We start from the raw sequence: 72,089 nt of genomic DNA, 5'->3' as shown, positions 1-72,089 counted from the left end.
CAGGGGAGACAGATATAAGACTAGAATAATCAGATACGAATAAAGAATCCAAGAAAAGACACGGAGACAAAGAGAGAGAGCGACAACAGGATTTGCATTGACGCTCTGTCAGACTCTTCTTTCAGCCTATTAATTAAAGCCGATCCTGATTGTTCTAAAAATGAACGAGCCAGTCGGCAGACGACCTCGCACATCATTAAGTCTCTGATTACATCTACAGCAAGTCTACCGCTTTTTTTTTCCCCCTTTAAGAAACAGAAATGATTACAGCTACAGCTATTAAATAAGGCAGAAATCATTACATGTGCTGTCAAGTCAACAGCTATTAGATAGGCCTGAAAAACAATGACAGCGATGCTGATTTGTTCTCTGATATCACAGAGAGAGGAGGCGACTGGGCGGGAGGACGGAAGATGTGAAGCAAAGCACCACAAAGGAAAGAGACAGAAGTGGTAGAGAGAATAAAAGGCCTAACAAGGCAGCAAAAGTGCGATAGACAATTAGCTTTCCATGAATTCCAGACATCTGTGAGTGTCTCTCCCGCAGCATGAAATGAGACCAGAGACGCAGATCTCTGCGAGCCAACACTGGCCTGCTAATTAAGCAGCGCAGACCGAGCTCTGGAGAGCTGTTCTCCCATGCCATCTTTGTTTCTGGGAGGCTTTGGAAACAAATGTGCTCTCTGTAGCTCGTTATTCAGGAGAGGGAATTCATTCATGAAGCAGATTCAAGAAAACAACATTAGACGGGGGCTTGTCTTCTTTCCACAAATGTTGGCCCCCTGGAACACAAAGCCCTGTTGTTGCTCGTGTGTTGTTACAAGTTTTGCTGCGAGAGAATCCGAGCACTGTGAACTGCTGTGATTATCACACTGAACAACATGCAGAAAACAGGAGAAATATTTCATAACCTGGGAAACTATTTCAGGTCAGTTTGTTTGGGTTTGTTTCTTTTATTGGTATAAAGTTCTCAAGGAAACATGTTGGGTTTATCAGAGTCATACTTGGCAACCTAGAGACCTCAAAAATAGGGAAGATTTCAAAACGAAAGCGGGTCTGGTGGTCGTCCCCTAGAAACATTTGAGTTTTTATTTCCTCCATTTTGATGAATTTTAAAGAATAAAAACAACAAAATAATAAGTAAACTGCAACATGATTTTTTTTGTTAAGTAGACTATTAATTTTACTTTTATTTTTTCAGAAAAGAATACAGAATAATTTGCCCCTCTGAAGTGAATTGTGTGAATCTCTGGCATAAACTAATATATTCATCACTTTTCATTCAATCATTTCATTATCTTTTTTGCACCTTCTTGAGTATTTCTTTCTCTATTCTCAATTTCTTACTCCGTCTCTCACTCACTGAAGGTCCTTTCAGACACAGTCCGACAACGGCACCACTGCGCTCTGCAACCTGTTATTTCCAACGGCACTATGAAACCGTGATGCAAAGCCCAATTTTGGGCGATGCACACTGTAACCAATGTTGTATCGCAAACTGCTCTCTTCCAGAAGTAAAAATCATTAGGTGTAGCTGTGTTGTTGTCCGGGTGGAAACAGTGGGGCTTACGTAGACAGTGCCCAAAACAGGTAGAGATAATAATAAAAAAAAAAAAACAGGATGACAATTTGCCATAAGTTGGTTTTCACTAACTTATTGTGCGTTCTTTTTCCTACGAATGTCCAGCAACACGTGATGCACGTGTCAATTTCTGTTCCAGTCTTTTCAAAATAAAACTACTCAGTTAGGATTAGATCATTTTGGTTAGGCTTAGGTAACAAAACTACTTAGGTAGGTTTAGGGAAAGATCGCAGTTTGAGTTGAAATAACACCCGAAGTGGCGTAACTTAAGTATGCAAGTTTACGTGACAAATCAATCAACTCTGACTCGCTCTCGTGTCTGGTCTTTTTTGACCCCCCCATCCACTCAGCCCTCCTCCCTAGGAGCAGTGTTGGCCCCTCTTTATACTTCCTGGTTCACAATTATGTGGATTACATCCAAATTGATTTCATGCTGATCATCAGGAGAAACAAAAAAGTAAAAAGTTTGTCTATGTACACCAATCAAACCATCAAATGTTGTTACTCTTTCACAAACTGCTGAGCGACTGCAGGCTGAATTGTGACCCTGGGAGGAAACCTAGAGAGGTCAAAGAAAAACCGGAGAGTCTCCCTGGAAAATCGGGAGGGTTGACAAGTCTGATCATAGTTGGATGGTGCTTATTTTTATTTTATTCCATTTTGTCGTATACTCTGAAACAGAATCCATTTGTCCCGAGAGAAGAAGCTTTAATGTTGAGCCCTGCAGTGGAAACAAATCCAAAAGTTTCTCAGTTTGACATCAACCCGTCACTAAACTTTGTCCTGAGTTGGAGCACACTGAGGGCTGCAAGTGTTGAAGGTCAAAGTGGCTCTGCGTCTCGGTTATACTGTAATTCACATGGCCGAACACACACACACACACACACACACACACACACACACATACACACACACGCACACACACACACACACGTATTTCTGTGTGTGTATTAGAGAGAGAAACGGTGTGACAGAGTAAGAAGTCTGTCACAGAGGAACCAATAAATGGAAACTTTGATGGCTCAGACCACAGGAGACACACACACACACACACACGACTTCAAAGACACTCTGCCATTGCTTTTACTCAGTGTGTGCGTGTGTGTATGTGTGTGTGTGTGCTGAGATGAGGAGAAGCATTGATCCAGAGAGGATAGGTATAGTGGAATGAGAGGAAGAGAGATGGGGTTTGGGGAGAGATCAGATCCTCGGCCACAGCAGCGATAACGTTGACGGTGAATCTGCATGGAGAGAAATGTTAAAGGACAAAATATAAAGCATAAAGAAAATAAATTACTGACAAGGAATGCAAATCAGCCATAGAATGGAAGATCATAGTATATCAGACATTTCAGCATCATTAATCGGAATTTTTTTTTTTTTTAATAAATGTATTCATCTTTTTTTTATGTCTGTATGTTGTAAAAGGTTCATTTCACGAGGCTTCATCTGGGCTTCAACGAGTGGAAAACCGGTGATGTATTCCAGATGTGAGGCAGTGGTTTAACCAGGCAGAGGGTCATCAATGTGCATGTGTAACTATAAGAAAGCATAAAGCGAAAACATAAATGTAAAAGCATGCCAAACATAAAAAAAGACAACAGAAATTAAACAAATCAACATAAAATAAATAAAATAGAAATAAACACGCAACAATATGACAATAAATTCTCTTAAAAATGGTGAAGATATTGCATTAATTTGTTGTTTTTATAGCTTTTTTTGTTTTGTGAGGAAGAAATCGTTGACACATTGTTCCATTTCCTTCATAAATACAAAGAATTTACATTTAAATTTACATTTGTAAATGTGGAATTTGGGGAGGATTAAAATTAGATTAATAAGGAAAAATGCATTAATGTCTTTGTCACTGTCATCATCATCACAACCAAATATATATATTTCTATAGACTCAGGAACAATAGTTTCTCAACTGTGTTTTGGCTTTGGGCGTCTTCAATTACGTCATTGGTCTTAGACGATACAAGCCTCGATACACGCTTTACACAAAACTCCCTTACTCGACACACGCTACGAAGCCTCGGCACAGCACGTAACATCACTCATTCGAAAATATATTATTTATATATATATAATTTTATCATATTATTATAAATATTAAATTAAATTATTTAATTCATTAAATATTTATAATTTATTATTATAATAATTAGTATAATAATTAGTATAATATATAATATATATATTATTTTTTATTTTTTTATTTTTTTTACTATTAACTATCCATGTATTTATCGTCATTCATTCATCAAGCATTTGAGTCTCCCTTGTATTATATGTCCCTTTTATTTGCAGTAAAAAGGGAGAACAAATGTATAATTATTGACATTCATATTTCATCAAAGCAGAAATTAATGCATGAGAGATGACATTAAAACCAAAGAGCCAGCTGGGTCACCAATAAGACCAGGTCATACAAATAAATCTCTGATTCTAGACATCGAGTTGAGGATATCCAATGATCCAAAACAGAAATGATCCAGACATTCTGCATTGGAGAGCAGGCACCTGCAGAGAAAATGAGAGGTGTTTAAGCACCTGAATTATCAACCTTGCGAACAATGAATCATTTAATGAAACTATTTGTATTTAAGGCTGTAGAGTAATAATGAGGTTCTGACAGAGATAACTGAGAGGTCATGATGTAGACTTAGCAAGCAGAGCGTGCACGACTTTCCTGCAGTCACACTCCTGCATTCAATTTCTGGTATAAGTGTGTATGTGTGTGTGTGTGTGTGTGTGTGTCTGGGTCTGTGTGCGGTCGATAACACCTGACCTGACACAAAGCCATATCCCTCTGTGACTAACAACAAAGACGGGTGGAGGAGGAAGCTGAGAGGGCAGGACAGTGAGAGACAGCAGGAGAGGAGAGAGGAGGGAGAGGAGGTAAGGGGAGAGAGAATGAAGAGGAAGAGGAAAGTCAAGAGGGGGATGTGAGAGCAATTTTGATAACAAATGACCTGCCACGGAGCCCATATACCTGTAGCCGGGACTGTTGGAGGGAGAGAGACGTTGGACAGTGGCTATTATCACTTCAAAGCCTCGCTGTGGAGTTGGAAAGTTCTCATTGACTTGTGTAAGCTGGACCAGTATTTCTTCTATAAACAGTCTGTGGCAGAGAGTTCAGGCCTCTCAACTGCCTCTTCACCTGTGTGACATAAGAAGACCTTCAAAACCTTAGAAATACTTATTGGAAGCATTCTCTGAAACAGCAACTTAAAGCTAAAACGTAAAGCTGCTATAATCAATATTTTTGTAAAAACTATGTATCAAATGAAAATGTGAAAACAATGATGAACCTATAGCGAATTATGACCTGAATCTGCAGCCCCCCCCCCCCCCCCCCCGGGCTTTATAGTGAGTTTCAGATCATTGTTTAGCGATTATTTCTTGTTTAGAAATAAGATGCACATTTGGATTGGGATCCCGCGGGATCCCAATACCAATCTCACAGGAGCGGGCGGGATTTAGCTTGCAAAAGCAAAGTAAGTCTGACATTTGAAGTACGACTTAAAGCAGCATTGGGTAGAAATGGAGCAAGTATGATTAAAAAAAAGTTATTTTTATAAAACGGTCACTATATCTTGACAGTAGTGCATGAGACAGGTGATATCTGTGACTGGAAAACAACCAGTCAGAGCTGATCTGGAGTCTGCCGTCCAGCTGCCGTCTATGAGAGCCGGCTGTCAATCACTCGCAAACTCCGATCAAACGGTCAAACTAGGCAGCGTTGATCAAATATGAATCAATATTCTGTTACTGTAATGCCTATTACTCTCCTCAGATGTTCTCAGAATCATCTTGTAGTGCACGGTTCAGCTGTAAATAGAGAAAGTTTGTGACCTGGCAGCCATGTTGAGATCTGTTAAGGAAATACCAAGCACCGCCCACCAGCCGGAGAACAGCCAATAGGAACGCTCTCTCTCTCTGAAATGACCTGTGATTGGCCAAGTCTCCCGTCATGGGACAGAGCCATGAGGAGGTGGAGAAGATTTCTCTCAGAACACTTGAATTACAATATGCTGAAAGGTTATTATGGAATTTTTGCCCAATGATGCCCAAAAATATACTGCCATATACTTTAACCTGGACTGTTAGTTGCAACAAATGTGCAAAAGTATTGATCTATAACTGACACAATCTGGCACCTTTGGGTTGAGGCGACACACCTGCTCCGTTCTCCTCATAAAGCACTTCTTCCTGCACATATCAACAAGATACTACCGAGAAATGTGTACTTGCGTACGCTTTGCTGTAGAGACGTTCAGCCGTATGACATTGTCGCTAGGAAAAAGGCTATGTTGACATAGTTCAACACGTTAGTGTAGCTGCTCTATATGGCAAATTTGTTCACATACTCCCCCACCCCCGGCGGAAATCGGTTACAGTGGAGGCAATATCAGACTGAAGAGAATAGTAAGAAATGAAGATATTAAGAAAACAATCCCGCGTAGGGCTCTAATGGGATGTGTTGTGAGGCGTTAAAAGCACATGACTTGACACATATCCACCTCCAGAGCTCCATGGCCTTACTTTTCACTGCAGTAATCAGCGTGTATGTGAATATGGGTGTGTCTTCTGTTTTGTTTCATTTACCCTCGTCTAGTTACAGATATTGTGATAAGTAGTCACATCAAAGCTGTGAAATGAAATATTAAATAAGGAAAACACAAAGTTTGTAATTCCTCTTAGACTCTTAGAAGTGACGATGCCATCAGAGCGTCACACTGGTGTGAACTTGTTTTCACAGCGTGACTCGTCACTAATGCAACAATGATTTTCACTTGCAGCAATTTGTCCTCTTCAGTCTTCAGCCTTCTAACAGCAGGAAAAACAACTTGTAAACAAATGTGTTAAAAGTATAATCCGTCATTACAGAAGATGTAATGAAAGCAAACAAACAGTACATGTGTGTCTTTTTGTATTGACATCATTTTCAAAGCTGCGAGTGAAGAAATAAATAACACAACAAAGGGGAGCTGTGATGGTTACTGCATTCACTCTTTACATCTCAATTCAATTCAATTCAATTCAGTTCAGTTTATTTTTATATAGCGTCAAATCGTAACGGAAGTTATCTCAAGACGCTTTTTATATAGAGCAGGTCTAGACCGTACTCTATAGTTCAGAGACCCAACAAGAGATCCCCCATGAGCAGAAAAACTCCCCATTCAGCGGGTAGAAACCTCGAGCAGAGCCGGAGGACTCCGAGGAAGAAATCAAGTTAGTAACATGCATGAATGGGACATGAATATATACAGAAGGAGAAGGAGAGAGGAGCTCAGTGTGTCATAGGAAGTCCCCCGGCAGTCTAGGCCTATAGCAGCAGAACTAGGGGCTGGTCGAAGGCAGCACTAACTAAAAGCGTTATCAAAGAAGAAAGTCTTTAGCCTGCTCTTAAATGAGGGTGTCTGCCTCCCGGACTGGAACTGGGAGCTGGTTTCACAGAAGAGGAGTTTGATAGCTCAAGGCTCTGTCTCCCATTCTACTTTTGGAGACTCTAGGAACCTCAAGTAACCCTGCTGCATTCTGGGGGCGCAGTGCTCTAGTGGGGTAATAGGGTACTATGAGCTCTTTAGATATGATGGGGCCTGACCGTTTAGCGCTTTGTAGGTGAGGAGGACGATTTTAAATGATATTCTGGATTTTACTTTGGACCCTTCCCATTTCCCAGTTTATACATCCTCGATTCCTTTCTTCACGTCGGGAGATGCGAGCGGAGGAAACGAGGAAGAGACGCGAGTAAAGAGGAGTCGAGGCAACAGGCATTCAACAAATGAGACATCCTCGCCTCAGAGCCGGCATTTTAAAGCGACATCAATTACATATGACGTGTGTCACAACTGCATCAGCTGTGCATTGCCACGCCTCTTTTATACATCGCTGGTGCCAAAAACACTTCCGCAAAGGATACACAGGTGTATCATCATTTATAGCTCCTCTGGCGAGCCTCCTCGCTCCTCGAGATGCATTTTAGGAATCGGGAAGTCCTTCAAGATGTCCTACAGCAGCGCTGAGATCGATTTCTGGAATCACAGAAGCAAGAAATGATTGAATGATGATCGAGTTTGTGAACGAAATAAATGAGACCTGGAAACTTCAAGAGGATGTGAAAATGAATATTAATGTTGACAGTGAGCCAAATGAATTAGAAAGGTGCTGCGTTTTTAATAATCTAGATAATCAGGACTTTGTTGCAGATTTTGAAACTTGTAATTATCAGTTAATACTTCACTAATCCTTCGTTCATTTCTTTGCTGATATTTGTCATTATTTTCTAGATGTTTTGTTTTTAGTTTTTTTAATTTCATAAATGGATTGGTGGGATCTGTGAATATTTAAAAACAATATTTCCTGAATGAGAGGTTAATCCGACCTGTCTCTCAAATTGGCCGGACATCTTACACGTATCAAAGTTAAATCAGATTATGCGAAGCGAAGCGAAGGAGGCAGGTCAATTTGAGACGGGAAGGGAATGTGTTTCACCCCGTTCCACATAGACATCTACTCAGGTGTTTCAAATTAGTTTCATTAAAGCTGCAGTGGAGAGAAATGGAGCAAATATGATTAAAAAAAGTTCTTTTTATAAAACAGTCACCCATTGGTTTGTGGACTACGGTTTTGAAGCATTGAGTTTGGCATTTTTGTCGTCGCCAACTTGGTTTTTGGCCATCGCCATCTTGTTTTATACCCGTAGCTATAGTATTTCCATGGAAGGTATCTTGACATGTCAGAAGCACAGGTGAGAATAATACAAGTAAAGAGTTTCAGTTTCAGGATCCTGCCACACTGCCGTGGCTTACTGTATATAACAGATCATAATTAATGTTATTAGTAACACCTGTGCTTTCACTATGACTAGTCTTATTGTCTGTTGTGAACAAAGGAGTAGTTCTACTCCATTCTGCAACACATGAAGACTAGAAATGACGAAACACACTTCACAACACGTGTTATTTCACACAGCTTGTCGTGGCTAAATCCAAATGGATTAGGTGCTGCTGTCTCTGGCATCCCTTAAAACGCTGTGAAGAGATTACAGGTGATTAAAGTGAACCACAGCATCCTTGCTGGTGTGTAACTCTGTATCCAGCACGGATAAATAGAAGCTGCCATTATCCTAACAGGTGAAATAAAACTGGAGAGTGATGAGCGCTGACAGATGCCAATCAAGCAGTCTTTACGTGCTCACACAGTCGGTCCACAGCAGAGGTCTAATCAGGTTAACGGGAAAACACCTGAGCGGGGGATTTAATGAGTCCTGCTTTTGTTATTCCCCCCCCCCCCCCCCCCCCCCCTTTCTCTTGACAAACTAAGTGAACTTCTTTTATCAACAGAAGCTTTTTATTTTGTTTTCTGTGTACAGTTTTGTTTCCTGCGGTTTCTTTGTGCTGGTGATGTCACACACCACCCTGTCTGTGCTCTGTTGTTGTCGTGCCTGTTGTTTTTTCAAACAAGTACAGCTGCTCCTGGTACAGTTACAGAGCTTTAAACTCACACAGCACAGAACGGCTTATTAAACCTTTTGCGCCAAAAAAAAAAATGTCTTGCACCCTGGAAACAGACTCATTAAAAGTTTTAATTGTAAGATCCGTGTAAAGGGTCATAAAGTTTTATACATGTAACTGAGTACATTTAATCTGGCCCTATGACCCGGGCTCATTACAAACATGCAGCGCTTCTTGTTGGATGATAATCTGCACCAGAGAGTTATTATGGAAACAGTAAACATGGACACATTTACAAAGGTACAAAATAAGAAGATTTAATATTATGCAAACTAAAAATGATTTTACATCCTTAAGGTATATCCATATCTTTGTAACCCATAGGCGGTATATAAGAAGTGGACGTCATCACGGTGGGTCACCCATTGGTTTTTGGACTACAGTTTTGAAGCCTTGAGTTTGGCATTTTTGCCGTCGCCATCTTGGCTTTTGGCTGTCAGCATCTTGTTTTTTTAGAACCAGAGGTAATAAATCAAGTGAGAAGTAGGGTCATTGTCTGATAGACTTTGCAGAGGAGTCGCCTCCTGCTAGCCGTTAGAATGAATGCTAGTTTAATGCACTTCTGCATTGGCTTCATTTTCAGAACTGGAGGTTGCTGCCTGGTGGTAAACTATTTTTCTGTCTCTTCTGTCCCTGTCTCTCCATCATTCTTTTCTGTTTTCACCCTCTCCTCTCCTCTCCTCTTTGTTCTGTTGGCTCTGTGACGTTGCTGTAAATTCACTCCACTATATTACACCAGCTCGTATTATATAACTGCCTCTCTTTCTGCCTCATTCATTCTTTGTTTCATCCTCTCTCCATCTTTTTTTCCCCTCGTCTGTCTCACTCTGTCTCTCCCTTTTTCCATCAACAGTGGCCTCCAAATAGACTGTAGAATGGATTAATGATCTACCGGCTTTATATTGTGTGTGATGTTTGTGACTTTGTGTGTGTGTGTGTGTGTGTGTGTGTGTGTGTGTGTGTGAATGCTGTCCTTGGTCTGGCATTAACAGTTCATGTGGGAGTTGATATTAGTCTGGGCTGACAACCGCTATCCGTTTTATACACACACACACAGAAGGTGTACAGGGATTAGGCTGACATGATGGCACCTAGTCGGTGACTTGTCCACATGTTTCACCCTGATCCAGTTTTAGTCATTAATTCAGTCATGTATTACTTCATCTTGTGAGTGCTGGGTTACGTTTCCTGTCCAAAATGAATTAAGAGCACAATTAATTCCAGTGTTGTGAGTGCATTTACATCAAATTAGCACTATTAGCTCTGCCAAGGAGGTTGTGTTTTTTTTTTTCTCCCACTTGTTCATTAGCACCATATCTCAAAACCAGTTAACAGATTTGAATGAAATTTGGTGTAAAGATGCACCGTGGGCCAAAGAACAAGGAACAAGTGACTATTTTTGATCATTTTCTTTTTGGCTATTTTGTCATGAAATACGGAAAGAAAAAAAATAAACCAAACAACATATGTATTCCATGACTGTATTACCAAATGCAAATCATCTAAACTAAATGGCACTCAGCAAAATAATAGTTTCATTTTATTTTTACTTTATTTGTCCTGAATCAAAATAAGCAGTGATGGACTCATCGTGATGGGTTTATGACATACTGTGTATATACGTATATCAGTCCTTCTGTGTAAATGTTAATCTCATCAGACATCCTTCATATTATTAAATTGTTCTCACCAAGTACTTTCAATGAATCCCTATTCAAAACCAAATGAAACAAGAATGTTAGAAACTAATCGGCAGCCGGGTAAACGTATAAATTGGTCCAGTAAAGTCAATCCCAGTGATGGCAGGTATACCGTAGGAACAACCAGATAGCTATTCCATTCACTACTATGTTTTTCAGTCCAGCTGAGAAGATTTCTCAGCAGCAGGTGGTGGATAATATAACACAATTTTCATACAAAATGAGAGACTCTACTACCAATAGTTTTGGGAAATATGCTTATTTACTTTCTTGCAGAGAATTAGGTGAGAAGATCTGCACCATACTCGTGTGGAGCTTTATGTGAAGTTACTGTTTCATATTAACCTTACAGTTAAACATGAAAACATGTTAATTAGTAATCTTTAGAGGTACTATTTGGTGTATTTTCCATTCTCTGAACAGAGCTAGGCTAGCTGTTTCCCCCTATTAAAGCTAAACTAACCAACTGTTTCTTCATTCTCAATGAAAATAGAAGTTTCACAATGACTGTTACACAAACTCCTGTTTAGTCTTGAGTACTTCCACAGAGAACGCAAATATTAAAAAATAATATTGATGCAGATGGGTTTACACTGGAGTTAGTTGAAAGCCAGGTGCGTCCCATACATACGCTAAAGTGTGCCTGGGTGCGTCGGTATCAGATGCTGAGGGCCACTGACTAAGCGTCGGTATTTGATGAGTTGGGAGTGAGAACTGGTTGTCCAATCAAATACAAGTCTGCCAGACAGTGTCTCTGCTCAGCTTGTCTACAAACAGTTTTTAAAATGCATGTCAAGTGTCTTTTCTCTTTTCCATTTACATATTAGTAACTTTACTCTGAGATGGATGAGACTGTATGTGTGTGTGTGTGTGTGTGTGTGTGTGTGTGTGTGTGTGTGTGTGTGTGTGTGTGTGTGTGTGTGTGTTTGTGTGTGTTTTCGTGGCATCTGCATTTAGTTACAGGTCATTCTATATTCATGTCTACTTCCAGTTGTACATAATTGAGAGGCAGAGGCAGCGTTAAGGGCGCCAATGTTCACAAACACAAACCTGATGAATTTTACAACAGACACGCATGGCTGCCCAGGGATACGCTGTCCTAGTTCGGGCTCTAATTCACCTCCTCGTGTCTCCTCATTGTTACATCTCTCTGCTCTCTCCTCCTCCTCTTTCCTCTCCTCTGTGTCACCTTTCTCCTCCTCCCTCAAACCGCCTCTCTGTTCATTCCATCTCTCTCTTGATGACTTCATCACTTACACACTGTCTCCAGCTGCTTTTTTCTTCTGTGTGCTTATTTCATTTCACACCTGTCCTTTAAATATTGGTGTTATTACTGAAGGGGAATATTCTACAGCAGCAATATTTTGCACAGTGATGATTTAACCTCAGTACATGCAGCAGCTGTATCTCAACCTTAAAGCTTCAGTAGGCAGAAGGGTGTTGGCATCAAAAATTCCATAATAACTTTCAGCATAATTCAAGTGTCCTGAGAGATAACTAAACTTCTGCACCTTCTCATGGCTCTGTGTTCAGGCTTAAAAAAAATCTAGCTCATGACGGGAGACTTTGGCCAATCACAGGTCATTTTAGAGAAAGAGCGTTCCTATTGGCTGTGCTCCGGCTGGTGGGCGGTGCTTGGTATTACCTCAGCAGATCTCAACATGGCTGCTGGGTCACAAACTTTCTCATTTTACAGCTAAACAGTACACAACAAGATGTTTCTGACAACATCTGAGGAGAGAAATAGGCATTACAGTAACAAAATATTGATTCATATTTGATCAGCGCTGCCTAGTTTGACTGTTTGATTGGAGTTTGATTGACAGCCGGCTCTCATAGACGGCAGCTGGACAGCAGACCTCAGATCAACTCTGATGGGTTGTTTTCCTCCAGTGTGTGACATCTTGATGTAGTTTGGAGCACTGGAGGAGAAATATCTTATTTAAATCATATTTGCTTCATTTCTACCCACTGCAGCTTCAACGTCAGCTTTCAAAACAAAATGCATAGCGTGATGGAAACCCATTATGATAATTTACAGCATCAAAGGCTTAAAGCTTTTAAGAGAAGGAACCCCTTTTCTCTACAGATAACTAACGTGGCTACAGATGTAGTCCAGTCCTCTTTCCGCTGGTGTCAGACTGAGGTGTTGAGAGACGAGCAGCGCAGATAACAAGACACACACAAACATGTTAAAACACTCATCAAACCACTGTGAAGAGCAGCAGTGTTGATGGCAATAACGCAGGACAACAGAGAGACAGACGAGGACAGTGTGGGAACAGTTTGTAGATGCGTGACTAAGCAGGTGACCTCTGACCTTATAGACGTGAAACTCAAAACACTGCACAACAGAAGAAAACAGTGTAATTGATTAAGTTTTTTTGAATATTTTATTTTAGTTTTTACTTTTCAGTTATTATATTTTGATGTTTAGTGTAAAATGAGTAGAAAATATATAGACAAGAATGGAAGACACAAGGTCATTGTGCAGTGGATGAATACATGGTTGCTGCTGTGAAATAGTTCAAATTAACCATCCACTTATGTTAATGTTTCATTCATTACCAGAGTTATGTAGAAAAGTTTATTTAAAAAAAGTTACATTTAAATTATGTTATTCGTTTTTTTTTATTTATTTTACAAATCACCATGCATATAATTTCAAAATTCAAGACTTTGGCACCCCCTAGTGGTCGTTATCATTTATTTATTTGGCTAATTTAAAACAACAAAAGAGGTCAAGAAAGTGTCGGAGCTGCTGTTAAAATACAACTACAGCCCAGCCCAGTGTCTCTGAGGGTTTAGTGGGGTGTAGTGTGTGTGTGTGTTATATCAGTCGCTATCCTTTAGCAACCACATTTTACCACCACTGCAATGATTCGACTGTGAGACTGGCAGTCAAATCAGTCTCCTTTGATCGAATCATGGAATAGTCGACTATTCGAGGTCCCCCCTAATATTATCACTCTACTTCCATCATCCTATCAAGAGAAAACAGGCATTACTCACATAACAAGAGGTCACTTGCCAAGAAAACGTACACGTAGGTTGTTTCAAGCCTTTTGCCTCCCTGCTGAGGGCCGTCTAGTTAAGAGAGATTGTTTTACTCTGTACTAATGGGGAGAGTAACGGGCAAAAGGAACAAAACAAATAGGCAAAGAGGAATGAACAAGCAAAAGAAAGAAAGTTTTGATGTAAATTTCATATCCTTCACAATAAATCAGCTTCGTCTAGAGTGGACAGCGAGACCGTTGCCATGGCCGCCGTCTCTCTCTCTCTCTCTCTCTCTCTCTCTCTCTCTCTCGGATTATTAGCAGCAGTGGCTAACGGGGCCGAGAGCGGAGTAGCCCACAGCAATCTCACAGTGGTGAATTGAAATGCCAGGCCAACCAATTATGTTGTCAGCACACTCAGTGACGAGAGTGCACTACTGCACCACTGTGATCGTTTTAGTCTGAGGGGCACACACACACACACACACACACACACACACACACACACACACACACTGGCCCGGAGCCCGATAAATAAGCCTCATCTCGTCTCAGCGGCTCATTGCCCTGTCAGGCCAAATAAGGAGCCCTCATTTCCCCTCAATGACACTCACACACACACACACAAAGAAACACAACACACACACACCTGTACACACAAGCACACAAATAAATGAATACTGACACACACACACACTCGCACAACACAAAAAGAAACATTGCATTTAGACGAGGAGGAGAGTTGCTGCGACCTGTGAAACAAAACAAACACACACAAACGCTGAGCCATTACATTAGTGGAGAGAGATGCAGCGTGGTACACTTGTGACACAACGATTAGTCAATGCTGTACCCACAATGCACTGGAGTGGAGAGGGCAATCTCAAGTTGCAGGGGGATTGTGAGAGTGTGTGTTTGTGTGTGTTTGAAAAGAGAAAGATAGAGGACGTGCACATTTATGAACTGTAGGATTTTATTCTTTGTGTATGAGCGTGTTTTATCATTTAGCAGAAAAAAAAACATGTCTTGGGTCTATTTTATGTGCTTATAAGTGTGTGTGTGTGTGTGTGTGTGTGTGTGTTCCCTAGTGTGTGTCTGTGTGTTGGACCGTGGTTAATGGCTGTACATTAGCACCCTGGGAGCTCAGTAAACGGCTGAATGTTTGTCTAAAAATCGACTCGGCCGCGAGCCGGGTCAAGTGAACCCGCTGTGAAGGCTGGACTGAGAGAACCATCCGTTCGATTGAAAGCAGAGGTGTTACTTCAAACGGCAGATCTGTTCTGCTCTGGAGCGTTGATGGTGATACACCATGGGAGTGTGGGAGAAAGCGAACATGTGAAGGAACATGTGACGGTCCTATAAGAGGAAAGATACTCACTTCAATGCACTGCCTTTTTTATTTATAGTGTATACCAAATAAGGAATTATATGGAAGTTAAAGTGGACATATCATTTTCATTTCCAGGTTCATACTTGAATTTTGGGTTTGTACTGTTATGACCCCGCTTAACGCTAGGGGATGGGGGAGTAACAATGACAAGTAAAACCGGGTGGAAAAGGAATACCGTAAAACGGAGGTGTTTTTCTAGTTATCTAGCTGTCTTACTTTGTCAGTAAGCTTGTCTTTAGTTAAGTACTTTAAGTTGTGGATATGAGTTTGTAGCTGTCAGTTTTGGTTCTATTTAGTTAAATAAACATTCTTCGCTGTTGCATCAACCTCCGTTTCCTCATTTCCTCTTTTCCACCCGGTTTTACTTTTTGAAGATTCCCGGACAAGCCCCCAAATATTACGGATGCGACAAGCATAAATCAAGCTTGATTTAGCTGATCATGTGACTGCTCTGTCTTTTGTTTCAGCCACCTCACTAGCCATTCAGAGATCTCAGCTATTATCTTGGTGGGTGCAGTTTTATCACATCAACATGTAGGAGTATGACTTGGCATTTGAGGGAGACAGTTCTCGCTCACGGCTCCTTATATTCCAATGAAAAAAAGCAACTGTTGCAGACCTGACTTTGCCTGCCTGGCCTTTGAGTTGTGCTTTTATCTAACACTAATAAAACTTTAGCGGTAACCCACAGGCACCTATATGACCTGTGTACATTTAAAGCTCTGCAAAGCACAAAAAAAAACACCAAGCACCGGAGCAAATGGATGTCTTAAACTGTCAACAAAGTAACAGCCTAAAGTCTAATGGCTGTCTATAAATGTCACTGTGGATGTGTCTATATTCATAGAGGCAGTTATCAGCTTTTAGATATGCTTCTGCCTCCCTGCAGCACTCTGTGCCCCTCTCTCCCGCTGTCATAAGTGGTCTTGATGTTTCTATATTGATACCCACCTGTTAGCAGCCATTTCAGTCACCTCTTTCTGATGAAATATGGATGCATGCCTCGCTCTGCTTCACCCCTCCTCCTCCTCCTCTAAAAGTGTCCCTCATGCCTATTTATTGACGATCCCAAGAGTTGTAGCTGGCTGTCCCCATCCTCCACTGTTTTCCTGTTTTATTAACTATGTGCATCTCTCTATGATGAAATATGGATGCATGTCCTTTCTCTTTCAGTCCCATTCTTTTTGCCACTTACCGGTTGCTTTAGCCAAGTGTCTCTCTGATGAAATATGAATGCATGTCCCCTCTCTTTTCTCTCCCCCACTTACCCAGTGTCTCAGCTCTGCATCGCTGTTGGATGAAATATAGATGCTTGTCCCCTCTTGGAGCTGTGAATTCAGAATGTTATCTATCCATTACAGGGAACATTATGTCTGTCCTCTCTAAGTACCATGGATTATATATGGTGTTTTGACTCATGTAGTGTTTAAGCTACAAGTATACATCATCGGACAAGGTAAATTTATGAATCCCTGGATTCTTAGCATTCGCCCTGAAATATCTGCACTGATAACACCAAACTTAAAATATGTTGCTTGAGTTGTTGTCTCTAAGTACAACCGAACGCTGAATAAGACATTTTTATGCGACCAAATGTTACAATTAACTGTCATTAACTGAAAACCCACTGAAAAAAGTTTTCTTCATATCTTCATTCTACACTCTGGCAAGAACACACTATACTGATTTGCATTTGCATATATATCATGAACTTTCTGACACTTCTGGTGAAACTGGCAAAGACAGAAGAGTTCAATATCACTGCCAGCTTCGGAGTTGGTAGTTGGTAGGCCACTTAAATGAGAGGCTGGCAATTTTAGATGATTATACTGAACGTGAGAGAACCATATCATACTGGAGACTGGACAAATGCAAGAATTCTCATTCACGAGACTGACCGGTATTATCATTGAATTATAGGACGTTGTTTAAGTCCGGAGACAGGTCCACAACTGTGCCAAAAGACGAGTCTTAACAAGTTATTTAAGATTCATGCAAATTATACTTTCTGCTTCTCCATATCTTTAAGTTTCTGTACTTCATGTGCCAACTGGATGTGTGAACATGTTTGCATATGTTGACACCCAAGATAGTTTAAATAGAGTGCATGACAGCTGTCTGCCCAAATGTCCATTTTGGAAGATGCCGGTATCATTTTCTATCTGCCTAGTTCTGTCTTGATTCAGGATATTGTTTGTCTTTTCTTGATAAATAATCTTTAAATGGCACTGGAAGAGTGGAACAAGTATTGGGAGAATCTCTGCTTGTTTTATGAAAAATAAATATTCAAATCTGACCATTAGACTTTGTTACCTGTTACAACATGCAGTGCACCTAATATTTATCTTTATAATTCAAATGATCACATCATAGGTCAACGTATCCTCAAACAACAATGATATGTTAAGGAAAGTTATTCCTCATTTCAGTGCGTTCTCCTACGAATGTCCAGCAAAGCGTGACGTACGTGTCAATTGCCACTCCAGTCTTTTCAAAATAAACTTCCTTTTTCAGAGGAAATAACTTGATTAGGTTTAGGAAGAGATTGTGGTTTGGGTTAAAATCATTTCGGAAGTGGCGTAATTTGAGTACAGAAGTTATGTGACAAATAAATCAACATTTACTTCAAGTTTCACACGGGACATGAACAGCGTTCTCCTGGGAAAAGGTTCTGTGTTTTTTTGACCCACCCATCCACCCATCCACCCATCCACCCCGACCCATTTGTAACCCATTTGGTGTATGTATTTTAAAGAAAATGGACTGGGGGACACTGAAAGAAACTTGTTTTTAGATCGGGATACAAAGAGGATCATAAAAGGCCTCTTTCGGTCCATCTGCCGATCTGAAGTGTCAGCAGTTTTCTCGGAGTGGCACAACAAGCGTCTTCCCTCTCTGACCCTCTCATCCCTGTTTTGTCATTTGTCGCTTCTCTCTATGTGAAAGAATGGGAAAGGTGGCGGTAACTGGTATGTATTATTAAGCAGCTATGTGTGTTTCTGCCATAATGGAACAAAGTAGAGCGTTGCCTCTTTCATGGTGCTATATCGAGATCTCTGTCGCTTAAACACACACATCAAGACCGCCTGTAAGAGCGACGCTGAATCACAAACACACACATTCATACACTCTAGATAAAAAGCCCAAGGCTCCAACAAGTGATGTAAGAAAGAAATCGTGGGGGATGTCTCCACACTTTCTACTACACACAGCAGTTTTCTGCAGAAATCAGCACATTGAACTAATCCATTAGCCCTTGCTGCTGGGAGAGAGAAACAGAGGTGAACTTTGCTACCAGACCCAAAACTTTCCTCTTTTTTTTGTTTTAATCATCTCTCCGAGCATCCCTCCTTCTCTCTGCAGTACAGCGATGAAAGAGGAAAAAAAGGGGGAAGATGAGGTGAAAGTGGGGGAGAAGTGATGAGGAGGAGAGATGGTGAAGAGAGGGAAAAGAGATGAGAGAGGAAAAAGTGCTACATTTTGCTACTTGTAATGGTCTTTCCATCCATCAGTTCCTCCACACGCACACGAAGAAAGAACAGCATGATGACAGGGAGAAATGGAAAATCAAGGCAGATGGAGGTAGGAGTGTAGGTGGTGAGGAAAAGTAGAGATGGAAAGAGAACATTGAGAGGTAATACCTTTTAAACGCCTTTTTGTTAAGGCTCTGTGTTACATGGTGTTATCTCGCTGCATGCTCAGGCGTCACTGTTCTATCAGACAAACGACGGTTTGGAAAGCTCTTTATTAATCTGATTTAGTTAAGGCTCCGCTACTCAATAGTTATTATACAAGACAAAGAATCAAATTACTTTGTTTAAAGCAAAATATGCCATTTGTAATGCAGCTTGCACAGAACTTTTTACTCCCTTTTAGTTCATAATTTCTGGCAGCTATTTATTAGCAAACAAGCTCTGATAAAGAGTCAGATATGTTTTTAATAGAGCTGTCAATCGATTACATTGCGATTAATCACATGATTGTTCATTGTCAATTAATCACAAATTAATCACACATTTTTATCCTTTCAAAAGTTCAGAGTGAATATTGGACGTACATCTGTGGTGGACAGGAACACGACTCCAAATGAATGCTATAATGTCTGCTAGGAGTTTGTTAACCATAACAACTTTTTGACCCAGTAATGGTTGTGTCCAATTTAGTTTTTACTTATTTTCTTCTCACTACTCATGAATTCTACAGTATTTGTTGTAATGAACACTTATAAACTGTATCAGGCGGCGAAGTCAAAGAACATGTTTTGGAGTCTACTCTCACCTAGCAGTCGTCTAAATTACCTTTTTTTTTTTTTTAAATCTGGCTTTACAATCCATCATTGTAATTACCTTGTGATAAGTCACCATTCATTTTTCAAAGCTTTTTTTGCTGGAGTCTCACTAGACAACACTTCTAAATGGCAAACACAAAGTAGTCTACACATATGGATGCTTGGTCAGGACCCCTTGGTGTGACTTTTTAACACACTGGTTACCTCTTTAGCGCCAATTTTAAATGTGCAAGGTAGTCCGATATACTTCAACACCTGGTTGACATTGTGAACAACAAAACTACTTGGTTAGGTTGAAGAAAAGATCAAGGTTTGAGTTAAAATAAGTATATTTGTCACATAACATTAGTAGTTACGTAAATTAAAAAAGTCAATGTTGACTTTTGGTTCTCTTTTTAATATATCCATGCTCAGGGACAGACAGAGGTCTCCTGGATGAAGGTTCTGTGTTTGTTTGAACCATCCATCCACCCCGACCTGCCTACGCAGACTTTGTCGCTCTTTATACTACGTCACCTGACTTCCTCTGTTCTTCACATGCACAACTGATGCTAAAGGGGTACGTAGAGCATCATAGTTTGTCTTGTATGGCCACTGACCAAGCAGCCATATTTGACGCGTTGGGAGTGAGGACAGCCTGTATAGTGAGGCACGTAGTGAACGCTAAACAAGACCAATATGTCAGAGATGTGCATTTGTCAGCTTGTTTTGAAGGCTTTTGGCTGTGAAGTTCAATTCTTGCAGCTTTAACTTTTTGGATATATTCTGCATTAAGATGTGTTTGTATTGGTTATATATACCGTATGTTTTTTTACAAACAAAGGTAGATTATTATAACTGCATTGAGTGGATTTGAACTAGATTTCTACTCCAAATGCTGCCTGTCTGCTGTCTGTAATGGATTGAACAATGCCCTCATTAACCTCCTTTGATCACGGACGTGTACAATCAGGAGACACTGATTTCCTGTACGGGGTCGACAAAGACAGAATTTGCTGACTCAGCATTAATAAGGCATAGCCCGTGTCAGTGACTTGGCTTGTGCTCGATAACTCAATAGGTGAGTGTGTATATAAATGCCTGTTAATCTACTCTGACATAATGCCTGGTGGTGGTGCTTCTGTTGTAGTGCTGACCTTTGTTGTGTTTCTAAAGTAAAAATTGAATAGATGAAATAAAAAGATATAACTTAAAATTTCACATTTCGGCTTGTCAAAGCTGTGAAAGGCTCCACTGTCGAGCATCAGTAATTTAACGGCCTCTGCTTAGGTTGAAGGTGGGAAGAGCTGTGCTGGCATTTAGGTGAGATTACTGTGAAATAATTAAAATGAACTGTGACCTAATAAAAAAAGTTTTAATGGAGGTGAAAGAAGTGCATATTTAGAGGTGTGTATCCTGCTCCGGGGCTCATTCCTTGTGCAGTGTGTATATTTTACCATAATTGCCACCACAGTCCAAAACGAGCTGTCTTTGTAAGACAAAGGAGTTTATCTCCCAAGACTAAACTCTGCTGCCATGTTCTCCACTGAGCTTTTCAAAACAAAAGGCAGCAATATTCATTTAGCCACACAAAATTACATTTTAACTCAACAAAGGATGGACTCTACTTTGAGACTATTACTCTGAACCTTTCTAGTTATCTTGGTGGTGGTGGTGCTAAAGGGACGTCAATTAGATAATTTAAATAAAAATTAAAAAAACAGGTTTGTCTCCTTAGTATCATGGGGTTGTCCAGCAGTGTATTTGATTTTTAGATTTTTTTAATTTAAAAATGAAATTAAATGTTGTCCTGATGGTAGCGCTAAAGGGAAGGTCAGGGAGTCACTACAATATATTAGGTTTCATCATATGAAGAACATAAATATTTACCAAAATTATATGATATCTGACTTTTTACAAAACTTTAAATATCATTTTTAGCATGGATAAAAAAAAAATGTTTAAAGAGTAAAGTTTGATTAAACTAAATGGAAAATCACAAGGTCACCAAGGTTTCTAAAATCAATAAGAATCATACGCTCAGCGCAATAAATTTCTCTAGCAAAATTCATGGTCAAAAGTTTAGTTTAGATTTCTTGTTACACACCAAAAATCTGGAGAACAAACCTACTCTGCCAACGTAACAGCGTGGCGTAAGAGCGTGGCGTAAGAGCGTGGCGTAGCAGCGTGGCGTAGCAGCGTGGCGTAGCAGCGTGGCGTAGCAGCGTAACGTAACAGCGTAACGTAACTTAACAGCGTAACTTAACAGCGTAACTTAACAGCGTAACTTAACAGCGTAACTTAACAGCGTAACGTAACAACGTAAAATAATAATAACACCTGCCCTTAGCAGACTTTCATACGTAACGCTGCATAAAAAGCATAACAAAATTACGTAACAAGCATAAAGTCAACGTTTACTTTTGGTTTGACACGGGACACGAACAGAGGTCCTCTGGCTGTAAAGGCCTTTACACACCGGGGGCGTGGCAAATAAACGCTACGAAAATGCGAAACACTCTCCTGCGATTTTATGATGTCTAGGGCTTTTATTGTGAAAGGTGGATCTGGTCTGCGCTTCCTTTGTCAAGGTTGAAAGGAGTACCAACAAAATAACCACTAAATGAAATCATTAGTTCCCTTCCACATGTTCCACACATCTGGATCCGATTTCTTAATTTCATCAGTGCTTAGATTTTAGATTTGAGAGTAAAATCTTTTTTTTTTTCTCTCTCTCAATGAGCATTACATTTTGATGGGTTGTGCAGAAAAACAATTTCCACGATTATTTCACATTATCCAAAGTTTTGCGGCAGCCGTCTTAATTAAACACAACTATTAATGGAGATGAGTTGTGGATGAGAAGTCAGAGCACATTTTATGCTGGTCGGGGTGTCATTTGTATTATATACCAGCCAGCCAAATGACAGTAACGCGCTTTATATGCTTTCCAAGTCTGCGCTCAAGTATTCATATTTCATCAAAGTCTCTTGAACAGATCATTTCCACCACATTTTATCACCCATTGTCTTTAATCAATGCCATTTCTCCCCCTGTCGACGTTCATTGAGGCTGTCTGGATGAGCGTATCCCCATAAACACCACAGTAAAATTAGACCCAATTCTAATTAGAATGATACCGCTTAATGGGAGCCTGTCAGTCCTGTCAGTGCGGCTAAATGAACCAAAATGAAACGTTTATCACTTAAATGAATTACAAATGTATTACTTTAGGTGAATTAAGGGCTTGTTTTGTGTAAGGGGAACATAACGCAGGCTGTTCTCGCTCATCTCTGCTCTTTCAGGGATATTGATCAGGACAAAATCAATGGGACAGTTTGTACTCTTGCTGACGTACTCAGTCAATCAGTCAGATTTGATCTCATTGCTGCCTGTGACTCATTTGTTAGCGACTGAAAGCTGTTTATTACCACTTCATCCTCTCATGCTCATCACTTCATTCCCCTTCGTCCTCCTTTTCTCATCTTCCCCAGGCTGTTTCTCCCTCCTCTCCTTTTCATCGGCATTCTCTCATCTCTCACCTCTCCCCTCCTCCCCCCGCAGGTGTGTGTGATTGGAGAAAGTGGATTTGTCAAAGTGCCAAAACCGACTTCCAATTATCACCTCGTCTGTCTTCTACTCACCTTCCCTCCTTCTCTTATTCACTTCCACCTTGATCCCTACTTCCTCTTCTTTCACTTCTCTGGTGGAGTCAGACTCATATCTCTATCAGTCAGGGAATTAGGCAGGAAGATAGATTGGGAGAAAATTAGCTTTCCATAGATGGAGTTAATTCTCTCCCTCTATCGCACCATCGCCATCTTCTCTCACCCCCCCCCCCCCCCCTCCGTCTTCTTCCTTCCCTTCATCTTCTCCCATCTACCTTTGTTTTATCACACCATTATTATTCTCCACCTCTCTCTTCTTCTGTATCGCTCCATCACGAGTTTCTCCTCTTTCTTTCTGCCCCTGTGACAGAGTAATTTCAGAGTTGTTTTAGCATAGTTAATGAACGCCCTCAGCTCCTGACTCTTATTTTCCAATCGGTGAAGAGCTGGAGGGGAAGAACTTAAAGGAAAATACGACCCGCTAACAGAGCTCAGCATCTCAAGGCTCAACATGTGTGTGGTGTGTATGACCACATCTGTGTGTGTGTGTGTCTAATGAGCGTTCATAAAAGTGTCATAAGCACATGGAAACAACGACCAACATCTTTTTAATTTATTACGAGGGACCTGTGTGTCCACCGGCTACACGTTCTCAGTGCTCTTTTGTGTAGCGTGAAACCGTTTTCTTGGCTGTTTTATGTTGTCTGTATTATATTTACTGTTGTAATATTGTTTTTATGATGCCTTCCTGGCCAGGTCTCTCTTAAAAAAGGATTTTAATCTCAATGATGAGAAAAAAAAACAGATACCTGGAGCCACATTGGCCGTGTTTCCATTCAACTGTCAAGCGAATTTTAAGCAAACTTTTAAAATGTTGCAAAAAAGAACTACTACTTTAGAGAAAATAAACTCGGCTACAACATAGTTTGGTCAGTAGTTGGCCCTATAGGGTATGCGTGGCTGTAATCCGCCATTAAAGAAGAAGAAGTGGGGGTTGTTAACCGGAAACAAAACAAGTCGCTTTGGTGGCCGCCATGTACGATATAAAAATGGATGTTCTTTCATGTCAGCTAGTGTTGACCATGTTTCATTTTGCCGGTAGACAAAGACAAACATTCACACGTTATGGGAATATCTGAGAAGATGCTGACGGCAGAAACAGCTGATCAGTCATGTGAATTAAAAGTTTGCTTTGTCAGAATTTATAAAGCAAAGACGTTTCCATATCCCGTTTAATGCATTGGCAAAAAACACCTCAAACGAGAAGTTTTACCAAATTTTGCATTTCCATATAGCTTTTCTAATGTGATAATCAAATGTGCATAAAAATATGTGAATAAAAACACAGCTGCTGTCTTCTTGCTCTCTTCTACTGGTTCTCTAGTTTGTGATTGTTGGGTATGCTATTCCAAACAGTGATAAAACAAGACTAAAAGACTGCAGCCATGCGGGCAGCTCTGTGAGGCTGTAATTAGGCACCCCGGTGTTTTGAGCTAAATGCTAAGATCAGCATGCTAACATGCTCACAATGAAAGAGCTAATGTTAAGCAGGTATAATGTTTACCATGGTTATCATTTGCTAATTAGTACGAAACACAGTTTTACCTTTTTTGAAGTCAGTTGCTGCCAACAGCGTGATTGCCCTCTGCAGCCGCCAGACATTACATCACCTGATCTACTGTAGTGGTGTGCATGTGGAACATGTGATGTGAACAATACAGGGACCCACTCATTGATCAACAGCTCCACTAGCGGTCAGAAAGTCCACAAAGTACTTTTAAAACTTACAGAAGTGAGGTAAAAAAAAATCCTCAGACACATTACTTTTAAAAACCTGGAGGTCAGACAGCATATATCTTCACGCCTGCATGCACAACAGACACCTGAAGAAAACTTTGGCTTTGTGAAACAGCCTCTGATAAATATACACCTACAAAGTCCCACAGAAGTAAACACGTCAACACACACTAACAAAGCAGCTGTAAAACTGTTTTATTTGACCATCTGGTGAGCCTGACATGTTTATTGGGCCTCATAACCTGGCAACTCTTTACTAGCCAGGACAAGGCATTTGTCTCTGGATATTGTGTGTGTGTGCAAATGTGTACACACAGTACAGCACTGGTGTGTGCAAGCTGATGTCATGTACCTGTAAAATGTAATTTCCTTGTAGCTAATGTCCTGTGACACGGTGGCATGCAGCCAAAAACCTGTAGCTAGTTTTTAAACACATACCCCCTGTTTAGTATGCACTGAAATACTACATGCAGTGACCGGAAACAGAAAATGTTGCACAACACAGCTGCAAACATATCGGCTGCACAACAAATGTCACCTCACGAAGCCCAAAACAAGAGTTGTGCCAACTTCCTGACAAGCTTCAAGGCTGCACCAAACACAGGCAACAACTAATAAAACGGAAAGACTCAGCACGACACCACAGCCTCCCCAAAACACCACGCAAGAGTTAGACTTTCTTTGATGATCACTCACCTTAGCTATAATGTTTACCTACTTTTTTGTGTGTGTATTTGTGCGGATGGTGAGTGAGGGTGGTAGGGGGCGGGGGCGGGGGGGGGGGGGTAATCATCACGAAAGGAGCAATCAGTGGAGGTTGTCTCTAATCATCCAGAGAACCCCCATGGACATCGCTGTGAGCATGTGTGTCTGTTGTTTGTGTCTGTTGGCATCCAATCAGCCGGAGAGCCCCCATGAACACTGTCAATGAAGCATCAATCAGTACACACACACACACACACACACACGCACACACACACACACACACACACACACCCTAATGGCACCAGTCAAGGAAAGGATGAGAAAACACTTTTTTTTTTACTGTCAAAGCCTTGAAATCAACTGATTAAAATGTTTTCCTTCTATTATGACATTTACAACAACAGTTAACACCGAAGCTGTTGTCAGAAAGTGTCGTACAAGTGCAGTATTTTAGCTAGGATCATTTACCTCCACCTACTCAAGGGAAGGAAGTTTCAAATCAAAGTTTTAAACTCATTTATTTATAACAGGCTTTGTTTTGTTGTAAGCTGATTCCCCATTGCAGGAAGCAGCTCTAATAGCATCACAACACCTGAACTCCTGAGGCCAAATTATTTTTGTCAACCTCTTCATGTATCCATGGAAACTTCTCTTCACATTTCTACCACTACTTATATTTGCACAGTCCCACTGTTTCTCAGTGAGCAGCTGCACATTTGGGGTTGAAGTGTCAGCGGTCCTTTATGTGAACAGTCTGATGCCTTCAAATGGAAGAGGTTGTGTTTTTGACATAAAAAGCATGTGTACAATGTGTTTCACCTCATGAGACCACAACGGCTTTGGCCAGCTCACAGTAAAGATGGATGCTAACTTCTCCGTGCTCTCATTTGAATCATGATTTCATATTTAGTGAATTTCATTGTCGCTGATGAACAAAAAGAGGTGGACGATAAAAGTGACAAAAACCTGTCGGCTCTGCTACAGTAGCTCAAAGGTCACAATACAGTACGCTGCAGCTTGTGAGGTTTGAACTACTGTAACAAAATTTCCATTTCTCAAAACATGTATACCAAAAAAGAAAGTCATCATTTAAGTGCACCATCACACTTGACCTCTGACCTCCAGATCAGTGAATGTAAATGGGTTCTATGGGTACCCACGAGTCTCCCCTTTACAGACATGCCCACTTTATGATCATCACATGCAGTTTGGGGCAAGTCATAGTCAAGTCAGCACACTGACACACTGACAGCTGTTGTTGCCTGTTGGGCTGCAGTTTGCCATGTTATGATTGGATCATATTGTTTTATGCTAATTGCAGTACCTGTGAGGGTTTCTGGACAATATCTGTCATTGTTTTGTGTTGTTAATTGATTTACAATAATAAATATATACATACATTTACATAAAGCAGCATATTTGCCAGCTCACATGCTGATAAGAGTATTAAATACTTACTTAAGGTACATTTTGAACAGATAAAAAATGTGGGATTAATTTGCGATTCGTTGCCATTAATCATGGACATTTATGTGATTTAAATAAATTACAGTCCTAGTTTTAATATAATTGTTTCACTGTGAAACAACATTAGCAACATTTCCTAATGACCACTGAACTCTTTCAGATCACCTGCTAAAGTAAACCTCAAAACAGCTGCTGAGGGAGGACAGTATTTTTCCAGACAGTCCTGGAATGTAACATTTCTGTCACAACAACAGTTTTTATTAGGCTGTTTCATCCTGTTTTGTGAAGATATGTCACTACCGGAGACAGTGAGCGATGCAGCCATGATGTGCTATATGAAACAAGTATATAAGCATCATGACATTCAGTTAAAATCAACGTCAGACAGGGTGGCAGCTGTGCCTGGTCCAGGTTCCCCTTAAATATAACTGCTGTCCAAAGTCGTTCATGCAGAACGGTGTTTTAGGTTTAATGAGAATGATGTGGAAAAAAGCACCTTGACTGTCAGCACCTACAAGTAAACAGGAGGAAGAATGGTGCAACAGAAATAACAGAGCTGTACAACAGTGAGTCCAAATTAGATTTGATTTCTGTTTGACTCTTGTAATTGGCTGGAAATTGCTTTGTTTGACACTGTTTGTGTGTATGTGATGGTATCAGTCTGACACCAGAACACACATCCAGTGGTGTGTACAAAGTCTGAAAATGGACACATACATCCCATCATCCATAGGTGATTTGTTCTCTGTAACTTTTATTAAGAGGTCAATCTTATCCTATTCATTCTAATGGAAGCCATCTTTGGTGTTCAATGGTAAGAATTGAAGCGAGAGAGAGAGAGCGGTGCACTGCGCTGTCAATTCATTAATGTAGCTTGTCTCAACAGAAACCGTTTATGCATAAATGGGCAACCCAGTATCACGCCAAACAGTGTAATAGACCCGCCTGTCCCCCAGAGGACAGCGTGTCAGTGTCATGTTTTGCCTCGCAGAGACAGTGAATATTACACTCCTGAATGAACATGCGGTACCAGCAGGGGGCGACAAAACCACTGCCTTAGGATCAGGCAAGAAAAACACTTAATTAGGTTAAGTATGGTTTGGCTTAAAAATAGGTACATAAACTAAATAAAACAGGAAACAACTGACCGTCAGTCTGGAAAACATGTGACAAACGTTTCTAACCTAACTTACAAAACAAAACACCGGCTCTCAAACACAGGTCTCCTGCTTGAATGTCCTGCGTTTGTTGGATCCGCCCACCATATATGTTTTTTCTCACTTTATATACTGCAGTTAGACTTCCGTCACTCCACAACACGTGACAAACATAACTAAAAAACACTGCACCTTCACACAGGCGTGTGATATTCACGTCTCGGCGACACTGACACGCTTTCTTCCGGTGGACAGGCGGGTCTGTTACATGCTTTACCATGAGACTGAGCTGTAAAAGGATAGTTTGGGTGTTTTGAAGTGGGGTTGTATGAGGCACTTATCCATAGTCTGTAGTTGACGGTCGGCATGCCCCCAGTTCGGAGAAGCAGACAGGAGCACGAGAGCAAAGCAATGTATTGCTGTGGAAGGAGGACAGCAGCAAAAGATATTTTAGGCACCCAAAAGAAAGGCTCACCTAATAAAATCTATATCCGTTTAAGTGTACGCTATGTAGGCCTGAAGGGACGGACTGTCAGTGTTGTCGACTTGGCGCCTTTCTGGCTAGATTTGGCGACCTTTGGAGCTAGTGCTGCACGCTACTTTCATTGGAAATTAGTTGGCAAAACTGGGCTGGGTTTTTAAGTTGGACTTTATTTTTCTGTCAAACCATGATCTTTTCCTAAACCTAACCACGTCGTTTTGTTTACTAAACAGAAGACACTGCACTGGCGCACTGATCGCTATTTGTAAAATATCATATGCGGACATGAGGATACGTTGAATTGGTCAATAGCTTAGCTGTGTATTGATCCGTCTACTGCTTTCATTTGTTCAGTTGATTTGGAGCCCTCAGCACTAATGTCTGAGTGTCTGTCGTCTATGTTAATAGAGTTGTAAGTGTGATGTGCATGGATTTGGTTTCTTTCCTTTCCTTTCCAGACCAGATACCTTTGTGTCTACAAATGTGCTTTTTTTGATGTGCATCGGTGTGTTTTTTCTCTCTGACAAGCACAACAGATCTATAGAGACCCCCCCTCCCTTCTCTATCCCCAGGCAGCATACAAATGGTTGCTACTTTTTAGTAATTGCTTCTTTATTGACAAATGGCTGTGAAGTGTAGTGGGGGCATTACCTGTCAGTATTGCTTTTATTCCTTATTGAATTCTGTCCTTCTGTTGTTTCTGCTGATCTGTGGCGCGCAGAGAAGCAAGTTAATGTGTCTTCAGCCCGCGCTGCGTGTTTGTAAATCTGTGTGTGTAGATGTGTCTGCCCGCCGTGTGATTATACTCTACATTTATATGTATATGTGTGTCTCAGAGCAATATCCTCAGGGAGAAAATGGTAAACATGTGGTTCTGAATTTTAAAAAAAAGGAGAATAAGAAAGAGAATCACACTCAAAGAGTGATGGATTTCATTTGCCTGAAGCCCAGATGCCGCAATCAATAGGAATGTGTGGCATATATTATAGGGAAACCGACATTTTCAATTTTGGTTCCTTATTCTGCTTCACTATTTGGAAAATATTGGGAGGGAAGGTCGTACGCTGCCTCGTCCAAGAAGCACTTTGTTAACATTAAATGAAACCATTACCTACTAGTTCATTAGTTTTGAAATGTGTGGTCGTGTCTTTATTTCATTGATTCAAACACTCTGGAATCAGGGTGTTAATTTGAGTTGATAGTTTTTTTGAGTTTGTCAACATGCCCAACCGTTATTGGCCTTCTATGAAATATTGATCAGTCAGTCATGTTGTCAACCTCCAATATAATCAAGTTTTTAGTTAATTATATACAGTATCTGTCCTAAAGCCTGTGTAAATGCATCTACCCCTTGGTAGCAGAGAGAGTGCAGAGGCAGAGCGGTTGTTTAGTTGAATATGTTCTAGTCTGTCTGACTCATTGACCCTTTATCTGAGAGAGGTATGTGCAAGAATCTATGGCCCCCTACCATTGCTCTGAAATATCAGTAGACTGAGAGGCTGTTCACTTGTTGCATCTAAAAACAAATGGAAAATGCCACATGTGACAATCATCACTGACGTAACTTACTAAACAAAACACCCAAACGGTCTTTCTCACTTTTTATACTACGTCATTAACTCTTACCATAGCATTGATATGCGGATGTGTTTACATTGCAGTCAGTAGACTATACGGCGTACAAATGACACGCAGAAATCAAGAAAGTATTGCAGTCTAAACACCTCGTGCATTATTCACATCAGCGTCATTCATACGCCTTTCCAATGGGCTGGCTTGGGAGGTTGAGCCACTGTCGCGACTCCTCTCACAAAGCAACCAAAACACGCGTGCTGCGATACGATGATTATGACATTTCGGTAAATTAGCAGTACGCCTTACTGACTAGAGTAAAAAGAGTCAAAACAAAGATATTGTGAACGTGTACGGCCCCCAACTGTGCTGTGTATTGATAAATCCATGACGCTGTCTGTGGTGCTGAAGTAGCAGACAGATTTGTAATTGAGACTTTTTATCCCACCTTCTTGTCAGTTTGTCCTTGCATCTCTAATATTCTCTCTACTATATAGCCTCGGGGGGGCTTAGAGGTTACAGAACCAAAAGAGTCGTTCATGGAGCGGTTTGCTAGTCGTTGGTGAACGAAACTAGCCGGGTCTGTTTTAGCAGAGAAAAATCTCTATTTTTACGATGTAAAAAGTAAAAAATGAAACACTTTTAAATGTCACCTCACATCATGTGTCTTTCTGAAATGCAGCTATGCTGCTTTGTTTGCATGTTGCATGAAAGCTCCAATTCAAAACTACCAGCCGCTGATCTTCAATTTTAAACATCTCGATAAAGAGTTTCATATCAAAATGTCATCTTGGTAAAAGACACCATCGACTGCATCAGCGATTTCTGTCCTCCTCTTCATCCTCGGCCCCCCTGCTGAAGCCCCATTGAAATGCTGCTCTTGAGACATCTGAGAGCGTGTTGCATATTTTCTATGACCCCTCATACCTTTTCTCACTTTACCTGCCCGTTCGGTGAGCTCTCATGTGCTCTTGGCTTAAAGTTAAAAAAGAAACTCTTTGTTTTGTCCTGAACTCTGCACAAAGGTGGATGTATAATACGTGATCAGACAAAATTGTGCTTTAATTACATTCCTTCAATAACTGTGTAGACATTCATTCATTCACTTTGTGATAAAGAACACTGATATTAGCATACTCTACCGTATTAGTTACAGCGGCGTTGAAAAAAGCCTGCCCTTTCAAAACTACTCGCTGACTGCTAACGTTACTCGCATTAAATAGCGGTCCACTTCCGTGTTTTGGTACGGTCGGCTTTCACAACTGATGCGAACCGTACCCGAATCCACATGATCCGTACTCCAGACCGGAGTTGGAAAGCTACAACGGTGACGAAGCAGCCGTAAGTCTCTACACCGCAGTGTTCTGGAGATATCCTTAAAATAATAGATTACTTTTCTGTCGTGTACGACATTAGCTTCAATACCCTTTATGTCACTGCTTGATGGTGGACATAATGTTTTCTGACAGGCGCCTGTCATGGTACTGTGACTACTTCTCAGGACCTCTCCATTCAGTACATTCAGATTCATGAATGAGTAAAAAACACTGTATACAAAGTAAATATGGCTGTGTAAGAAGTAACAAAATGCAAAGTCAGATGCCAGCCACGTTGAATTGTGTAATTTGTACCAGCTGTGAAGACCTGGCAGACAGAACTAGTCGTTCTCAGATCATTTTACTTGATGGCTTTGTTTCTCATCATTATTCATGAGACTGTAAATGAAAGAAAAGTCATTCGGCTTAGAAGGTGATGGTTTTTAGATTGAATAGAATTTAATTCAAACAATTCCATTCCCTCCTGTTCTTCATTACATTGCTGGCAGTTTACTGAGAGATTAGAAAAGTGATGACTAAACAGCAGAGATGGAAATAATGTAAGCACATCCAGGTTCCCCTGAAAGCACAACACAGGAAACATAAGCTTCCCTGTTGAAAAGGAGGCTGGGTCACGGCCGGTCATGGGTCTTGGGGTATGACACATGCGCAGTGCGTTGCGATTGGCTCAATTTCGGCGAGTGCAGACCAGATTTTACTGCGAATGTGTTATACCCCCGAAGATATGACGCGTGACCCAGCCTCCTTTATATAGGCCTTGGTTTAGGGCCATGATGTATGTCATTGTCTGAAGTGGATTTCACAGTTTGTCAGTAGATAAATGCTAAATATAATCACAAAGAGTGTGCAAGAAAATCAGAGGGGGAAAAGTTTCTGCTCAAGCATGGTAGGTGATTCAGTTATAATCATCTTCCCTGCCCTGTCATCATCATATAATACAGAGACAGACGATAATCTTGAAATGTGAAATATGTTACTGTGGAGGGGAGGAGGCTGGAGAAGCATGATAGCAATCAGGTCGCTGGTGGTGAGGAAATGAACCGGACATGCACTCCCTGCTGTACAAGTGAGTGTGTGCCCTCTACCTGTAGCCAGTGTATGTTAACCTCCTGCCTTCTGTGCTAGTTGAATGCTTCAGTATCATTCATAAAGTTACAGGTTGCAAATTCAGCATTGTTTAGTCGAGTTTAAGCCCCCATTTCACTTGCTGGTGTATTATGCAAACAAACTGGTCTTGGTGCACATACAGCTGTGAAAATATGGCACTATTTTATTTGTTGTCTGTTCAATCAATCGCCAGCTGGAGCACTGTGAACCGTCAGTTGTGTTTTTAATTACAACTAGTGCAGTGGCCGTTTGTGGTAACGTTTGTGGTTTGTTGTAATGTATCCAGCTTAAGAGTGACATGCAGTCAATGAGCCGCGGCCAGTAAAGGCCCGCTGCTGACGACACGCCCTAAAGCCTCGCCCCTGCTGTTGCACAGAGCGCTATTATTATTGAACGTGTCGTGTGTCCAAATTGAACCAACTTCAACACTGCACATCCTTCAGTCCCCAACAATACACCCATCAAGTATGAAGTAGATCGGCTTCTCAAGATATGCAAAGGACACACACACACGCTTTATAGTCACTTGTATTAGCTATTACAGCTGCTAGGCTACTATTGTGGCTGCTTCTCTCTCTCTCTCTCTCTCTCTCTCTCTCTCTCTCTCTCTCTCTCTCTCTATCCCCCTCTATCCCCCTCTATCCCCCCATCCGGTCTCGGCAGATGGCCGCCCGCCCTGCGCCCGGTTCTGCTCCAGGTTTCTTCCCAGTAATCGGGGAGTGTTTCCTGGCCACAGTGCGCTTGGTGGATCCTGTTGGGTCTCTAAACTATGGTGTACGGTCATAGACCTGCTCTATATATAAAGCGTCTTGAGATAACTTCTGTTGTGATTTGACGCTATACAAAAATAAATTGAATTGAATTGAATTGAATTATAGTTAGATTGTAGCTTTGGTACCAATATCGAACTATGTTGGAAAGAGTTTTACAAAAGTACTCCAACAATTTAGTATTGCACAACTAATAAAGTCAGTTGCTAGAGACAGAAAAAGACTGCAGATTTGTCTTTCTTACTGGGAGATTTTTGTCCCATTTACGGCAGATATATGCACTATTTTTCAAGCCATTTGATAATAGAATACCTAAAAATATGCACATTATTTGGGAAAAACATGATAATTACCAAGTAAACAAATCATCCTGTAGAGCCGACATCCTATTTGGTGTATAATTGTTCTGTCTTCATCATTCTGAAACTATTACATAACAAATGTTGAGGATGACTAAGCCTTGGATAACACCCATGTGTTTTTCTTTCAAACCCCTCACCTCCAGTTTGTAACTTGGACCTTCTGTTAGAAACCTGTAGTCTCCAAGTCGCCCACGCTGAGTGACATCATCAGGGTTATTTTTTCTCAGATTTGACAAAGCTCCCCCCAGAGACACAAAAGACATTACTATTAAAGCTGATTTCAGTGGCTGAATAGTGCTCTCTATTACTAGTAAATGGACTTAGATATGTAAAATTGGTGGATTGTCTCTTTTACTTCTAAGCCATTTGCACAATAGGTCTTTTTTTTGCAGGCAAGGCCATTTATATGCCTCGCTGAGTGATGTGGGATTCAACCATGTCTGAAGTGTCCGCAGTATTTCACTGCATAATAATATTTCCATATGAAAGCACATAAAATTTTGGTTATACAATAGCGAAGGTTCTGAATAGAAAAGCAGTAAATTAACTGACAGCTGTCATGAGCCGGGGCCTTGGAAAGTAGAAGTATAAGGTCAGTGAAGTTGAGAATGACGTCCTGTCAGAGAGCGGCGGCGGCGGCAGCCCTGAGCCAGGAGAGCGCTGTGACAGTGAGTGATAAACTCAACGTCACTATATGGTGCTTAGAAGCACCTTGCGGTCTAAATCTTCAAGTTGCAGGAGTCGGATGTGAATCTGTACTGGTGTAGGTTAGACTCTGATATATTGGAGTTAGGTACTACATCATTAAAGCTCCACAAAAGAGACCATTTAGCTTGTACTAAGTGTTAAAAAATTAGAGGTCATTTAAAGATAATGTGCACCCAAACCACTTAGGCCTACTTATTGTGGTATCCTGCCTTTATAGTTCTAACATCAGTGAAAAAAATACTTTTAAATAACAACAGAATAGGTGCCGTTGTTATGTGGTTATAATCCACAGAGCTCATAATGAACAGTTTCATAGCGGTATAAAGTAGTTCTGCATAGCTAGATACCACTTGAGGTGAATAAATATCTTTGTTTTGTAATTTGTAATAACCGACCTTTTGAAGGGCACCATCCCACCTCTTCTCTCTCTCCTCATTTGTTTTGAAGCAGCAGGAAATAAAGAGTATTGGTAGCAGCCCAAGGCGATGGTTAAATCATGCATCACATTATAATGTAACATTGGTCTCATGTTGCATGAGAATCTAACCTCAGATTAATAAGGGCATGGTGTGAATTGTTTGGCTCTATTTTGCAATCCTTAAAGAACTAGTTTCCCAACTAGAACAGTAGCGTCGCTGCTGGATCATAGACTGACGTTGACACTGATTACCCGCTAAACAAACACAAACAAAAAGAACAGAGCCCCGGGCTTTAAACAACAACCCACATTAGCTTTATAGCTAATCTTACATATCTCACAAAGGAAGACGCAAGTCTTGTTCTGCACCTTAGCTTGTCGAAAAATCTACCAAACAAAGATCCACCAGAAAAAAGTGTAATGTCAGTTAGCTAGTTGGCTAATTAGCTAGTCAGCTATGGTGTGGTCTTTACTCTTTAACAGCACTGCTAAAACAAACGCCTCCTGTCCTTGGCTTGTAAGCGACAGAACAATTTGTCTGTCTCTGTACCCCTTCTGGCTCAATCACAAAGTAAACTGGCACCTTGAAGGTTCAGAGCCTGCAGACACATTTATGATTTATCCCCAAACACTGTTTTTTGATTGATTTCAGTTGGACGTTAAGTAAAAAGCAGCAGCACAACAAGACATGGTTCCAGTAACTTCTCCTAAATCCACCACGCATTGTTATAAACAAGACACACCATACAAATAAAACATCTTTAGAGGTGTTGGTAGGCATATTTAAGAACTTTGGAGCCCGATTTGACTGTTATCAGGCCATTAAATAGGCGTTGTCAGTCGCTATAAGCACCATAGAGGCGGGTCAGTAGGGGCCTACTACATTGTAAAAGTGAAAGTGAAACTGATTTAGGTTTAGGCAATAAAATTACAACTTCTTTAGGTTTAGGCAACAAAACTACAACTTCTATAAAACTATAACTTCTTTCGGTTTAGGCAAAAAAACTACAACTTCTTTAGGTTTAGGCAATAAAACTACACCTTCATTAGGTTTAGGCAACAAAACTATATATTATTTAGGTTTAGGCAAAAAAAACACTTAGTTAAGTTTAATTTCCCCTTATGGAGTTTCACACTATTTATACTACAGCAACTGACTTCCACTTCTGCTCCTTTCATAATGACTACGGTCACTAGAGGTCACTGTTGTGTTCTTTTACACCTTCTTTCGGTGATCTACCAGTACCAATAGATAATAAAACCTACTAGTGGGTGTAGCAGGCCCCTATTGACCCACATCTATGGGGCTTATAGCGACTGATAACGCCTATTTAATAGCCGGACAACAGTTTAATCGGCTGACTTTGGACAGAGCTGTTTCCCCATGCCCATGGTTTCGGGGCGAGAGGGAGTGAAAATACACAAGAGCACAGACTAATAAGTTTGATATACAAAGCAGAAATATATAAAAGTGAAGAGTGAGAGAAGGAGTGGAAGAAACAGGAGAGGGGGAGGTAAGGTGTTTGTGGATGCTATCTGTCTCCCATGTTATTTATCACCAAGACAGGTACAGATATGGAGTCCTATAGCTTCCCAGCCTCATTACACAGTCTCTCTCCTTCTCAAACGCTCACACACAAACACACACATTTTCATTAACATTCACACAAACTTTGTCTCCCTCCATCTTTCACTCTATCACTTCTGTTCTCTGCTGTCTCTCTAACCCTCCCTTCCTCTCTCTCAGATGCACACACCCACAAACCCACAAACAAACATACATTTCAATTAAACCGAAGCTCAGCATGATGAATGTGGTTACCTTTTAATTTCAATTATAGTGGCTGTTTAGCTAGCTAGAAAGCTGTTGTGTGCTCATGCAACATCCGCCAAGCAATGGCTCAATTACAACACACAAAGTGCAGGAACGGGGTGTACACCGAGGCACGAGCACACATTGGCTGCGACGCGGGCAAATATACACAGCGGCAAATGCACACGGACAAGGCACACATATGCAAGCACATGCACACACACACAAAATTAGATTAGCTAATTTAGTTCTTGTCTGGACACATTTTTCACCTCCGTCTAGCTGACGGCTGTTCTAAAACCTATTTAGAATTTCCACAGGGTAGCACGGCATCTCAGCAGCCACTGACGATGTGCGGAAACTAATAATTATTGCCCCAAATAGAAGTGTTGTTTATTCATTTATTCAAGTAAAAGACGTCATACGTGAGAAATGAGTGGTGGAGGATGTAATTATCTCATGGGATTCAGCTAGAATGAATTTCTCGTAGGCCCTATTTATGCCAACACAAGTCGAAAGACGCAGTGCATTTTGTGAGTTTGTAACCTACTTTAACAAAAGCAGCATGTGGACTCCTCTTTTCTAAAACTTTATTCACGGGGGAGCATTTGCTGAGCATGCATGTGTTGTTTCAACACACACTAAAGGTGCATCTTCACAGCTGCCCAGGACAACCACAGCCTTCTTTTTATGGATATGTGGGAAGTTCTTCCTACTCTAATGCCTCCACACAGACTTTCCAACCTGAACCACATTCAGGTACCAATTCAGAAACATTCAAACAATAAAGTAAACAGTACAGTAGGAAACAGAGTACTAAAATCTGACTTTTGCAAATAAGAAACTAGCCATGAATCTTTGATTAATGATTCATATGGACAACCCTCACACTTAACTTGTAATGTACCCTAGCTTGGTCAGTGCCACTTGGCATATGGTATCGATGCACCGAGGTAAACCTTTAGAGTCTGAATAGGATGCATCGGGCTTTCAACTAGCACCAATGTAACTCCATCCATGTCATTATTAGACGCTCAGAGCAACTGATGTAGTTTAAATAGCAAGAAAGTCAGAGTAGGGCAGGAAGAAGAGGAGGATGGACAGGTCAAACAAACACAGGACTTTAACCCAGGAGACCAGCGTTCGTGTCCCATGTGAAACCAAGTCAGTTGAGTTATTTTACTGTAGTTTTATTACGTAATATCCAGACTTCACTAACGACAGTTACGTAACAAGTGTCCTTTGTGATTTCTCAACTTCTAACAGCGGGGACATTTTCATTCACCTGCGACTAGAGAACCGTCCCATTAATGACTCTCTTGGCTCTGTGTTTGGGGGGGTTGCAGGTTAACAAGAGGGATGGCATCGATCGATGGCAGCGTAGTTACTTTACATAACAAATGTACTTATTTTAACCCAAACCCAAATCTTTTCCTAAACCTTATCAGGTAGTTGTGTTGCATAAGTAAACCTAAACACTAAGAGACTGTATGCATGTAATGAGCGTAAACTTGACACGCCGTCCCTGACACATCTGAATCTGACGCTAGAGGGGAACCTAGAGCATCGTAGTTTGAAGCGTAGGGCCGCTGACCAAGCGTCAGTATTTGATGAGTTGGAAGTGAGAATGTGTTGCTATGGACTGTCTTGTTTTGGTTAATTTACTCATTTGGGAAGACTCACTCATTCGATATCTTACAAAAGTCGGTTATAATTTCATCTTAGTTTATCCAATAGACATCTCCATGTCATGTTTTGCAGAGAGAGACAGTAAGGCAGCTTCCAGCAGCTGACAAATTGGCTTACTTACACATTAGGTAACAAGCTACTCACCAATAAATCTGAGGGTCAGAAGGGAGTAACAAAACTCTATTCTGAAAGAGAGACTTCTAAAATGTTTTCTTAAAAAATGCTGCAATGTTCCTCTGTTTGACAAAAAAAAGTCATGTTTCTCTTTATTTCTTGAATAAAAGTGGAAGAACTCCCACTTTTCATCAGGTATATATTGACTGAAAATGTAAAAGCATACAAACTGGTATTGAGTCAAAAATCAATAAATATATTTAACCGCAAATTCAGAAGAAATATCAATTCAAGAATACCTTACAGGTTATACAAAGCTGACAAAAACAGACATTTACACACACTGATGTGTAGATCATAATGTTATGTAAACCTGTTGGGTTGTCCTTGTTGAATTGACGTCAGTACATGAAATTATATAGCCAAGTTGTCAAATTAAGATGTCTTGAAATGCAGCATTTTGCAAACCTCTTTGCTTTGTGTGTGTGACAGTCATGGCAGTGAATTTATTTAAAATGAAAACTGAAAATTGAGAGTGAGGCAGGAAGCCAAGAGGGAAGAATGGATATAGCCAGACAGAGTGGTGAAAAAAAGAGCAGGAGAGGCAGGTAGATAGAGGAAGAGAGGGACAGATGCAGGTAAAGAGAGGAATATAGAGACTGAGGGAGAGAAGGAGAGAGAAATAGAGACACCCAACGGTGGAAGAGAGGCTGTCATTTCAGCAGCAGCTATTAAACCAGTTTATATTGCCGCTGTGCCACCTGACAAAACATTCAAAAACAGGGAAATGGCTGGAAAATAGGTCACACATGCTCAGAGTGATATTCACACTCACAGCATGCTGGAATAAATAAGTGCACAGACACACACACACACACACACACGCACGCACGCACACCACCTCCGGAGTCAATCAGAAGAAGAATTGCCCTGACTAGACACATGCCTCAGGATGAAAGAGCCCTCGGGGCATATTCTGCTATTTCTAACCAACAGTGCTGTGCCTCTCACATGCACACATGATATCTCTGTCTTATACACACATACACACAAATAGGTATACACACAGCGTGCACTCTATCCTCTCAACTTGTTTCCTATGAAATTTGACATGAAAAGTGTTTGGAGGGTTTCAACACAGCTCGAAGTGGAAACAGAGGCAGAAAGAGAAGAAGAGACAAAAAGGCGGTGCAGAAAAAAGAGGGAAAATGATGCCGGTGTTTTCGTCTGTTGACTCTTCTGTTTCTGTTTCCTGCGTTGTGGTTGTTTTTCATCTTAATCCCTGATCACCTCCACACCACAAAACACAGATACACAAAGACGCAAATACACACATCCGCCAGGCTCGTCTTCCTCCTCGCTGCCTCTTTCTTCTACCAAACCAATCTGAGGCATAAACTGTAGAATATGTCAATAGAGGGTTTGTGAAGGGGTTGAAGTTCAGATCTGGCTTTTTCACTTCACCACAATCTTGTATCCAAATTTAAGTAAATAGGAGGAAGCTTGTATGTAGCGAGGGTGAGATGAGCAGGATGCAACCATGAGTGTTGAGTCAAATCTCAAATCGTGTGGAGCATATTTCAAGTCCTTTAAGCCAGGTTACAGATCTCCATAAACAGAGTACATTCCAGTTGTAGTCTTCTCTTCAGGTATTAGTATAAACTGAAATGAAAAGGGTCTAAAGGTGGGACCTGCCACCTGTCTCGAGTTATGTAAAGGGATCATGTGTCAAAATGTAGTTCTAAAACCTTTATTATTGTGGTTGATAATGTGCTGCATTGTTCTTAAATCAATTTGAGTACTCAACGTATTCTCATACAACAATTCATATGATATCTCACGAAAAAGTGATTCCTCTTTTTTTGTTTGACTGCATGAGGTGTTTCTGCAGGTGCTCATCCTCACCACCATCATCATCTCATCCTTGTGTTTTATGACATAATCTCACAGTCGCTTTTACATCAGAGGTTACTGCTAGGCAACAGCTGCTCTTCTGTCTCTTCATGTTGTTACTTGCAATCAAGCCAGAAAACGTTATGCAGTTCAGTGAAAAGAGGATAACTATACGACACAACCAGGCTACGAATCCAATCACATCACAGAGACTGTGAGAGTTTAGATTTAATTTCTGTTAACAACGCCGCCTCGTGTTGATGAGAACGGCTCACTTTGTTAAATGTGATCAACCCCACACACGGATTGGTAAATGGATTGCAATCAATTTAATTGGATCTTGGGTTAATTTACACTGTAAACACACATTTAGGACACATGCGGTATCACACGCTGCCACGTAGACACACATGCACTGATTCTTCCTCTCTGAACACGACCGGGACAATCATACTGTATGGTAGACAGTAGGGCTGAATCAGAATCAGAATCTTTATGTATTGCCAGGTGTATCATGTATACACTAGGACTTTGCTTTGGTTCGTTGATGCACATAAGCAGTAAAAATAACAATAGAATAATTAAAACGTTAGAATAAAATAAGAATAAAATAATTGAAATTCTACCAATATACAATATGAGATCAATAAACTTGAACGTTCACCAAAAACTAAAGAAACACAAAAAACAAGAAAAACAGCGTGCACCAACCTGCCAAGGCAGCCGTAGTTAACGCCATCTTCAAAAATGACGATGCCAATACCAATACCAGTACCCTTAAAGTGATACTGATACCAATAAAGTACTTAATTCGCACTGCACAGCGCTCATACGGCGGTTACCGCTGATAATACCGACCCACAGTGGTGGGGCCATGTTGTCATGGGAGTCTAGGATAAGATAAGATAAGATATTCCTTTATTAGTCCCACAGTGGGGGAATTTGCAAGAAGCGCCCCCAGGTTAACACTGTTAGCTCTGTCAGCACTGTTACCATTGTTAACGCTGTTAGCACCACTAGCTGCTGGACGCCAGCTCTAAAGGGCAGCAACTAACGATTATTTTCATTGTCGGTTAATTTGACGATTATTTTCTCAATCAATCGATTAGTTGTTTGGTCTATAAATGTCAGCAAATGGTGAAAAACGTCGATCAGTGTTTCCCAAAGCCCAAGATGACGTCCTGAAAGGTCTTGTTTTGTCCACGACTCAAAGATATTCCGTTTACTGTCATGAAGGAGTAAAGAAACAAGAAAATATTCACATTTAAGAAACTGCAATCAGAGAATTTGGACTTTTTTTTCTTAAAAAGTTGCTCAAACCAAACAAATCGATTACCCAAAGAGCTGGCGATTAATTTAATAGTTGTCAACTAATTGATTAATCATTGCAGCTCTACTATCCACCACTCGACCTCCTCCCTTCACAGACTTCCACAGACTATCATTACAAGCATATTTGATACGTCAAAAACAAATGTAATTTGTGCTAAGATGCGGTTTTGTTGTATGAGAACATCGTGTTTAGGAGACAGGGCTGGGTACACCATCACCCTGTATGCACACTGAATAGTTGCTTTTCATCCCCATTCCTCATTATGCTCTGTGGCGGCTTAATGGAGACATCCAGAGTCCCATTAGTTGAGTTGAGTGAAAAACGTTGATAATAGCAAGATGATGAGGTGTAGAGGACGTGATGAGACGCTTCTATCACCTATATTACTTGATAAACATGTTCTAACACCTGAATAAACAGACTATACAGTACGTGTGTGTGAGTATGTATATGTATATCTGTATGCTTTGAAATGTGCATATAAAGGGTCATGGGAGGTGACCCAGTTTCTGCAGGTTTATCCAGACCTCACTAAACCCATTCTCTCTCTCTCTCTCTCTCTCTCTCTCTCTCTCTGTGTAGACTTCCAGTAGTGCCGCAGCAGCTTTTATTAAAATGAAGTCTCTGATCCCCAGAGAGAGACAGAGAGGGGGTGTTAAGGGGTTGGGGGTGGATGGTTGGAGGTGGTCTGCACAGCACTACATTGTAATGCGTTATGCAAGAGCCAGGCCACGACCCGGCCCCAAATCAATCTACTTTACTGTCCCCCTGACAGGAAACCGGCAAAATGCTGGTTCAATACATTCAGAGCTCAGAGAGCTGGACTCTTCACACACACGGTGGCTTTCCTTCAGTCACTTCTCCGTCTTCAGGTAGTTTCTGACAACCACTGAACCATTACTCATCGGTCATGATTGTAAATGCTTAGTGACATAGACTGTAATGCCAAGCCAAATATTGACTTTTCAATTCAAGTTCTATCATGTGTTTCTGGCAACAACGGCTATTAGTTTTATTATACTATTTCCCATCTTTTGATTGACAAGTGATACCATTGATGCTATTGAACGTTAGTGCTCCACTAATCAACAGTTTCTATATTAATACTGGATCAAATGACTATGTGTAATGTGAAAGAGGTCACTTATCGTGACAAACCCACAGAATTATCACCAAAACACAACAGCTCTACAAGCTCTTTAGCCTCCTTTAGCTTATACAGTAGTTTAGGTTTTATGGCACACTCACTGTACGGTTCAGTCTCACTGACTCTCATCAAACTGCTTCCAGCAGCAGCAACCATCTATTTCTATCTATCTATCTCGTGAAAAAAAAGCTCTGATAAACCCACTATAAGAAGACTACTTATGGTGGGAGAGAGGGGAGGTGGATGGGTCCAACAAACACAGGACTTTCAACCAGGAGACTGGTGTTTGTGTCCCAAAGTGGTGTTATTAAAGCCAAACCATGATGTATTTCCTTAACCTGCTAACTAGTCTTGTTGCCTAAACCTAACTGCGGATGTTACCATAATTCTGTTGTGTGACGTATGACAAAAATGACACACGAAAAAGCCTAAAATGCGTTCTCATGACACGTGGAAAGTGCTTGTAATGTCGTAATGTTTCTACGCCTCATATGAGATCAGCTTTGTCTGCTAAATAAAGGAGTAACACGTTAAATGGTAAATGGTAAAATGGACAGCGTTTATATAGTTACATGATGTTATGTAAGAAAGCCCGCTAAGGGTGGCTGTTATTTATCATAGTTGTTATGTTACATTGTTACATTGCGTTGTTGCGTTATTATTTGAACACAAATGGTGTTACCTGACCAATTGTTTCACAACGTTCACCACGTGTCATTGTGCATTTCTCTTATAGTGTGATGAGGGGCTGATATGAACAGTATTTTAGGTTCAGACATGTCCACATTCGACGTATCCCAGGGTTTGCAGAAAGGTACAATGCCAACATATTTTTCCGCCGACTGAATCGTATAGAGCAATATTTTGAGTCTAACTATCGCCTGACCTCAAAAAGCCTTTGAAACGTCTGTGACAGAGTGACAGTTGTCCGGTGGTGCATTCTGAATGAATGCATACCCTCACAACAAAGTGAATATTATGGAAAAAGTGTCCAGTTGCCAGAAAGCGATGTTCTTTAGAGGACAGACGAGTTATACAACCAGAGAAATGTCTTTTTGATTTGATGTCTTTCCTCTCTGCACTTTGTTGGAGTGTACTTCTCTCCTGTTATTGCCTGTTTGCAGAGCAGAACAAGAGTGTTAGAGCAGAAAACTGGCACTGTCTGACAAATACGTCACTCCTCTCGCTCTTTCTCCCGCTGACAGTGACAACAACATCACTATGTTTCACTGACTTTCTCTACTTTGTCATTGTCTTTCTCTTTCCCTCTTTGTCCGTCACCACTTTCGTTGCTGCCTCCCAGTAACTGACACTTTGTCTTTGTCACCTTACCGCTCTCCTCTCCCTTCCTTCCCTACAGTCATGCCTATTTCTTCTTCGCTCTCCTTTTTATTGACAGCTGTCCCATAGCATCAGCGATGAAACAGTCTCCAACCATCTGTCCTCGCCTCCCTTCACCAAATCCTACACCTTCTCTCCTCCTCCTCCTCCTCCTCATCTTCCTCTGTCTTGATATTGACAGCTGTCATGGAGCACTGATGCGGTGAAATCCTGTTTTTCAGTGACAACTGTGCTTATTTTGGTTTTGCCGCCTTTGATTGGATCTCACAGCGGGATCTGCCATCCAGTGTGATGAGTCACAAAGAGAACACATTGAGTCATTCTTCATCTTTTTCTTCTTGTACGCCACCTTGTTCCTCCCTTCCTCCTCTTCCTCCTCCTCTCTTTTCCATCCTCCTCCTCCTCTCAGGGATTTACTGTAATTCCCTCACATTTACATGTGGTGTAAATTCTGTACGGGAATGTTTGTGTGCATGTGAAATATTCCTCTTTTCCGTGATCAGTAATGCATGTTGACATGGTTTGAAGTGAACGCTAGCGTAAAGACGTGTCCCTGCAGGCCTCTCCGTATTTTTTGTTCATGTTTTATCAGAGTCTCAGGTACTAACGATAACCCTACTGAGGTTTTATTCCTGTTAAGCTGTATACATGCATGATTGGTACCCTGGGACGGGGGATCCCTGCATGCTCTCATAAATAAATCAACCAAATGAATATTTCTCTCACATGAAAATGTCCAACAATGTCATCAAGTCTGACATTTTTGGAAAAATCAAACACTGAGTGTTTAGTGTGATGGTCAAAGTATAGTCAACTTAAGTAAGAACTTTTTAGAGTCTCTTCTTTCTTACATTTTGTACTTTAAAAGAGCAAAACTATATTTGTCAACGTCACCCACTCTGGTAGTAGTAGTAGTAGAGTACGCGGCGTTATTCGACGGTCTGAGTAAGTGACGTAGTATTAATAGCATGAGAGTCCGCTCAGGGCAGAGGCAGAGACCGCTGTTCGCGTCCCATGTGAAACTAAAAGTAACGTCGACATACTTTGTCACGTGAGTCTTTAGTCACGTGACTCATAGGTATTGTCAGTCCCATGTCTCGTGTGAGTTGCTAGTCGGTGATGTTAACATCAACTACGACCGTTTCCTAAGTGGTTGTGTTGCCTAAACCTAACTCCCTGTGAAAACCGAAGTTTATTTTGATAGGACACTATGCATGTAACAAGTGTATATTGACACGCCGTCCCTGCTCCGTCCAAAAGTAATGCAAGCCCCTCTTGCATTACTTTTGGACGGGGCAGGGACGGCATGTCCGATGCCGAGGGGCGCGAGTTTGGAGTGAGAATGTGTTGTGTGGTTTAAATAAAGTCTCCCCTCCCTTCGTGCCACCGCAGGGCACCTTTTACTGCCGCTGCAATCGCGTCAAATCGTACGACATCTGTAACTGTTGTTGTCACTTCCTCGTCTTGCGTTTGAAATCAGCATTATTAATTCAGTTTTTTTTATGCGATACCTTTAAAGAAAAGTTAGAAAACTGCCTTTTATTCTTCACGCCTTGTTGCGTCAGTCAAGCAATATGGCAGCCTGTGTGAATAAAGCAAATAACACAGCATGGGAGTTGAGATAACCTGTGTGTATATCTGTCTGTGTGTGTGTGTGTGTGTATTGAGTGTGTACGCCTGAGGGCAGCCCTCTGAACCCTCTATATCTCCCTTTCTCTGTCTCTCTCCGAGTATGAAAAGAAGGTGGAGCAGGGTGGGACAGGAGAGAAAGCGATACTTTGGGTTTACAGCCGATGTGAGCTGAATATAAAGCAGAGAGAGAAACCGACATCACTGCACGCTGGATTTACTGCGATCATCTTGACGAGTTGGCCTTGTTAATTATTGGCAGTTTATTATAATCTGCAGCATCCACTCTTTAAGGTTCACACGTGTCTGAAGAGAGAAACAGTTCTACCTTTAAACACAAGAACAACAACGGAGTCATCAAAGTTTCTGAAAATTATTAATTGACGCTCCCTTGGAGTTATTGTTGGACTTAACATCGAAACAAACGCCGAAGCAACGTAACAGCAGTACGGAAAACACGTCATAAATGTCACTAACACAACTTAAACAAAATAACTCACCAACAATTTGAGACATGAACACCTCCTGGTTGCATATCCTGCATTTGTTGGATTTGCATTTGTCCACCCCCCCCCACCATAAGTGGTCTTTCTCCCTTTTTATTCTACGTCACTAGCTCTGATTGTATTATTGTGCATATTCATATGGATGTGTTTATATTGCAGTCAGTACAGACTACATGGCGTACACATGACACGCCAAAAGCAAGAGTGGCGTTCCTGTTTCATACAAAATGACTTGTGACTATTGTGTCATTAATACGCAATTTAGTGCGATTGGGCTGAATAATCACGTGGATGGTATTACATTGGAGTTAGTTTAAAGCCTGGTGTGTCTCATACAGACGCTAAAGGCAGCCTTGTGCATCGGTATCAAGACTCCGAGGGGCCACTGCCACGTGTCAGTATTTGACGTCCCGAGAGTGAGACCAGGCTGCAGTGAGGGTTTGCTGTGAGATCACCAGATGGTGCAGTAACGTGGGTTTATGCTTCAACCCCCACTAGTGGTCAGGAGTTTTGTGAAATCAAATCACACTGTGAGCAGGTAATTGGACAAATGCTCCAGAGATCTGGATTCTGTTGGGTGGCTTAAAATACCACAAACCAATACCTGCGTTTTTATGAGCGGACAGGATTAATCCCATACTTTCATTCCTAACTTGATTCATTTTCTGTCATGATCTGTCAAGGTAATCTGACAATACTTATGTCGCCCTAGAGGATCATAAAAGAGATGTGCCAACGAATAAAGAAGTGAAATATTGGCCAAAGAAAAAGTAGAACAGATCTTATTATAATATGAGCAAACTAATGCAACACTGATAGCAGTGAAGAAGATACAGGATAAACTGCAGAGGAGGCATGGTGATGTGAAACACTTTTTTTTTTTAAAGTTATTTTTTTGGGGGCATTTTTCCATTTTTTTTTTTATTGAGGACAGTGGATAGAGTCTTGAAAGGGGGGAGAGAGAGAGTGGATGCGGAAAGGGCCACAGGCCGGATTCGAACCCGGGCCGCCGCGGTCAGGATTGCGGCCTTGATACATGGACGCCCACTCTACCAACTGAGCTAACCCAGGCGCCCACACTTTTATCCATAATGAAGATGATACTAATTAAAAAAAATCTTTAATCAACTTAACACCATGCGAGGGAACACTGCTGTTTGTTCTGCCTCTGTTGTTAGTTTGCTTATATGGTGTGTAACGCTGCAGCACACTGCAGAGGTTCAGTGGGTGATTCAGTAATCATCTCAGAAGAGCTGTCAGTCTCTGACAATATCTAAAGACACAATAAAAAGCTTATCCTTCTAACATCCTGAGTAAATGATCTAATGTCATTTAATAGCTGCTGATGCTTTATTCAATTCCAGAAAACATATTTTTGTTCGTCTTGTGATCTCATTGGTGCACCTCGAGAGGAGGACAGAGGACGGGTGCAAGGGAAGGGAAGGAGGAGGCAAGGAGGGAGAAAATGTGATGAAACCAGAGTATAGAATAGGGGTGCATTGCATTCACTTAGATTATAGTAGCTCCTTCGTTCCTTTATGACCGTGACAACTCACCGCGTGCCCAAGTTTCTGAGTAGGAGTCAATGACAGCTGATATTTGGACTTGCAGTTTGCGGGGCGATTCAGGCATCTGCATCCTGTTGCATCCTTTTCAATGCATCTCCTGGTAGAAGAAGCAGAGAGGGAGGAGAGAAATAGTGCTGGAGTAATGAGACAAGAGGAGAGGAAACAAGGAATGAGATGAAAGAAGGTCGAGAAGAAGAGAGGGAGGAAAGAGAGGGAATGCAGCAGAGGAAGAGGAGGTGGGAGGAACTGAGCGGAGAGATGCCTTCAGGTAGCCTATTTTCTCACCCTGCAGGAGAAAGACAGCAATTAGGATCGCTGTGTGAGTGTGTGTGAGAGTGTGTGTGTGTGTGTGTGTGTGTGTGAGTGTGGAGCTTGTCATGAAGACAGCAGGGTTTTTGAGTTTGTGAAAGGTAGGGAGCAACCCACTACAGCACCCTGCCCATGTTTCATCATCACACACTCAAACACATACATGCACATCTGTGGGTTTTGTTGCTCAGGCATGTAGTTGTTGTGGTTTGACAGTTAAAACCAACAACCTGCTGCTGTGGCATTATCTGGAACACACACACATGCACACATGAAAACATACAGTATACCTACGTCCTGCTTTATGGTGCTGCAGGATGACAGTGCTTCCATTAGTTCGACAGCCTGAGAGAGAGTCTCTTGCAGCAGATGAAGCATGTGAAGGCTGGATCTGCAGGGAGAGATACTGCAGCAGGATTTGTGTCCTTTGGTCTTTTCGGTCTCTCTCTGGTGAGAGTAAGCCTTGGTTTTCACGTGTGGCAAGTTCAGAGGAATGAATTGAATTCCACACAGCAGAAACCAGCTCCAGCTGTGTGACTTACAGCGGTGGATAAAACTTCAGCATTCAGCTTTTTAATGCTGCCACCAAAATGTTGAACTGTGTGTGTTTGTTTGGATGTGGAGGCCACATGAGCAGCAACAATGAACCACTGAATTCATCTGTTGACCATTTTAAAACATTATGAACAACAAGGCAGCTATTTGCATACTTTATTTGCCATATTTGAAGCAAATTAAAATTATTTTAATCCATGTTATTGTGTTTATATCTCATAAAGATATCATTGAGGGCAGGCTCTCATTGACATTGATGCCAAGTTAAGAAAAAGTCAGAAAAACAAAACAATCAGTTATGCAATCATATAAAAGGATAAAAACAGATAGATAACTAGAATCACCGCCCTAAACCTAACTAATGTCAGTCCTCATGACTAAACCTAACAAGCCCGACCAACGAAGGCGACGAGTGATAAGAGACAGAGTGGAGGGTCATGGCCTCGCCAGTAGGAAAAGAAATTGTGAAGGTCCGATGACGTCATTGTGCAAAATGATTAACCATCTGTTTGTTACATGGAGAGTGTGCATTTTTTAAACAAAACGAGAATCGGACAGACGTGATGTCACAGTGACCCCAACCTTTGACTTTTGGTCGCCCGAAAACATAATGCGCCTGGCCATGTCGCCGGCATGGAGGCAATAAAATCAATAAAACCAGCTAAAACGATTACATGCTGACACACAGTGGTCCGTGATCGTAGCCCTGACCTGTCCGTAGGCTGGGAGAGCTCCAATCCTCAAGGTGTGCTGGAGGTCGTTCCATGAGATCGGAGCACTGACTGAAAAGGTCGACTTTCCAACAGCAGAATGTGTTGGTGGGACCTTCAGTGTAAGCCTGTCAGGAGAGTGTGTTAGATAACGTCCAAAGATCCAATCCAGCATCTTTGTGATGTGCTGTAAGATGACAAATAAATAAACCTTGTGTCCTTGTAAATGTTTTTTTTTGATCAACAATGCAGGGAACAGGAACTTCTGAGTTTTTCATTTGCCCCCTATAGCCTAAAAAATATTAGTTGGCCCAGCTTTCAGCTTTTCTTGATAGCTTTGCTTAACTTATTCAACGTATTCTCATACAACGGTTTGTATGATATCTTACGAAAAAAGTTATCTCTCCCTTTCGTTCGTTTTCCTTCGAATGTCCAGCAACATGTGTCGACATCCGCTCGTTACATATTTACAGTCTTTTCAAAATAAACTTCCGTCTTCAGAGGAAACAACTTCCTTAGGTTTAGGCAATAAAACAACTTAGTTAGGATTAGGAAAAGATCGTGGTTCGGGTTAAAAAATAACTCTGCAAGTGGCGTCACTTAAGTACGTAACTTAGGTGACAAATACAATGCTGACTCCTGGTTTCATACGGGACACAATCGCCGGTCTACTGGGCAAAAGTCTGGTATTTTGTTATCCACCCCGACCTCCTCCATATGTGGCGTTCGCCACTCTTTATATTTCCTGGTTCACAATTACGTGAATTTCAACGTTGCATTGCTTTTCGTAGGTATAGCTACAAGCGGTGTATGAGACCAGCCTGACTGATTTCATATGTTGGTCCAAATATTCTTTTTGTCTGGAGTTATATGTTGGTCATCCAAAGAAAATAATGAAATTAAAAACACCTGAGCATTTCTTTTAGTGACATGTTGCAGGTTTCCTATGAGTTGAATGTTGCTTCAGGCAGCAATAATCCAGTCTGCCTCTTCCTCCGTTGGCCTGTTGGTTTGGTCTTTGGTTCAGACTCCACATGATACAGTGACCCCATGTGGATACAGCCTCAACCACATTATCCAATTTTGACTCTGTATGATTCAGTGTAACACAGAATAATACGGGCACTGATGTAACTGGTGGTCACTTTCCACAGGCACACACTTAACATTCAGCAGCAGCTCCTCGGCTCGGCTCTGACCGCAGACCCGCCGCTAACATGCAGTCCCTTATCTGGTCCGCCACTTGAAAAGGATCCCATAGAAACGCCGAGGTGGGAGTGTTTTAATTTAGAAAGGAGTTTACACAAAGGGGGCCATATTATTTAGCATCGACCACGGTTTAAGCAGCCTCTCTGAGTGGAATCATGCTATAGATACGCAGACGGTGGGTTACCTCAGGACACCGGAGATGTGTTTGTCAGCTTTTTCTATTAATCATGTTGTGTTTAACCCTTGACTTCCCAGCCCTTGTGTAGGAATGAATGAGTCAGAGTAAAGTCTGTTTTAATGTACATGTCATGTACATGTTACATTATTAAACTGCAGTCAGGGACAGAGAATCGCTCGTTCGCTGTGTTTCAAATATACGTACGGTACCATAGAGAGTGCATGTTGAAAGACAGCTGACACACAGATGCCAACACTCGATGTATGAACCACATCTCCCTTTCTTCCTCTTCCTCCTCCTCCTCCTCCTCCTCCCATCTGTTTTCTTGTTCTCTCCTCTATCCCATCCTTCTTTTTCATATCTATGTGTGGAGTGTAATGAATAATGCAATGTGTGTTGTATGAAAAGATAAGGAGGCAACATACAGGTTGCTGAGGGGTTCAAGGAGGTGATGTCACTACACTCACCCTCCACCCTCACACCTCGAGGGTGAGACACAGAGAGAGGCTGGGAACATAGATAGAGATAAAGGTGAGGGTATACAAAGAGAGAAGACGAAGGGAGACGGAGAGAGAGATGGAGGATGAGAGGGAGGGTTTTACGGAGAGAGATAAGGACAAAAAGGAAATGAGAGAGAAGAAGCTGTTGTTGGTCCGGTCAGATGTTTTGCTTACCATACATTATCCCCCGTTTATTATTTATACGTTTCATACACACAGCGGGGGGGCTGCCCCGACCTTCCTCACAAGGACAGAGAGTATGTGTGTGTGTGTGTGTGTGTGTGTGTGTGTTCTCACACATCTTTACATGTGACTGATACAAAATGAGAACATTTTGTGCGTTTATAAAGTGCATTCATGAGTGATGAACCTGCATGCTAAATGATTGTATATGTATATAACGTTTCTGTGATCACTGTCTGTCTGTCTGTCTGGCGTCTTTGAGGATGTGTTTGTCTTCAAGTCCCTTAATGTTTGTGTCCTCTTGTACTTGTATCTTTGTGAGGACCAGTGCTGATCTGCAGAGTGAGGACATATTCGGAAAGTGAGGACAAGTTGTCCCATCCTCATGTTTTCATGGAGCTATTTGAAGTTTAGGATTTGGTTTCAGGGTTGAGGTTAGAGTTTGTTTATTTATTTAGCAGCACACTAGTGTGAATGCTCATCTTCCTGAGGTCTGAACATGAAAATACATACAACAGACAATCACGCCTTCAAGATTGTGTAACGAGACATGAAGTCAAACTAAATAATAAAAAAGACATGACTTTTTTGGATTATTTTATTGAGATTAAAGATATGCATTAAGAATTAATACCAAAAATACATAATTATAGACAAAACATAAATTATATATAATAAATACATTTGAGACGGTTTCATAACCAGTTAAAACGTAGTAACTTTAAAGGCAGGGCTGACGATGTTCTCCAGTAAACACTATCTGTTCTATTGGTTGAAATGGTCTTTACACCCCGACAGCGATCCATTACTGATGAGCTCTGAAAAAGAAGCGGAAAAGAGCCGTCATCTGTAGCTGCTGTAATCCTGTAACAACGTCTACCAATCACTGCCTCGCGGTCGGCTTGGAAAGAACCAATCAGATGCCTCCCTGCCTCCCTGCTCGTACTCTACCCTTGGCGTGCACCAGCCTGAACTCAAAGCGCATCGCCGCCGCACGTTTCCTGGAGAACGGAAGAGAAAGTTCAGCCATGCAGTAGCACTGCCGCGGTTACTTGTCATGAGGTAGCGTTGTTGGGTTGAGGTCCTCTCTCCACTCTGTGTCTGTGAAGTAGTTACGATGCGGCGGTGCTCGTGCATGTGTGTGTGTGTGTTTGGGGGGCATTGCCTTGGAAGGAGCCCCAAGGGGAGGGGGGGGGTTTAGACGGAGCAAATTTTGCTAGCTTTCCAACATCGTCGACCCTATCTTTAAATAAGGTGCAAATAAAGTGATGCAGGATGCATTACGTACTTTGTTGATTTACTCAGAGGAGTTGGTATTTTATGCTCTTTACCATGTGGTAGGGTTAAGCTTTAGTCAAAAGTTGCAGTTAACTTTTCTTTTATAAAAAAAGCTGTAAAAGGATTGTTGAGTCACTGTGTGCAGCATTGAGCTGTGCTGACGTGCACCCTGCAGCCATTCCTGCCTGTGTGTTGGTTTACATAGAGTGTAATAGGTATTTCTGTTATGACATGTTGTTGCCCCCTCTGTGTTTGGGATGCATCCCGCTCTACTCTCGCCCTAGTTGTCACTGTGTGTCACAACTTATTATTTGTCAACATATTTATGCACCAAAGTCATCCGGAGATAAATCCCATTTCAAAGTCATGACCTGAAGAAGAGAAATAGACCTCATAGCTCAGCTATAATGTCTCAAGAGAGTGAGCGGACGGGGAGAGAGAAGGGCAGGCGGCTGGAGAGGACAATTAAGTTGAGGAGGGTCGATGTTATTTCAGCGTGCCCTTGACGGGCGCGGCGCTCATTTCTGATAAGCGCTTCCTTCTGTTTAACCAGTCAGATATGAAGACATTAATGTGCAAATAGACCCGCTCTGTTTTTCTTTCTCTTTTTTCAGCCTGCCTTTCTCTCTCTCTTCTCTCTTTCTCTCTGTCTCTTTTGTCATTTGCGTTACTCGGTCTCTTTCTCTCGCTCTGCAGCAAATTGAGTCTGAATGAGCTCCAAATCATGTTCAAGTGCAGCCAGAGACACTTCCAACTCTTTCAGACAGTCATTCTGCCTGCTGAACTATCAACACACACACACACACACACACACAGATGCAGACTGCTCTGTCTGGCAGTCTATCAAGAGCCTTTGGCACTTGTGCTGCTGTACCGTAATTATCCTGCAATGAATGATCTCTCAGTCATTTCCGTCTATAGGACAGAGCCAAGGAGCTGGAGAGAGACAGTCGGAGTGACACAGAGACTGACACAGATCGTCATGTAATGTCAGACTGCAGAGCCAAAGAGCTTCTTCAAGAGCGTCTGAGAGTCTGCGACTCCACTGGTGGCAACTTGAACTGGGGTCTCTGAGAGCGGCAGCGTGCCATTAGACGGCAATGAGCAGGGAGAGGAATGTACAGACGAGTCAAGAGGCCAAATTAGCCACATTTTCTACAAGATCTTCAGCATCTTGAGGCTTTCAGTGAGCTATTTAAGCTGCTTCGTGTATTTCTTTAACATTTATAAATCATTAGAGGTAGCGGCGGCCTGAAGAGACTCAGTGCTCAGTGGCCAACAAATCCGACTGGTTGTACTCGACAGCTTCAAGGTGTGAATGTGATGAACTGTGTGAGAATGCAGCCTCGCAAAAGAGCATTACAAGTTTTAAAAAACTGGTCTGATTGAAAGAATAGAATTGCAATACAACATGTGAAACCTTCACAGAGACTACTGGCAACATCCCAGCAAACATGTGACGTCAGGACGACGTTCAGATCATGTCTGTATAAAGACGTTTAAAAAAAGACGTTGCAAAAACTTTCATTCTGGCTCCTCAGTGGACGTCTTTTGGACGATCGACAGAGATGTTAAATTGATGTCTTTTGGACGTGTCTTTGCTCAGTGGGTATCTTTTCAATCCTATTTAGCCGTGTCTAATGACTGAAAAGGAGAATATTGCCATGTTTACATTTTTTCATTCGCTATTCTAGAGAGCAGCAATCGTGGTGAACGAGTTTGACTGAGCCTCTTCAACTTGCTTCTTGTAGTCTTCACTCCCAACAGTCTCCTGAAACAAGGAGCTCAAGCTGACCAATCAGGGTTTTGTCCCTCTGTATCCTTGCATAAGAGATCTTTGAATGCATGTTTGAGGAGGTGCTCGTTGTAGCTACAGCAACAACGAGTATGAAGCTACAACATAACATCTTAGCAAACAACTTGAAAACCCATTAAAGTTTAACTTAATGGGACACAATCAGCCAGTCAGCCAGACGGAGCTAGAATACAAACTTTCCAGAGCCTCCTTTCAAGCCTACAGGCAGTTTGGTATATAGGTTTTGCTGGATTACTCCTTTAAGATGAAGGTGCAATGAGTGAGCAACCTTTGGAAGTAAAGTAGCGTTTCAGTGAGTGTGAAACAATAGCTAACGGGGCACGTCTCTGAATGACGATTTCTGATCAGCATCAGAAGGATAATGACAAATCAAGCCTGTTTAAGTGACTCTTCTCCATGTGTTGACTCTTGCTGTTGCCCGTGGTCCAGATGTCTAATTATACTTTGATGACATCGACACCGCTTGTTGCCAAGATAATTCTGCTTCAGTTGCCAGAGCTGAGGCAGTAAAATGGAGGGCTGCTTCTTTGAAGTCTCTAGCTGTCTTAGTAGACGGAGCCCAAGAGACTGACTCAGCCATGGACGGATTATTAAACCTACTGGACACGGTCTCAGGGGCCCAACAGGTTAGAGGGGGCCCCTGGGCCTGAGCCTCTGTTTGAAGTTACTGCGAACACAAGAGACACAAAACTACCACGGAGACGTGAAGCGACCAAAACGAGATGCAAAACAACCAAAAAGATACATGAAGCAACCAAAAAGAGACAAATAATGACAACAAAGAGAAACTAAATAACTACAAAGAGACATAAAACAACCAAAAAGAGACATAAAACTACTACAAAGACACAAAATAACCAAAAGGAGACTCAAAACTACCACAAAGACACAAAAAAACAACGACAAAGACATACGAAACAACCAAAAAGAGACATAAAACAACCAAAGAGACACATAATGGCCACAAAAAGACAAAAACAACCAAAAAGAGACACAAAACTACTGCAGAGAGACACAAAACAATCAAAAAGAGACAAATAATGACCACAAAGAGACACTACATACCTACAAAGAGATGCAAAACAACCAAACAGAGACCAATAATGACCACAAAGAGACAAAATAACCAAAAAGAGAACCAACACATCCAAAAACAGACACAAAACATCTACAAAGAGATGCAAAATGACCAAAAAGAGACGTAAAACAATAAAAAGAGACACATAATGACCAAAAAGATATGTCTTCTAATCTGTGGCTCCTGTTCTTACTGTATGTAGGAGGGTTGGGGGGCCTTTACCCGTCTTTGCCCAGGGGCCCGTTGTCTCAGAGTCCGTCCATGGACTCAGCATGCTCTCTTTATTAACCACATCTTATCGTCTGGAAACATTTGAATAAATGGTGGTGAGAGCATCAGACTTTAGTTTCCAGCACTGATGTGCAGAACGTCTGTGTACAGCTGTAACTGAAGAGAGGATTACTCTACTGTCTGCTGACCTCTCAAACGTTCTCGACGGTTTCAGAGAGACCGCTGTTTGTATTTGGGGGCGCGATGCTGAAACGTCCTTCACAAGTCTTGGTCACATCGACTGCAGCGGATTAATTTCAACACAGATTGAGCTCTGAATCATCACAAACATCTCATCACACTTTACGTCTGCACGGGTCATTCAGCGTTCTTGTTGGCACGATTCGAATCCGTCTGCTGTCTGGTCGGCTAATTTCTAAACGCCAAAGGCCAATTACAGTCGTCTGTCATGTGGGACGCCGAGAGCAACTTAAGAAAGATGGAGAGCTTATTAAAACGCACGGAAATAATCAAAAAAATGTCACATTTTACATCAACTTCCACTTGATGAGAAATTGACAGGTCGACTGGTCGGTGGAGCGCTGTTTTATGGGCTCCTATTTAATATCTCAGAGTGTGTGTGTGTGTGTGTGTGTGTGTGTGTGTGTCTTATTCAGTATGCCAGGAGTGCATCCTTGGCATCATTACCTCTTCCTCTGCCAATTGTGAGATGAGTGAATGGCTGTCATCACAGAGCCTCCAGTGTGTCGGCCTGAATCTTAACTTTGCTCCGGAGTTTTTAACATTCACGCAACTTTTCTGATTCCAGTTCGTCACTAATTGTACAGATAAGAAGCTCTGATTGGTTCCTTCATGTGTTTCTTGTGACATTTCCATTTTAAAGACTCTGGCAGTAACACATATCCCAGCATGCTTACCTCACCTTACCTTACCTTACCTCACCTTACCTCACCTTACCTTACCTTGCCTTACCTTACTTAACCTGTGGTTTATGAAGATGCAGCCACAGTGGTTGAATGATGAACCCAGTTTACAAAGTGTCTTAAGAAATCTACAAAGAACATTTGAACTCTCAGGTGTCACTCAATGACTTCAACACATTTCTGAACTTCAGAAGAAGTCTACTTTAAAGTTTACTTTAAATGTATTTCTTCTAATGGCTTCTTCCTGAGCTTTCAGTTGCAACTTGTGGAGTTGATACATCTTTTTTTCCTGAATTATGTGGATTAAAAACTGCATTTACAGAAGGACACTTGATGTGTAATTTAATTTAGTGTAGGCCCTGTTAAGAAGAATTAAAAAAAAAACAGTAAAAGATTTGGAAGTCAACCTCCTGCATTTGGCATTTGAGAGATAGAAACAGATCTTTTTGGTCTGTGGTGAAAGATTTACACATTTCAAAAATTTCCTTTACCTTTATTTACCTTATATACTGTTTTACAAATTGTTAAACCTCTGTGTATATTTACATATTTCCTACTTATCTATACATACCACATTCCTGTTTACACCTCTGTGTACATCTATTACTTCTCATCATGCATATACATGTATATACTACATCCTGTTTACATTCAGTTTCCCCATCTGAAATCCTGCCTTCAACTAAATTAAAAAATTACATTTACATTACTATTTTATAATTACTTATGTTAATATTTAAGCCCTATACACTGATCAGCCAGAACATTAAGACCACTGACAGATGAAGTGAATAACATTGATTATCTCGTTACAAAGGCACCTGGCAGTGGGGGGGATGTATTAGACAGCAAGTGAACATTTTGAACTTTGCGTTGGAAGCAGAAGAAATGGGCCAGCGTAAGGATGTGAGCGACTTTGACAAGGGCCAAATAGTGCTGGCTAGACTGGGTCAGAGCATCTCCAGAGCTGCAGCTCTTGTGGGATGTTCCCGGTCTGCAGGGGTCAGGACCTACCAAAAGTGGTCCGAGGAAGGAAAACCGGTGAACCGGCGACAGGGTCAGACCCGAGGCTCATTGATGCACGTGGAGAGCGAAGGCTGGTCCGTGTCGTCCGATCCAATAGAAGAGATACTGGAGCTCGAACTGATGAAAAAGTGAATGCTGGTTCTGATAGAAAGGTGTCAGAACACACAGTGAGGAGCAGTTTGTTGGTATGGGGCTGCGTACTGTAGCCGCAGACCGGTCAGGGTGCCCGTGCTGACCTAATGTTATAGCTGATCGGTGTATTTTAACTGCACTATTTTATGCCTTAGATTGTCATTTTGCTTTTACATTTAATGTTGTGATTTCCCCTTTTATATATGTACATATTTTGTGAGGACAATATATCTGTTAGAGACGTCATTCATATTTGATCTGTTTCATTCCTCTTTTTATTTTTTTTAGAGGGTCGGTATTCATTTCTTTGAGTGCAGACAGACAGAAGTGGAGATACGTGTTGAATGTTAGAACAAGGTTAAAGTGTCAGATTCAGAGAGACACCCGACCCGCTGGAGGTTTTCGTGAAACAGAGTTATCAAACCACAGACGCAGAAATTAATCCAGACAGAGAGACAACAGTGAGACGGAGACACCGTCGGCGTTATCATTAAGACCGGAGTTATAAAAAGTTGATAATTAAAGACAGGTCTCCGAAGGCGGGAGGAGATAATTGGCTTTCTCTGCCACGACACTTCGACCCACTTTACTACCAATAACTTAATAAGGCACGGAGTCAGACGGAGAAGTCACAAGATAACATCTTTCTTGTGACTTGGAAAATATTCCATTAATAGAAATGTGTGTGTGTGTGTGTGTGTGTGTGTGTGTGTGTGTGTGTGTGTGTGTGTGTGTGTGTGTGTGTGTGTGTGTGTGTGGGCTGACTTCACATCATGACCCAGGTTGTGTTTTTGCACCAGAAACAACTTTCATTTGAAATAAAAAGCTCAAAAGTCACTTAATTTGCTGTTAAATGATCATCCAATATTCCCCTTTATTTTTTATTCAACAGTTAATTTCCCTCTCTCTTAAAAGCCCAACTCAGAAATGCATGAATAGAGATGTCAGTGCCGAAGTGACGCTAATAATCCTGGCTTTTATGCACGGACAACTGCCAAATTATTAGCTTAGTCACTTAAAACAGATTAACAGGACCGAAGTTCAATATATATTTAAATGCTTTGATCGCTGTCTGCAAATAGTTTCACTGCAACAAGGACAGTTTTGGCGTAGAGGAGGAGGTGACGGAGATAACTCCTTTAAAAACAGGCAATAAAATACAAATTGCAGATGGAGGTTTTTTTACTCTTAATAATAATTAGTGCCGAAGCAAATAACAGAAAACCACAGAGGGAAGGACGGAAAAGTAAAAAGTGACAGAGGAAGGGCACAGAGTCACGCAGGAAATGAAATCTGACGTGGACTCTTGTTATTAACAGTCAGAGTTCACTGAACCTTTCTACGGTTCAGCAGCTAACCTATGCTCCCTCCGAGTGTGTGTGTGTGTGTGTGTGTGCTGAGGCTTTGTGTGTGTGACTGTGTCCTGAGGGACGACAGTAATAGCCCCTCAATGTGACCCCCCCCCAAACACACCCATACACAATACGTTAATTAAATCAGCTACCAGGTGTGTCCTAAGAGTGTGTTACAGTATGTATACTGTGTGTGTGTAAGTGTGTCAGCCAAGGTTAAAGGAAGTAATTCACAAAGTCTTCACCTTAAGGAGATGTTGGCTGGGTCGGGTGGGAGGAGTCTAACTACGGAGATGGAAGACAGATATCTTGACAACTATTCGTCAAACTACGAAGAAAGAAAGATCGTCATGATCCTTAGAGACATGTCCACCAAAGCGTTTTTGTTTTTTTCCCAGCTGGGAGAGTCTGAGGGCGTTTTGATCCGTATCGTGCCCAAGTACACTTGCGTCATTATCCACGTGTATTTGTTTATGTTGAGATCAGCTGTTCTAGTGGCGGGGCATCATAAAACACTTCATTCAAACTTGACAGAAACAAAATAAAACTCACCAAAACCGTCGTCGCCGTTAGTCTTTCCAACAATCATCCACTCTGGTTTGGTCGAAATAAACTGTGAATATATGACACCTCAAAGTCCAGAGCAAAAAAATGTGGTCTAAGTGGACTGAGTATATTAAACCTATTAGGTCAGACTTTAGCTGATTTGATAGAATAATTTAGGGAAAATGTAATGTGGTTTATATTAGGCTACTTTATCCCGTTTAACAGCCCACTCTTTATCCATTTATGTGTATATATATGAGTATGTGTGTATATATGTACTGTGTATGTGTGTATGCGTATGTACAGTGTATGTATATGTATATATATATTATTTTATTTTTTATAATATCTAAGGTCCAGACAACCTCTGGAGGAGCTAGGCTGTAAAAAGGTTGTCAATTGTACGGCATAAAGTTTTGTTTTAAATGTGCACAATGTTATGTGAGTCTGTTGGCAGTAATACTGATTCTGTAAAGTGAAATGAATGCTTTTCCAAAAGATAAAAAAGAAAATATGCCACCTCTACACGCTGTTTCTTCCCGCTGTCTCTCTCTCTCTGCCTGCTGAGCAGCTGAGTGGCTCTCGTTCTTCGGAGGTAGACCATTAAACTAGATATATAAAATAGAAAAACATCACTCAACCCAAATGCCTAGTATTGTTTATATTTTAAGGAACCTTTTGCATTGCCTTCCTGCTTTATCACCCAAATTATTGGCACTTTCACAGGCAGATTGTAGTATCCGCCGTCCGACTATGTATTGATGAACATGGCACGAGAAAATTAACTAAACGGGTTTTATTTCAATAGAAAAAAATTAAAAAATGACAGTCGTTTACTGCATAGAGAGCTACATCCGGGTCAATCACCGTGCATATTCACATGCACACGGCGGTTTGTTCTCTCATACAACATATAATAAATATTACTGGCATTTTATTGTTGACTTCAATTTGTGGCAGAAAATGTGTAACAACAGTTCTGGTAGGAACAAACTCCATTTGCATCATCATGAAGATAGATTGTTTTCACCAACCAAAGAAATCAGACTGGCATATATTCACCAGTTGTAATATCTGAAGTGACTAATTATCACTTCGTTGTCACTAAATCTAACTCAGCAGCAACCGACTTCATTAACCAGGAGAATGAAATGAAATGTGTCTCACACACGTCGACACACACCTTCACACTCTCCTATCTGTCTTTCTCATCATGTCCAGTACGCATCATTTACTGTTGATCCCCTGTACCACGGGTACGCAACTTCAGTCCCACGCAAGAAAGGCAGACCCTGCCGTCAACGATGAACAATGCTTGTACAGGATGCAGATACCGTGTACGGCTATTGGAAAGTTTGAGAAAATTTAAGTATGAATGAATAACTTTGGGTCCTCTTAGAAGTGTGCTTTTGGCATGATGTTTTTGACGCACACACACACAGACACACACACACACACACACGCACACACACACACACACACACACATACACACACAGCCTGGTTCAGAACCTGTAAGTGAAAAGTGAAAATTAAATCAAACCACCAGGTTCAAAACATTTTAAAAGTCAATCTGTGAGGCAAGAAACAGCTCTGTTTTCTATGTGTTTTGTGTGTGTTTGTGTGTGTGTATGTGTGTGTATGTGTGTGCGTGTGTGTGTGTTTTCAGGTCAGTGCTGCAATGTATTTTTAGCGCCGGTGGGCGACCATCAATAACCCAGACGTTTTAAGGCAGTCTTCAGCCATCTATCAGGCTTGTGTGCTGCCCAGGGCTCGAACCCACGACCCCCTCATTTGTCTTGCCACGTTTCCTGCTCTGACAGGCTGCCAACCCCCACTTAAGAACACACACACACACACGCACACACACACAGCCTTACAATAGTATAAAACTAGCAAATTTGACTTTTTAGTCATCTTTCATCAAGTTGAACATATGGCTTTTTACCTGTGACTAACTGTCGGGGACGGAGATTCATCTCTGTGTAAAGCCTGGGATGCAGTAATATGTGCAACATATGCAATGTGACCTTCGTGTCTGGAAAACAGTTGACAGTTACACACATGTCTCTCATGTCGCCTGCAAAGCTTCAGACAAGTGGAGGCAATTTTATAAACCTGAAGGCTGGCCCACACTAAAACATTTTTCAAATCTTAACAGATGTTGAGAACGTGGGAGACCCAACACACTGAACGACTTTCTAGTTTTGTTTTGTTCCTGTAGTTTGTGGAGAGCAACGATTTGGCCAAAACAGCAGGTTCAGGTTTTGCATTAGTCGCAGCCACCATGAGAGAGGTTGTTGTCCTTCCCATGGTTTGTTCTTTGTCCCTCCTCTTCAGCCACATTCCCTCAGAGATTATTCATGGCCATTTTCCTTCCCACTATGCCCTAACACCTGAGTACCACACTCACCTGCTTCCACTTCCCTCATCTGCTCTGTAATCACCTGGCCTTCTTCCTCACCTGCATCTCATTGTCTAATCAGTCACTCACTACATACAGTATACTGCTTCCCTTCCTTTGTTGGTTCATCATTGCTATGCAGTACCTTGCTGCCTTCCTGTTACCTGTCTGTCGGACCCGCTGCTATTTGGACTTTGATCACTGTAAGCCTTTTTTAAATAAATCACTGAATTTGTCCTGCTGCTTCCTGATCCGTCTGCATTTGGGTCCAAACCTGTTTCTGAAAGTCAGCTTGGTTCTCAACTGGCTGTCGTTCTTTCCCTTGTGACGGCGTCAACGGCTGTCTTCAGGGTTCTCCAAACACAACAGGATATCACATCGTAAATATTGAACATGTTTAATATTTACCATCTCAAATGGAGAATTCACTCCTAACATACTTCACACCACAAGAATATCTGGAAAGATAATCTTTAGTGTGTACCCGGCATTAAGCTATAATGTGTAAAGAATGCGAATTGGTTTGTTCTCTTTTCTTTGCAAAACACGTATTCACCCAAATAAATCTCTCATGTATTCCTCTTATGCTCTCGTATAACGCCTACCTGTTGGCTTTATTATTTGGTTATCAGTGTTTGAAAATGCCTTTGAGTCTAAGTATATTCATCTGAAATGCCATCACGAGTGTGTCAAGCATTTTTCATCCTTTTCATGGAGACATTTGAAGTGGGTTTATAAATGCCGGGATCTGACATTTTTTATATTGCTCTGAGATAAGATATATTTTAGTTGTATTTTGGACTTTTGAGGTGAGTTGATTTCATTTCAAAATTGTAGTGAAGGTTCTCCTCTCTTCAAAGCAGAACAACTTCAGAAAATGTATTGCCATGGTTACATTATTTCACACATATACTGTGTAAACAAGTGACTGTTTGAAAACTAAATCCTGCCAACATATAAGAACATTGAACAATCTTAAACTGTTTTAATGTCCCTCGTTCCTCCGCGACTTCTATTTCTTTCCTCCTTCTTTCTCGTTTTGCTTTTACTGACATATAAACAGGAAATCGGTAAGCTCCGTGACGTGACCCCTCAGGACATTACATTGAACAGACACATACATGTTAACACATATCTGTATACATACGGACACGCTCGGAGCACAGCGGGGAATAGCACAGTAGGACAGCGCGGTCCTGAGCATATCAAAGCTGAGACACACAGCAGTGGAAAATACAGTGAAATTAGGATGGCAGGTAAATGAAACGTTCACTCTCACATTCATCACTTATTCAGGAAATGGTGGGATGCTGAATAAATGTCTTCCATTTCTCCCAACAAGAAGGTGGATTTAAATCATCTGAGTTAAAAAGCAGGGAAGCCGCCAACTTCCGAAAGGTCCGGAGCTCAGAATGCTAAAATAAAGAATGAAGACGACAACTTCTACTTTTCTTCTACAATTAGAGGCTTTCTATTTTTAAAATGTGTAGACACGGTTTCCGAAGACGCCTACAGTACGTGATACAATAATTAAGTTCCCCCATTGCTGCCTTTGTATGTTTGACATTTGAGAATCTGTTAATTACATACGAGCTGAAAGAAACTTTCAGAAGTGTGTTTGACTGTTTCTGCCGTTAACGCGTCCTCAGTTAGAGTTAGATTCATCACCATTTTTGCTTTTGTTCAGAATCAGCTCCATGAAAATCAGACTTTTCTTCCACACGCTGATGGATAATAACCTGTCCAACATTCGGCAGCTGCCCCACTTGGTTTAATTGCTTTTGAAGAACTACATCAACATAGTTTTGTACTATTACAGGAGTGTTTTGGGAGTGACTTTGGGAGATTATATCCAGTACCAATTTTCCCAGCAGGTTGCCAGAAATGACATTGAACGCTCGCTCTCTATGAATACTAAAAGCCGAAACTAAAGACACAAGACAACACAAATATTCCCTCGACGGAGATCAACAAATTATTTAAGCTTCTGCTGGAACCAACGAAAAATGACAATAATGTTTTACATATTTGATTCGAGAAGTAAAAGTTCCTTTCCTGTTGCTTTGTTTGAAGACTTTTAGCAGGGTTTTGCTATTCTGATTGAACCGTGGTCACTTTTCTGGGCTACAGATAGAAACCTCAACCAGATCATTATCGGGGAACTGGAGCTTGTAAATTCTTATACTCGTGAGAGCGGTAGCTTGAATTCTCTTGCCGATCATTATGAGTATTATTATGAGCACAAAAGGCAGAGATTTGCATAAACTCATTATAAGCCAGGGGTAAAACAGCTGTGTATTTCCACCGGTGCTGATAGGTGCGCCCCAAAGCTTATCATCAACACAAAGCTCTGAAGACTTCAAGCTCAACCTCATCTTCTTTGGTATTTTTTACTAAAGAGATGTGATTTATTTGGGTCTAGCAGAGGACATGCAAATGTGAGGAACAGATGGACAAAATTAATATCTACACATTAATGAAACCTGTTTCATTGTCTGTGTGTGTGTGTATGTGTATGTGTGTGTGTGTGTGTGTGTGTGTGTGTGTGTGTGTGTGTGTGTGAGCAGCCTTTGAAGCATTTCTTGAGCCTGAAGGTCAGGAAAAGACAACCGGTATATCCTGATATAGTTATAAATCCTGTCATCTATATCAATATTTCCAAGAACAACACATGACATGTAGATGTTTTTTCTAATAGCAAAATGACTTAACAGACTCATGTAAGGAAGGCATTGGAAGAAATTTAATTTGCTGCGATTGAAAATGTATATTTTACTACACAAGATGGCCTACAGTCCCGCTGACTTTGAAGACTTAACCTCAAACACAACATCAAGAGAGAGGAGCATCTACCATTGTTGTGGAGCGAGATCAGAAAAAATGTTGGTATTGGGTGTTTGTGCAAACCAGGGATATGTTGAATGACAAGGTTTTGGAATTTGGTCAGAGCAAGTGACGTAGTTTAAATAGAGACACATCCAGTAGACCGCTGTTCATGTCACGTTACAATCACGTTACAATCACGTTACGTTTGTTTGTGTCCTGTGTTCACAACATACAGTTCAAACGTAGTAGTTTTAAGTCCAACCATGTAGTTCTTTCCTAAACCTCTGTATGGGAAAACTTATCTCTCTGCTTCTGACTGTCCCGAGGTCAAAGTTAAAGCTCAGGGGCGACCAAGCCTTTTTCACTTGCAGCTCCAAAGCTCTGGAACGCTCTACCTCCAGATGTTGGGCTGTCCCCCACACTGCCTGTTTTTAAATCAAACCTCAAAACTCACTTTTATTCCTTGGCTTTTGGCTCAGCATGTTAGTTGGCTTTTTTAATACTTTTTCCTTTCCCATCTTATGCTTTTATTATTATTTTAATATCCTGTTGGTTTTAAATTGGTCTTAGTGTTTCATTGTGTTGTTTTTATGTGTTTTTATACATAATTGTACAGCACATTGGTCAACTTTTGTGCTTTTTAAACATGCTTTATTAATTAATTTGGATTTTGGTTTTGTTGCGTTGTTACGGTTGTTAAGTTGCGTTATGTTGTTACATTATTATTTGAACACAAACCATGATCTTTTGTCTAACCTTAACCAAGTAGTTTTATTGCCTAAACCTAACCAGTCGTTTCACAACGTTAACCACGTTGCAATGTGCATTTCTGAAAGTGTAGTACAAGACTGATCTGAAACATATTTTTGGTTCAGAAACGTCACCATTCAACGTATCCGTGGTTTGCAGAATCATCCATTGCCAACATTTATTCTGATGACTTGGTTGTGTATATTAATAATTGATAATCAGTTGTAGTATGCACAGACTGCAGAGTGCCCGTCTGTTGGTTTGGGAAATGTTGCCACAGATGTTGTTCCACTTGTGTACAAGTTGTCATTTAATGCAAGAGTATATTTGAACTGGCCTATAAGTACATTTTACTCCTTTGCTTTTACTTGAGTAACATTTCTTTAAAGAACCAGTACTTTTACCTGAGTACAATATTCTAGTAGTACATTACAATACATACCTCCACATACCCCCATGCATAACAATGAAAATATGGAGGCCAAACGTTGGTTATTTGGTTACTGTTTACTTGTAGTTAGTAATTATTTATCAGTGTCGTACATTTGCATCCTTATGAAGTCAATGTTAAAAACAAGAATTACATTGCATCAAAAGGTAAAGTCCAGTTTTGGCCAATTGGTCTGTACAGACAGAAGCCCTTCGAAACATTTTCCATTCATATTTCTTTTGTCAATTCATTTCATGGCAGATAAGCTGCAGAAAGCACAGACGTGACAGATGGAACAAAGGCAACCTGTAAACAAAAAAAACTCTCCTGTCATAAATTTCAATAAATTGCAGATGCCAGACTGGCTGTGTTGGTACATGGATTAAATTGCCTGTCTGAGCATAGGAGCGTGTGCGCATATTAAACTGTGTGACTCGACGCTGATCACTGCAACATAACCTGTAGCCGCAGAGCTCTTATTACTCACGTGACACACACACATACACACTTGCATACCTGCATGTTGGAACAGCTTGTTTATATGCAAATAGAGCAGCTCACACTTCTTATAAACACAAACACACACACACACACACACACACACGGTTTCAATATTGTCAATTGTGTTAATTTGTCACTGCTGTACGCCAGAGGGTGAATGTGTGTGTGTGTGTGTGTGTGAGCGGAGTGGTGTGTGTGTGGTTGCTCTGATTAGACAAATAGGAAGCACTGGATCGGTTCAGTCGTGTACAAGCAAGAGCTCAAAGAATCATTTAGTTGCATGTTAAAACCAAAAACCCCTCTCATGTAATAAAGCTAGACTTATTTCCACTGTTAGTTGGTAGCTAGCTAACAAGGAGGGTTTAGTGAGTTTGCCTGATTCCTCTGCTTTTCTACTAAACAGGTGTGTCTTTTAGTGCCCAGGAACTCCAGAGAGCGACGTTCATTTGCACATCCTTATGGAATTGGTGGTGCTGAAAGCTTTGTGATGTAGAGGTGGCTGCTTTAGATGTGGCCACTTTCATGATGTGAAATGAAGAGAGGAAGGCTGTTGCTTTTTATTAGGCAGAGCAGGGTTATACTAATTTGGATGGTGAGTCAATAGCTTCCTCTGTTTTGGACTCTATCGGCCCATCGAAGGTCAGCACTGCCAAGGTGCTTTGCAGCGATTATACTGAACTACATGTTTGTCCGCCAACGGTTCCAAATCAGAGAGCAGTTCAGCTAAAAGTTTGGTAATATAAGGTGACAGTTTTTCCAAACGACGTTATGTACGATGGAAGTGTACCCAGTTGGTCTGGTTGGTCTGATGTCCGTTCCAGTCCAACTGTGGCACAATTCATGAGTCAGAGAGAAATCTGTTCTCCTACAGGAAGATGACTCATGTCAGCATTTAGAGTGATAAAAGGCCTGACGATGTATGAGACGAGAATAACATCCAAACTGGACAATATGCACGTGTTTTTATAACTCCTACAGGTTGACGTGCTTCCTTCAGTCACGCTCATTTCCACCTGCCAATCTAACGTCCAAGTAACATGGTTTTGTTTTGTTTTGGATACCGGATCCACAAAAATCAGTTGACCTGAGTTGGCATTCCTTGTGTGATGGTTTTGTCTGTTGCTTGTGTTTTGTACTTGGTATTGAAAGAGTCAGGTGTCTGATTAGATTCTACATTTCTGAAAAACATGAGGAGGGTATAGTGGAGTTTAATTTCAACTGAGAACCAGGACATGCTCGTGTGCATCTATGCTATATGTGTTCGTATTGAGCGGTGGAGTGCCGATCTGGCAACTTTGTGTTGAACTAGTTGTAGTTTGTGTGGTAAAGCCACTTAATCAACTAAAGGAAAAGACAAGACTGGAGGAGCTGTAAACAAGTCTAAAAGCAGACAAAGCGTTACAAAGGAGCGGGGAACTCTGGTCGGGACTCAAACAAACAAGTGGAATCAATCAACAGGACATCTGATAGAACTGAATTATAAATGGTTGTCTTCTCTCTGCTCTCTTTCTCTCCATTTACATTTAGTGCAATCAAACTCCATTCAGCTTCCAATCAAGACTTTTTTTTTCCCTCAAGAGGTGTTTCTTGCCTTATTACCGTCTTCAACCATGATCTATGCAAATTGTTTTGTTGCGTCACAAAAAGAGGCACCGTATTCTTTTGGATTATTCTTGTGTCTAGGATTATGACAGGAGGATGCTTCAGTGTCGACATGCAAATGTTAGAAACCCGCTACAGTATAGAGACGAAGGTTGAAGATTGTCGGCTTGAATCTGTGGATGCCTTCAAAGAAGTCTTAGATGGAGAAGTAATCAGGAAACTGCCCCTGAGCAATGCAGTTATCTCCGAACTGCAGAAAAATACTGCGACTCCCAAACTAAATCAGATGATGTGTTTCCCACAGAATCAGATTATTTTTGTTGCGGTAGCTGACGGGGAGGGGGGGTGTGGGGGATTTATAGTTTCACACGTCACCTGTCTAATAATGACACGGGTGGGTTTGTATTGTAGTTAGTTGAAAGCCTGGTGTGTCGCATACAAGCAAAAGGGTGCCTCGACGCGTTGGTATTTGACGAGTTGGGAGTGAAAACGTGTACAACAATAGCATCAAATATTTCTTAAAAACAATCACCTTGTGTGTGTGTGTAATGTCTCACTAGAAGACTGTCTGTCCAACAAAGGGTGAGCGAAGTGCAGCAATCCGTCGGGCCGCCACACGCCACCGTAGTCCTGTCGTGGGAGGATCAAAAAAATTTAAATAAGAAATGCTAAAATGGGATGCCATGTGTATTTAAGCCGTTTATATACCTGGCTGGCCCACTGAAGTAAAGTCTATGTGTAGGAAACACTGGATGATATCACCACTAAGCGTTGTGTGTGGGCCGACACAAACGCACAATCTGCACAGTTTTCTCATCTGGCTAAGAGTCCTGTTATTTATTCTGCTCTGTATCGAGGACGTACATATCCCAGAAATCTCCCAGAGTACAGTAAAGCATGACCAGTGTGCCCTGGAATTAAACACCGGCAATTCATCAAAATAATTCTCTTTCCCGTCACACGCCCAGAGCTGCTGTTAAACCCAGGGAACCATTTGTAAACACTGCCTGCTCTTTACCACTTGCCTCTTTTTCTATTCTCTTCCCGTCCGCCTGTTCATTCCACTAATCTCTCCTCCTCCTCTTCCTCTGAGGGGTTATCGCAGGATTTGACCTTTCGAGGGGTCAGCCTGCAAGAGGATTATGTGAGCTGCGCTCTTAAAAAGGTATCCCCAAAACAAAACATTGCTTCCAAGCTTTTCTTTCATAGCAGCTTTCCTACCTGTTCATCCTCTCACACCTGCTGCTCTGTTTCTCTCTCTCTCTCCGTCCTGCTCACTTTCTACTGAATCACAAGCAAACAAGCTATTTTGTTTGACAGGGAAACATCATCTGGAAATAACAAAGAGGTATAACAATTTTTTTTTTTTAAATATCCTTTGATAAATGTCCAAAAGAGAAAGGAGTCTGACTTTCCATAAATTCAAGGACCGCTGCTTCGTAAAAGTTATGTAACAAATAATGCAGGTAAGTAGTAAAGTTAATTACATATCTGTTAGCAGACAACTTGTAATTTCTCACCTGACCGTAACATTTTCATTTATTCATATCAGTGATGCAAGACCAGTATCTTCAGACGCTGCATGTAAACCTACCATTTCTTGTAAAGAAATATATATTTGTCCAAATTAGAATTTATTTTTCTCAGCCTCTACACTTTTTCCAAAGCTTTTGCACTTATTTATTCAGCAAAAGGAACATGCTCAGGTGTCAACATGTGACCAGTACAGTACTTCCTGTCCTGTGATAATAAATGGTCGTATACGAGAGGCGATTGTAACCCCTGTCTCTGTTCAAAGATGATCTTTGATATCGGATGTGAATTGCCGCCTTAATCTTTCTCCGGCTGTCCACTAACTCTTGACACTTTTCCACGTGATGTGACCAGGAAGAGGATGGTTAGCTACCATTGCAAGCAGCCCAGTCTCACTAAATGTCGTATGAATGACACTGTATTTCGGAAGTCATTTGGCATGCAATAACAACGCCTTTGTTGCTTTTGGCGTGTCATGTGCGCCATGTAGTCTGTACTGACTACAATGTAAATGTATCCACGTAAATATGCTATGCTCAGAGCTAATGACATAGAATAAAAAGTGAGAGAGACTGCTGATGGTGGGAGGGACACCCGATTTGACTGTTATCAGGCCATTAAATAGGCGTTATCAGTCACTAAGCACCATGGAGGTGGGTCATTAGGGGCCTACTACACCTACTAGGTTGTAAAAGTGAATGAAACGTCACGTTTTGAACACAAACAAAAAGGCTCCTTTAGGTTTAGGCAACAAAACTACAACTTCTTTAGGTTTAGGCAACAAAAACACTTGGTTAATTTTAGGCAAAAACACTGTGTTTTGGGTTAAAATAACTACAAACAAAGACACCAACACATTGATGGTTTCACATGGGATGCGAACTCCGGTCTCCTGGGTGAAAACGTCGCTAGAGGTCGTTGTAGTGTTCTTTTATACCTAACTCTTTAATCCTAACTTTTTTTTTTTCTTAAACCTAACTGCAGCCGCCACCATAGTTGTGTTGCATTGCATAAAAATGACACACAAAAATAGACGTACAAATGGCATATGAAAATGCTAAAATGCTTTCTCATGACAAGTGGAATGTGCTTGTAATATCATGCTATTTATACGCCTTCATAAGGTGAGGTTGGCAGACCACAATGAGCAGAAGACTCCCCTCGTAGTTTATTTTATAGGTGCTATGAGAAGCTGGATTCTGAGCAAATACATCCCCTACATCACGCTCTGTCTGCTGTCCAATCAGAAGAGGAAGGCTTCTCAAAGCACCACATTACTGGTTTACAACATTACTTATCCATCATTTGGCATCACAGGCCAAGCAGAAGCAAGAAACAAACAAAGCAAACATTATTTCTTCACGTTTCAAAGTCCCGTGGTTTTATGTGGTGAGGAGAATGATCAGATGTCTCGGGGCTGAAATGAGTCTTTTCTTGCCACTTTTTAGGCCCGCTTGCATCATCAAGCACAGGAGACCAGACACAGCGAGTACTGACAATTGCAGTGGTGTACATGCTAATACAAATACACAGGGATAAAGTTGAGGAGTGTTTCTAGTGTGCGGCGGCGGCAGCGGCTGCGGCGGATCAGCCTGTAGCAGGTTAGATGCAGTCTCTGTGCTCCTTCTCCTGTGGCACAGATGAGCTTTTGTCAGATGAGCTGTTTCTTTGACAGGTGTTGTGCTCTGATGCGTCATCCATCAGAATAATCCCGTCTGAGGCACAGGGAAATGTAGAACACCAAACAGAAATACTACTTAAAATATAGATTAAAACATCGAGAAAATGTAACGACCCTGCCCTTATTTTCTCTTTCCTCTCCTCCCACCTCACCTCTTTTATTGTTCCATTTCTTTCTTTCTCTTTTTTCCGTTTGCTCTTGTAATCCAGTGAGGATCAAGAAAATATGGCTTTCTGTGAATTATGGAAAATCTTTTTATCATTCCTCCTGTCACTTGAGCTCTCCTGTCCTCCCTGGCGTTGTCTCATCTCATCCGTAAGGAGGACAAAGCAAAGAAACACACGGGCAGGTT

Source organism: Sebastes fasciatus, chromosome 9 (assembly GCF_043250625.1).
Source record: "Sebastes fasciatus isolate fSebFas1 chromosome 9, fSebFas1.pri, whole genome shotgun sequence".
Classification (NCBI taxonomy): Eukaryota; Metazoa; Chordata; class Actinopteri; order Perciformes; family Sebastidae; genus Sebastes; species Sebastes fasciatus.
Note: the sequence above shows the minus strand (reverse complement) of the source record.